Genomic DNA, 57,772 nt, shown 5'->3' with positions numbered 1-57,772 from the left:
TGTCATCTGTGTTGAAAAACTAGAAGATCTGAATATATGGATACCTTAAGCTTTTTTAAATCATGATCCTTTATTAACTCAGCTCCTAAACAACAACTATTTTTTTACATCTTACACAAAACTTTCCAGTGTTCCAAAAGCAACAACTTGATGAGGCTACTTTCTGTGAAATCCTTTAAAAATTAAATAAATGCAGCTAAAACCACTGTCTATTTAAAATGTCTTCATATTTAATTAATGCACTAGTATATATGAATGTGCTTACTAGGTCTTTTTATAGTTGGTGTGTGTTGGCAGAAGGTACAATTATAGTACTATCAAAACCAGAGTATATCAAATTAAAACCCTGCAGATTTTAAATTGTCATAAGGAAAAATATTGTGAGATGAGTGGAACCAAGAGCAGCCCTGCCCAGAAGGAATTGGGAGTGCTGGTGGCTGAGCGGCTGGACGTGACCCAGCCATGGCACTGCCAGCCCAGAGAGCCACACGTGTCCTGGGCTGCATCCAGAGCAGGGTGGGCAGCAGGGCAGGGAGGGGATTCTGCCCCTCTGCTCTGCTCTGCTGAGACCCCACCTGCAGGGCTGCATCAGCTCTGGGGGCACAGCACAGCAAGGACAGGGACCTGCTGGAGGGAGTCCAGAGGAGGGCACCAAGATGATCAGAGGGATGGATCACCTCTCTTATGAGGAAAGACTGAGAGAGCTGGGCTGTTCAGCCTGGAGAAGAGGAAGCTCCAGGGACATCTTACTGTGGCTTTTCAGTAGGACCATCTAAAAAAAATGGCGACAAACTGTTAAGTAGGGCCTGTTGTGACAGGACAAGGCATAATGGTTTTAAATGGGGAAAGAGTACTCTAGAGGTGGTGAGGCACAGGAACACATTGCCCAAAGAAACTGGGGATGCCACATCCCTGGAAGTGTTCAAGACTAGGTTGGACGGAGCTTTGAGCAACTTGGTCCAATGGAAGGTGTCCCTGCCCATGGCAGGGGGTTGGAACAAGATGATCTTTAAGGTTCCTTCCAGCCCAAACCATTCCATTCTATCATTCTATGAGTTTTAACTAAAAGTTAATCTTCACTTTAACTACTACGGCTTTTTCTTCTAAGCATTTCTTACATGCCAGGTATGTACAACCCTGTTTTAAGATTTTGGACTGCAAAAGCACATCTTGAAAGAAGGCGCTTCAGAAATACCATTAACATACCATGCTGTGAGTTGACCAGAGATGTCTGTACATGCTGAGTCTAATGCATAGTGTGGACATGAGAATTTAGTGACCAGGAGCTTTTCAAAGTTCAAAAACTGCTGATACATAGACTCAAAACAGTACACGTATTGTGCAAAGTGAATATGGTGATCGATTAATTCATAGAGGAGAGTGAGTTGAAAAAGTACGACAAGAAATAAGAGAGAGAAAATTGTAAAAAAGAGTAATTTAATTTTCATTGTCAGGAAAAGGAGTTTAAATATGATGTGGTGATAAGGAGGGAGCCCGTTTGGAATTCAGGGAGGGAGATTAAGGTGGCTTGTGCTGTACTCATGTATGAGAAAGAGAGCCCCAGCTCACTGTTCTCATGAGCTATTTAATGGAATGTGTGGACTATGTTAGCTTTGCCCAGGCTGTGAAGAGAATGTGTCACAGACATTTCTCCACAGAAATCCTTTCTTTCAGATTTCTGCGTCTTCGGGAGGCCAGAGGCCCCCGAAGAGAAGGTAAACAATTATTATCAGCTGCTGGGGAATGCAATAGGATTCACCTTGATTGGCTCATTTTCTATGTTTATAATTAAGGGCCAATCATCAGTGCAAGCTAGGGGACTGAGTCCCTGGACACAACTTTGTTGTGGATTCTTTTCTATCTATTCTTAGCTTAGCTAGCAGCTCTGCAAACCTCTCTCCTTATTCTTTTTAGTATAACTATAATGTATTATATCATATATTAATAAATCAAGCCTTCTGATTCAAGAAACAAGATTCACCATCTCTCTCTCACCAGCTGCGCCCACTCTCAGGTGTGGTAATATCTGGTGACCCCGACGTGATTCGAACACGCAGCCTTCTGAAGACGCAGAAATCTGAAAGAAAGGATTTCTGTGGAGAAATGTCTGCAACAAGAATGACTTGCTGCAAGATAGGGAAAAGAAGGCCCCTTTTATCATCCATCAAAAGATGCTTGTGCTAGGAGTGGGTACAGCAGGGGAAAAAAAAAAGATCACATTTTTTTCATTAGCTTTTCAAAGAGAAAAAAATGAGGATTGAGGCATTCACACAGCAGTACAGACATAAAGAGGCACAACCAATAAACCTAAGGGAAGACAGCAAAAGAAAAGGTTTAGAGGGAAAATGAGGAGCTTCTCTTTCCCACTGAACTTTGAGACATCTACTTTAATCATTATTTAATGATTAAAGCATTTAATTCATTATTACATTATCTGGAGTTCTCAATTGCAAAATCCTAACAGTATTTCCAGTTTTCTTTTGTAGCTTTGACCTGATTTCCTTCATCCTTTCTAAAAATAAAGCCATCTACTGTCAAAAGAAGTTTTGAAACATTTACAAAAATCGGTTAAAAATTACTTGATCAAAATTACAAATAGACGATTTTAGCTCATATGAATGCTTTGAGACAGACTTTTTGGTGTTTTCAAGCACCATTCATGTGACCATCCACTTGGCTTACATAATTTAGACCTGTGAAAATAGTTTCAGCTGTCTTAGATTTCACACCCTTCTTTGGATCAAAAGTGTGTATGTAACACATACTTATCACAGCATGTCAGGTAGAATATAGACTTCCCCATCCTGTTCTGGAAGAGATTAAAACACACTTGCTATTGCTTCTACTACTAAGTGATTTCTCTGTCTCTCTGTACAGTGTACAGTACATTTTAAAACCATGCACCATATTCTGGATTTCCCTTCTAGGAAGCAAAACAATATCCTAAATAAGAGGCATCATTGCAGATTTGCAAGGTGAGACACAGCACTTTTTACACACTCTTTTGGGTACTGGGAAAATTGATCAAGACACAAAGGTAGCCATTATTAGAACATGACATATAAACTGTTCATTTAAGTTAAAAAATATAGATGACAAGGAATAATGCCTCATTTCTTGAAACTAAAGGTTTTTCTGTTGATACTGAAATCTGCCAGATAGAAATTTCTGACACAGTTTTGAGTATTAGAAAGCAGGCATTCTTTACTGCAGCCTAGTCACTCAGAAGTTCCTTCCTCTAATTGCATGTGCCAAGTGTCAGGCGAAGAGTGTTTACCATACACATTGATTACAAATTACAAATAAGCTATCCCTGCTTATCTGATGTGTCTGTATCACTTTATTCACATAGTTGCACCTCTCATCAGAAGTCCTTCTATGGCTCTTTGGGATCTGTCTTCATCGCCTTGTGTCCTTTTCAGGGGGCTGTTTGTCAACCCCCACTTCTGAGTAAGCACAATATAATTGATTTTGTACAACTTACTCTTTGTCAGCCTCGCAGAGCTGAGCTGGCATCCTGCTTGCATTTTGAATGGGCTCTGTTTGCCTGAGTTACATTCTTTATCTATTTCTCCACAGGAGTGCTATTGTTCTACTGCCCTTACAAGAATAAAATGCTGTTCTGTTCTACTGTCCTTATCACTGTCTTTGACTAAACTTATGACTTATGTGACTTATGGACAACTGAAAGGATTTCATTCATTGCCTTAAAGTGCCTGTAAGTAAATTCCAAATTTTAGCTTAAGAAAAAGCTAAAATGCATGTCAAACTTCGGACTTTGCCTTGACAAAGGCACAGTTTATTGGTATGAAAAAAGAAGAATGTATTTAAGTCTGTAAGACTTATGAATAGGTGACAAAAGTCTCTTACAGAGAACACCTCTAAGTATTGCAGTCATCTGAAGAATTTCTTAAATTAACATTAATCCCTTCTTGTAAGTAAAAAAGTGCTTGGAAAGAAACAAATTCATTCAACCATTAAAAAAAAAAACCTAAGAAATCCCTTTAGAGCTGTGTTTATGATGGCAAAAAATAAAATTGTAGGTGGGATTATTTAGACCTCCCCAAGTGACCTGGGCTTTAAAGTCCATATATGCCACCTTAATCTCATGTATATCAAAGATGGATGCGTTCTTCAAGAAACAGTAAGGTCATGGCTCCCTTTGAAACCTTTTTTGACATTAGAATTATTTTAAATTAACTTCAACTTTTGTAACCATGGAAATCATGGTTACAATAAAACTTCAGCCATTGGTGTCTGAAGGAGATAGAGCAATAAATCTTTGCTCTCTGAAGATATAGATTTTTATCAAAAGTTTTTAGAGGCTAAGAAAGAAATGGAGACAGACATGACAATGCTAGGATGTATCAGCAGACCTACATCCTGCAAAAAATTTGTGCCACGGATTTTTTGTGAGGGTAAAGAGACAAATTTTTCAGAAAGGTTTTGTTCCTTGAAAGCTTTATGTGCTGAACCCAAAGCCTCTGTATGTCTAATTCACACCTCTGCAAGGGGACTAGGATTTCAAAACAGGTTTTGAAACATTCTTAAGAGTCTTTTCTATCTCCTCCATTTCCATATCTCTTCAGAACACATCTCTACATGCATGCAGGAGTGGTTGCCCCAAAATGATAAACTGTGAAAAGCCTGTGAAGCAGATTTTATCTGAGGAATTATTACCATATTCATAACATAGCAGCTCTGTGGACTTAAGAGTGTCAAGTACTCAAAAGCTGTCACATATCTTTTCTGCCTTTTCTCAGCTACACTCTGAAAAAGTGTGTGAAGTTCCCATCGACTGGTGCCCAAATATTTTCTACTTTCTGTATTACATAGCTTTATTTGCTTTATTAAAAATCCCACGATTCTGGATGATAAAAAGATGATCATAAAACCCAAGTCTCTTGGAGAAATAGTCACACTCTCATATATGACAATTGTGTAAAAGTACACATTTAAATGCCTATTTGAAAATTACTTTAAATTGTAATGTTCTAAAAGCATTAGTAAGAAAAGTATTCAATTTTTGATTTAGTAAATTTTTTTGTTTATTCCTTTGAAAAGTAAGTTGAAATTGCTTGGAGCTACCCTCTTAAGTAACTTCCAGATTGAACATGTACATTTTGCCTGCAGATAAGATAGAGAGACTGTGACTACAATAGCCATACTTGATTTGAATATGCAAAAATAGTACTTGCGTGTGTGAACTTTACTAGAAGGCAAGTAGGAGAGTTTTAAAAACAATGTATTTTTTTAATCATCTGCAGGATGAATACTTATCAAACTAAAGGCACACATAGAAATGTCAGGAAATCAACACATTTTAAAACTGATGGAGAAAAAAAGCAAAACATCAAATTTAATCCTATATATAGTCATGATATAGCACTCAATCATATTTTACCTGCTTCACAAGCACTAATAATAATAATACGAATAATAAACATATCAAAACTTAAATTAGCCAAATATTTCTTAATAAGAAGTTGGTAGATGTTGCTCTCCTTCAAATGTAGTCCCTGATCTTTTATTGAGTCTCCAACTGTTCTATGTCCTGGTTCTGCATCAGGATGGAACTCAAATTCTATTCCTGCTACCTGAGGAAATCTGGAAGCTAAGAAGTTTTCCCATCCACAAATACTGGATAGGAAAAAGGAATAAATCAAATCAATGAACCATTCAGAACAATAGTGTAAGAGCCAGACTCAGAGCAAAATAGACATTGCTCTTAAAATAAGACTAATCATCATACTTGCACAAATATTCAATATTTTAAGGTTATTTGAAGCCGTAGCTGTTAGCTTTTTTGCCAGCAGTCTGTAACTGATTATCTGTGTTTACTAAATGGAAGGTGTCTACATTTTTATATTCCCATGTTAGAAATGTTTATTATAGGGAAGTAATAATCATACTTTGCAAAAGTGTAACACAAGTTTTGTGGTACCATTATTACCATTAAATCAAACTGTGTGAAAATATTTTAAGTATCTAAGAAAATTCATTTTATTATACACAGGTCAAACTGACTGAATGATTGCTCTACAGACTTTCCGTCAAGAGCTCAATATCTGTAAAACACCTTTTAAAAAATTTCCAATACTTTTCTTCACTGGATTTCCAACTCTTAGCAGGGGATCTAAAACAGTGAAGATAGCAAAAAGAACATATATTGTAAAATCTTTGGCAGGTTATACTCAGTTTAAACAAAGGGTATGTACAAAATCAAAACAGATAATTATGAAATTTCTAGTAAGATTGTTCTTCCATAAATATTTGGCTAAATAATACATTATCTTGTTGAAAGATATAAAGTCAGCTGTAGTTTGAGGTTATCCTAAATGAGAGGCAATGTGTATTAAAAAGCTGTTCAACTAACAGTGATATAGGAGTCAATGCCACAAATATGTATACACATATTCATGTGCAGGAAATAGCCTTAGAAAATTAGGCAAGCATCTTGAGTTAATGACTTTTTATTAAAAAACATGTTGTTTGATTTTGTAAAATTTTGCACACCTGGGAACATGGACGAGCCAAATCTCAATCATAATTCCACAATAAAAATGGTATAGAGAGAGTAATTAGCTAAGAAGAAGAGGTAATTAGAGATAGAAATACCATAAAAAATATTGTATATGAAGATTTGTTGATAATTTCATTTTTTAAATAGTTTGGTAGCATTTTGGTTTCAAGCATGTTTGGCAATTACAGTTGTCCTGCAGATTCAGTTCAAGCATATAAAAATGTGGGAAATTTATTCTCAAATTGCTTCTTATTTGATTGAGTAATGGAAATAATTGTGTAAATCTGTCTTTCAAGACCAGATCTAGGATTTTACCAAGATTTTTGTCTTATTACATTACTGCTGTACTTTTACCTAGCATAATTCTTAACTCTGACCTATTTGTTGTACAGAGACAATGTGCTTGATTTCTGTCTTAGATGTGGTATTTTAAAATGAAAAAAATAAGAGAAAACAAGAAAAAAAACACAACAAAAGAAAAAAAATCCAAAACCAAACAAACAACGCCCCCACCACCAACAAAAAAACACCAAAAAAACCCCACATACAGAACGTACAGAAAAGTAGATATTTAACTTATAAGACTCACCAATACACTACAACCTATATAGACAAATTTTTAAATTATTTATTGTAAGACTATGTGTTCATTTATGCACCAATATATTGTTGTACTTCAATAATAACCAGTAGCAGTTAGCCTATGTGATTAGTTCATGTGTTAACATGCTGGTAATTTCAGTATACATGTTGATAGATAAAACATTAAGATTTATTCTTTTTTTTTTTTTTTTTTGCTAATTTTAAATTCTTAATTTCTTCAGAGATTTCTTTTAATAGAACTATATTTTAATGCTTCCTTTTGTGTTAAAAGTCCCTGACTTCTGGATTTGCTCTTACTCAGGTATTTTGGAAGAACTGCTCCAAACTAAATCATTAAGACGCATTTCTAAAGTTAAATATGAATATATTCAGAAGATTTTAGATTTCTAAAAATGTTTTAAATGATGACCTGAAGCAGTTACTGCTATATCAGCATAAGCACCTTCTAGTATGATGCTGGCTATAGAATTTCCTAGAATGCTTCCTACTCTCACAGTATCAATGACCATCTAGTTCTCTATCAGCTGAGCAAAGGACTACTTCTAATGGATGATGAATAATAAGATTTTCAATATACACATTTACAGCAAACATTCCTTAATTGTAGAAATATTTTTTTTTAAATAGATTCATTTTGTAAGTTTCAGCAGAAAAACAACATGAAAAATATGTACTATCTCTTTAGTCCCACAAATCTGAATAACCATACAGAGCATCATTAGTTTTGCCCTTAATTAGGGCAAACATTGCCAACATTTCTGAAGCCACCTAGCATATGCTCATGCTTTTGAGAAATTTAGCAAAACCAGCAAAGCCACAAAATACATCACTCAAGTTCAAGTTTATCTAAGCAGGGGGGAATTCCAGTCTAGCATTTCTTTTTGTATCCCATATACAGGATTTCCATGTAATAATAGTAGACAGTAGAAGTGATGAAGACTTGCTGTAAGATGATAAACCCAAGGTATTTTCCCAAGAGTAAAAAATAAAGTTTTATCTATGATTGTACTTAGGAAGAAAGATTGATTGAATGGCAAGAGACAACTTGGAAGATGAATGAACTAGGGGAATTTGTTCTCATGCAGGGAATCGGTTCTGACCTGCAAAGAGTATGTGGGATTTTACTTACAAGCTTTGAAAAGTCAAAATCATCCTTTTTTTTTGTTTGTTTGTTTCATGCTTCCTCTTCAAAAGGAAGGTAAAAGGATTCTAATTATGCTAATGACTCCTACAGAGAAGACTGAAGAATTTGGACAGAACTCGAAAATATATGAAAACAGCTCATAGTCACATACATCAAATTAACAGATTGTAGCTTGGTGCTTAAATCCATTCTTGGAACCATCCTCACCCACGAGCATTTCCTGAGCAATTTTCTTAACTATTCTCCCAGTTAAAGGTTCAAAACAAACTCACCTGTGGTAAACAACAGAAACACTTCTGCAGGTTTAAGATCAGGGACTGCTGACAACTTCACAATCAATCTAACAATCTCAAAGTTTTACTGTAATGCTTAGTGGTTTTTAGCATCCTTTGTGAGTACCAATGATCTAATTTAAACTGTCTTGTGTTCTCCAGAGTCCTCTCTGAGACTATCTAATATCTCTGAGAGATATAGTCTCTGTATAGAGCATTTCACATCCTAGTCCAGTATGTTTTAGGCACAGGTCTTACAGGAATATGCCTGTGGTAGACTCTGAATGGTATGAGTGCTGTATATCAGAGAAATTTGATTCTTTTAAAGTAATGTTTTGTAAGAAATATTTTATTCACAGTAAGAATGCACAATGAAACCCAAGAGCAATAACCACATAGGTAATTAAAGTATAAAGGTCTAGGGATTGGATTAGTGCTACTAATACATAATTATATAAAAAGAAATCCTTATAAATGTTAACCTTCAATTAGAAAGTCCCATCATCTATAAAACAGAATGTTATTGGAAGCTATATTCTTTTACTCGGCCAAATAACAGTCTCCAACTGTTTAACGCGTAACTGTCAAGAATAAATTTCCTCCTATTAATTCATATACTATTCATATAATTCCTATGCCATATCATTCATATGCTCTTATCAACAAATTCTCTCAACAAGTCAGCAAGTAACAGATAGGATACTGATTTTTTATTATCTACTTTCATATATTATGCAGATAAAGTAATAATTTAGAATCAAACTGCATAAATTGCAAGATTTCTGAATCTCATTTTCATAGCTGAGCTTAAGGCTGTTTGATGGTGTGATGTTGGCTGGGCAATCACAAACCATATGAAGTTTACCAAAGACATGGACCAGGTTCTGCACTTGGGATGGGACAACCATGAATGTACAGACAGATGGGAATGAGAGGCTGGACAGCAGTGCCATGGAAAGGAGCCCTGGGCAAGCTGATGGCAAGCTGAACATGAGCCAGCAGTGCCCTGGCAGCCAGGAGGGCCACCCGTGTCCTGTGGGGCATCAGGGACAGCATCAGCAGCCGGGCAGGGAGGGATTGTCCTGCTCTGCTCTGCTCTGCACCGGGGCAGCCTCACCTCCAGCGCTGGGGGCACTTTGGGTGCTGCAGTGTAAGAAGGACAGCACTGGAGAGTGTCCAGCGAGGGCATGGAAGGGTGAAGGGCACTGGGGGGAAGCAGGATGAGGAGTGGCTGAGGGCACTTGGCCTGTTCAGCCTGGAGGAGACTGAGGGGAGACACCATTGCAGGGGAGACTCCTGAGGGGAAGAGGAGGGGCACTGATCTCTTATCTCTGGCAAGCTGTGACAGGACCTGAGGGAATGTCATCAAGCTGTATCAGGAGAGGTTTAGGTTAGATATCAGGAAAAGATTCTTCATCCAGGGGATGTTTAAGCAGTGGAACAGGCTCCTCAGGGAAGTGGTCACATCAACAAACATGCCAGAACTTAAGAAGCGTTTGGCAAGCCTCTCAGGCATTATCACACAAGGTGTGTTTTTTGGGGTTGTTTTGTGTAGGGTCAGGAGTTGGACTCAGTGATCATCATGAGATCCTGTGGGCCCCTTTCAGCTCAGGATATTCTACGATTCTATGGTTTTTAAGGGTAATTAATTCATAGAACCACTTGTGTAATGTTCCATTAATAATTAAAATGAAAATTACATAAATAATAGACTACATTCCTCTGTGGTCCAAGTTCACTGAAGTAAGTCAAGTTGTATTAGGAGAAAGTATAGATCTCATTCCAAGACAGACAGGTAAACTAATTCAAAAATTCCTGCTAAAAATAAATATAAACTGCTTTAAAAAAGCCTGAGAATCCCAAGACCATAATGTTAACACAGTACAGTTAATTGCACCTAGAATAATACAGAATATGGGAGTACTTAGAGCTTCCCACCACCTAAATTCATGCTCAGATGTGAAGTCAAGATACAGATCTTATAAAACTCTACATCCAAGGATATGGAGCTGCTTTGTGGCCCAGTATTTATAGAACCATACAATGTGCTGAGGTGGAAGGGATCCATCAGGATGAGTCCAGCTCCTGGCCCTGCACAGGAAACCCCAAGAGTCACACCTGTGCCTGGCAGCATTGTTGAAGCACTTCTTGAACTGTCAGGCTTGATGCTGTGACCACTTCCCTGGGGAGTCTGTCCCGGTATTATTGAAATGGACTTTTGTGTTTCACAAATCTAAAGGTTGGTTCACTCATATATGTCATTGTCAAATAAACTAACTTGTGCTTTATCATTTCCTGGGTTAATGCACTGCTGTTCTCAACAGCCAGTTCTGTTGGTTACTATTTGACACATTCTCATTGTGAATCTGAACACTTTCTGCCTACAATTAAAGCAAAGTATTTTACAACTAAGACTTAATTACTCTGTTTATTAAATAATATTTCTGCAAAAAGCACACATTATATGGTTTGCTTGTTAATTTCAAAGAAGATTATAGGCCAAAGCAAAAATCTTACAAAGATTCAAATGGTCTTGGATTTATGTCTTCCCTGAAGTAATTGTTCCTGAGAACTGGAAGAGCTACCAAGATGCTGCTACTGTACAAATTGTATGCTTGTCCTCCTGTGACAAGGGCTATTTTGAGAGACCACTAGTCAAAAACAATATCTTTTTTACCCATCATGTGAAGTAATTAGGCTGTATTGACACAGAAAACACCATAGACTGCATTAAAGGTAAGAATACAAGGTTATGTTTGAGACAACTTACGAAAGCTGCAGATGAAGCCACTCTCCTGGAATAAACCAACAAACCAGAGGTTCTATGAAGTTCACATTAGATTTCCTTACTGAAGACAGCAAATGGGAAGTACATCTGCAGGAATCATGTGCTGTTGCTACACATAAAGCTGATGAATTTAACCAATCTCTCTAAAACCAGTAAGTGCATTCAGGGACTATAAAACCAGTAAGTGGATTCAGGGACTCTAAAACCAGTAAGTGGATTCAGGGAATCAAACTTTTTATATCTATTGCAAGTGTACAAGCAAAACAACAATAACAACAACAAACCCACCAGGGGCATTTGTCATACTCTTCATGCTGCTTATCTATACTTGCAGCATCCTTTTAATTGATGTTTTGGTAAAGATTTCATTTGGCATTTCCTCAAAATAACTGAAAATATTTACAAACAAAACAGATGAGCAGTGTTTAGAACATTATATTCTCTTTCAAATGTCGATAGCAGGTGTTCTATAAATAGAAAGGGAAGGTAAAATAGAAAAAGGTTACAGGCAAAATATGAATTTGCTCTTTTTCTGCCATGAAGTTATTCATCATGGGCTTTACCTACCCCATGATGAATAACTTCTAAGTGCACTAACTTAAACATTTCCTTACAAGATTTCACAACTTTTTTTAAGATGGTATCTTCAACTTGTCAGGATCACAATGAATTCTCAGCTGAGTTCCAGCAGCTGTCCTTTCACATTTGTGCTATCTAAATTAATAAGTAAATTCCCAATACCACCATCTGGGGAACATGGAAAACGCTGAACACTGAGAGCTGGACTCTCAGCAGGCATCTGCTGAGCCTCACTTACATGAGACTGTGTTAAGAGTAACCCACTGATTACATATGGAGCTGTTGTTTGAACTGTTTTTTCCTCCCTTAACTGTAGCTCTCCCCAGAGACAAGGCAAAGAAATAATATTAGGCAAATATTAACCTATATTATATAGATCCTACATATACACAGCATATATTTCACTGGATATCTCCACTCCTCTGTGGTTACCTGTGGTGAACAAAGACAGGACTAGGATTCTGGTCCAATAAGCCTGTAATGTAGTATAGTCTAGGTTTATTTATGAATTTTTAATGCAATTTTTAAAGTTCATTTGTATAATAAATCTCTCTCATCATAAGTTTTAGTTTCTGTAGGGTAAGCTTTGAATTTTACTCATACTTGGAGGTGTGATGTGCTAACCTCAAAACTATAGTTTCCCTTGTTATTTAAAAGAACAAAATACAAAACTGTTCTTTGATCACATAGAAAAAACAAATGTAAGTAAGGAAAACAGAGAAATTAGTGAGAAACAAAACTAGAGAAATAAGTACAAAACATTTAATGGAAGGATAATGCAAGAATACATGATAAAAAACAGAAGATGAGAATAGGCCAATTTAAAATATATGACATAAACTGAGAAGAACATAAAGCAAAGAAACAAAAGGACAAAGTTAAAAAGACAAAACAAAGAAAATGCAAGTCCATAAAATAATATTGGAACCAAGGACTTAATTCTTTGCCTCTACACAGTAATGCAGTCCTATATTTTTAGGAGAATAGTCATACATTCTCAGATCTTTAGCTCTTTACTGACAGCACAACAGCCTCATTCAGGATTTTAAAAACAAATTTGAAGAAAAGCATGTGCTATATGTTTCCTAATCACTTCAGATCCTCCCATATGCTATGTCCTTTTCCCAATCTAAGGAAGACTTAGTCAAGCTTAAGATGCTTTGCTTTTTCTTTTTTCTCCTTTGAAATACATCATCAGAAACTCTGGTCTTAGTGAGTATGTCTCCCTAAACCCTACCTCTTCTGAACTCATACTTGTCTATGAGTTTCTTGATTCTTACAGGGATATTTAATTCATTATCACACAAAGCTCAATGAAGAATTATTAGAAAGGGTTCTTTTGTTTCCATCATCTGCAAAGAAGAAAGGAGGAGGAATTAGAAAAAAAAGAAGTTGCCAGGCAGAGCCTTCATCCATATGATGTTTCTCAGTTTCCAAGGAATGCACCTGCCACCACAAACAGAAGGACACTTTTCTCATTACGAATTTCTCCACATCCCAATAGCCAACCATCAAGGTAAATCCAGAAGCCTACACCAGCAAATCAGTACACCACAATAATGATTAACAACCTTTCTACATAGGTAAAGGGATAAAATACAATCAATCTTCAACTGAATAAAGTTTGGAGACCTGTGCATATAATGAAGCAACAAAACTGGAAATTCTGAAGAGTATTGGAGAGTATTTTCTGAGAGGCCACCATTTCACACTAATATAATATGGAGGGGGCCATAGAGAGAATCTTTCATTTGCTTTCACATGGATGATATGTATGATTTGGGTTTGTTTGTTTTGGATTGGGTGGGGTTTTTTGTTGTTGTTGGTTTGGAGGGTTTTCGTTGTTTGGCTGGGGTTGAGATTTTTTAAATTTTATTTCATTTTCATATTCTATTTTTCTGAAATTCCCTAGCTTATTCAGTTCTAGTTTTCCTTAAAATTCTCCATGCTTCAAGTGAATGTCATTGGAATAACACCAAGCAACACCATCAGTGGCCCTCAACGTATTTCTAGATTTTTGAAAGAATAATGTAATATCTCAAAATTAGGCAAACAAGAAAGAAAAGTCCCTGTTACTGTATGTTCCTTGTATGTCACAATGCACAGCCAGATTCTCAGAAATACACGGTATTCATCAAGAACAATTACAGGTTTTGCTCCGTGTGTTGAAAATTTTACCCATGAATTTAAAAAACATAAATTCTGTAGGTTGATGAGCTTAATGAAAGAAGATTGATGACTGATTAAGGACAAGTACAACAAAAGCATTTGGCAATATGTATTCTCATCAAGAAAGTCTTGATTTCAGGGCAGTTACTTAGAAAAACAAGGCCAAAAAGAGCTCAGCTTTCCCCCGTGGAATCCCCATTGGTCATTTGATTCAATCCAAACTGCTTTTTCATGCAAAAATGAATTATGCTGTACTTACCATGTACCAAAAGTAAATTAAGTCATGGTGGTATGCCATAATGACACTTACATGGAAACAGCATCATTTCCCATGAGATCTAAGCTTTCATTTAAAGAAATTATGAAAATATGGTTATTAAAACAAATCTTTCAAATGGGTATTTAACCAGCAGTGAAACAGTCCAGATAATAGTTCTTAACAGGATCTGATCCATTTCTGTTCATTTCAATAACACATTAATTCCAAAGTCGAGTAATGATCACTTCAAAAACCTCTTCCAACCAGGTAACAAACATGACAGAATAACTGAAATTGATGTAAAATATTAGTTTGTAGGGCTACAAGATCTTTAAAAGGTAGCTAGTGAATGGTTATTAGGAAGAACTGAGGAGAAGAGATACAAACTGGACCATAAAGGCTGTTTCACAAGGCCAAATTCAGATGGCAAGTAGAAGAGATTTCAGAGCACTGCTGCTTCCATTGAGTTTACTTATTTTGAGCTGTAGTCTCATCTTCACATAACATAAATAGAAATTCGTCAAAATTACTAAGCCTGAGTGTCCAGTCTGATTTAATGTCCAGACTTTCATTAGGTCACTTGCTCTGAGACATTACATACATTTGAATTATTCCCTGAAACAGCACAATTCTTGTGCTATATTTACATTAGATACAGTAGCAAAGTTTTACTATCCTTGACTTGCCTTTGTTATCTGAAAATATTTGTCCTTTTTTAAACATTATTTGACTTTTGCTTTTAAAAATTTTGCAAGAGAACAGTAAAAATTTTATAAAACTACTATTTATATTAAAAATGTAAACATGTAGCCTACCTGCAAGCTTCCTCTTGTGGGTATAGTTTATGCTGTGTGCTGTTCCATTGCTGAGCTCTGGGACTGTGTGACCATAAGGCAGGGCAGACTTTGGCAAAACCATTTCTTACACTAAATAAACCAGAGATTTCGTATAGGCCTTTTATTTCTAGTAACCACTACAGAATAGCCATGGACATGACAATGAGCATAAATTTTGTCATCTCTTCCACTTTTATAAAGTACAGGACTTTTTATAATATTTCTGAAGATGCAGTAGAGGACTTCTGTATTGATCCAGGCTTTTTTCCTGTAGACATAAGCAAGAAGAAAAGTACTTGAGTCTGGTATTTATACCCTCAGATTCTCAAAAGACCATACTCAGTTTTTAGAATTAATTATATGTTCCCTGAATGCATAAATTACTGCAGTTTATACACTTAATATAAAAACACAAACCCCACATATTTCTCTTATTGCATCAATCAAGCACTCTCTAGACCACCATATAGCAAACATTGCATTTTCTAAGTAGTAGAGCACTGATACATCTAAAGACTTTAATTACTAAAACATCCATTTGCCTAAAGCTCTATTCTCTTAGTCTCCCTCTAACAGCTCCTCACAAATCCATTGTTTTCTTTTTCATACCTCTTTCTATTCTTCTTTAATAACAGTAATCTTTCACTTTGAGTTTAATCTTCACCAGCCGATTAATAATGTACAGATTCATTGTAAGACTTTATTAAAATATTTTATTCTGCAGTCTTTTATTAAATTGTCATGAGAATTGTGACTCTTAAGGGATTTTAATAATATCATTACACTTAGCTTTTAATTGTCAGTTCTTACACATATCTTTTAATAATTTTGTGTGTTATGACACTAAAGATATTTTTTCTTGGTTTTTTTACAGACTTTTACAGGAAGATTAATAGTGGTCTCTTTTATCTTCCATTTTTTGGGGGGCTTTGTTTTATGTCAGATTTTCTGTGATAATAAAAAAGTAGATAATATTAAGGCAAAATTGTATTAATTTATTGCATTGTCTATGCTATTTATAGTCATTCTCTATTGCATTGACTACACTAGAGCTAAAAGTAAATAATTTGCTTTCATAATTTCATAATGAGAAACTCATCTTAACCTCTTTCATTTCAGAAATAATTCTTCCTTTGTGCAGTTTGAAGATTTTCTGTGCTAATGTTTGGGTTTTTAAAGAAGGCTTTTTTCCCCCCTCTTAATAAGAGAAGTGCTGATGGCCTTAACATTAGGTTACTAATGATAATGTGTTTTTAAAAAAATATAGAGGTGAAAGCAAAAGGTATCTGGTTCTATGGGCCATTTTCATAGACTTCCTTGTAATTAAATCCTATATTGTGCTGGGCAAATGCAAATAAATTTGAAAAATTTAGTCGGCTACCTTCCTGAGTGTTCCCACAGATATTTTCCCACAGACTGTTCCCACAGTGTAAGCTCATGTTGGAATTACATATGTAAATATATGTGGTAAAGAACTAGAGAAGATGGGAACATATTGTGGATTATCTCATTTAGAATTGCTTTCATTCTCTGGTTTAAAGAATGCAATAGTTATTAAGTGCCAAATATCTTACCATAATAATTTCTAGAATCCTCAAGGCATGACTTAAATATTACGAACAATCTTTTGCAACACTTACCAAGAAGGCAAGTAAAGCAGACTTAGCCATTTTTACATTTTTGCTAGCTTAAGCATGTTGTTTCATGCATTCCTAACCAAGAGCAACAGGCCTGTACTGGGCTGACAGCTACAGTCTCCCTGGTGACTACATTTTTTTAAAATTTGACAGCAAGCAAAGTAAGCCTTTTCCTCAGCATCTCCGCTGATAATACACTGCATGGACATAAGCTTCTAAGTAAACTTAGAAATTATTGAGACTTCTAAGACTACAGAACTTAGCAAAGTGTTCCTGTCTGCTTCACAATTTTAACTGACAGACTGCTTGTGTTTTTGGAATTGACTGATTATAAATTTATCAACACAAATATGTTTCTTTGATTTGAAGGGTATCTATATAAATTGGTTTTAGATTCAAAATGCACCTGTAGTCAAAAAAACACCCAATTCTAAAGGAACTGAATATTATATTTTTCTATATCTTGCTATTAAAGCAGTACATAATGAAAATACACTAATGTTTGTAGAATTTGCTACAAAATAATTTGACTTGGTAAGCATAGCACTGAGCACAAGCTGAAGAAAAAGAGTGCTGGGAGCTGTCTCTGCTTGAGGACCTCTAAAGTCAGGAAGACTTTGGATACATAAAAGACTTTATGGAGTAAGTATTGAATAGTCCCTCTTGTGGCACTTCTTTCCCTAACTCCCCAGTCTTATGAAATTATTTATAAAAATGAAATGGCCATTAAAGTGATTATTTTCAAATTAATTATTATATATTATTACATTTTTATTTGTGATATTTAAACAGTTTTACTCCATAGGAAGCCAAGTGCTTTATCTCCAGACACTGATCTCACCCCACATTTTCAGGGTATAAATCTTTGCACTGCCTTAAATCTGTCTTTAGAAAGACAGAATTTCTTTAAAAATATAAATTTCATAGAAATGTAGAAAAGTGTATATTTTTTGTTTTCATTTTCAATTTAACCTTAAAACTTATAGTTTATTCTTCTGTCTTATGAAGATCATGCAGAAATACTTTCTCCTTTTTTTCTTCAGTATCTGGAATCTTCTTGGTTTCCTCTTCTCTCTATGTATCTGTATCTAGAGAAATGGCCTTTTTTCCTCCTAAATTTTACATATCTCTTTCCTTTTTTTTTTTCCCCCTACAAGGATATTTCCTCACATTTCTCGGAAATTCAGTCTCTCTTTCATAACTTATCTAGTCCATTACATTCTACACTCCCTTGAGAAGTATCATCAGAAGCCAACAACCAGAGCAATAAATGGACAAAGATTACAACAAAATGGAACAAGAGAAACCAAATAATTTCAGTTCATGTTTTGGAATTACCATACAGGCTAGGCAGAGGAAAGGCCCACATATACACTTTTCGTTCATTATGAGCTATAGAGCTGCAAAGAATTTGACTGTAATAGGCCATGCAATTTCTGAACTTACTTCAAGGTCACCTGCCTGTGGTCTTAAGAGGATGCCATAGGAGGGAGAAACAAGCCCCTGCTTCCTGCAATCCTTTAAACATCAGGAGATGAAGCTAGAGCAAGGACAAGGTGACAGAAACACTAGTTCAGACAAGAAGAAAGAATCATGTCTCTCTCTTCAAGAAAGTTTTCAACATACATGCATCAGCTTTGAAGAGAGAACATTTGTTTCCTGGTGATATATATTTTCAAACCTTGCTGTTTTCTTGTTGCTTCCACTGCCTACCCTGCAACAACCTTTGGTGGCTTAGCTTGGAGCTCTTTCCCCCATCCTCATTCCTGAGATGCCTACAAAAATCATTGTTTCTTATGCATCCCAAACTGAGTTGATACTTGTCACTCCAGGTACCTGTCACTCATATGTTTCTTCAACATAATTCTGGGTTATGCTGATGAAGTGCCATCAAATTCATCACATTCAGCCAGAACAATTATGAAAACACAGAGTCTTACAAATTACAGAATCACCATATCCACTTTCAAATGTGGACATATTGAATACACCATGTCTAGTGAAATAAGTCACTAGAACTTCAAAACTGTTCCAGATGCTGGCTGACAGACAAAACTCAACTGTGACTCAGCTTTATACAGGGCAGATATATCACCAGGAACTAAATTCCAATCTTTCTTAAAAGCCAGTGGGACTTTGGTTCTGATTTCAGGGGACCTGAACTTCAGCCAAGACAGGTAATGTAAAAGTAAACTCTTTGATACATTTATTGTTATTGTTGTTTGGTTTAGTATTAGCATTTTTTCATTACTGCTATTGCAGTAGCTCTTAATAAGACTAGAAATAGACTGAAAAAATACTACAACATTTGACTAAAGTGATCCTTAAGCAACAAATAAAACACTAGCACTGGTATAGCATAGTGTTATATTTAATTTCCCTTTACAAATTTATTTTCCCTCACCTATATAGATGTGAGGAGAAGATGTGTTCATTTTGCTTTTTTACCAGAATTAAAAATATTTTTCTTGTCATTAGGAAATGTCTTTTCTCTATATTGTAGCTGCACAATGTTCTGGCCCAAAGCATAATTTCATGCATTTGCTTCCTATAAAAGAATTAAATTAACCATGGAAGAAAAAGTGATGTCCTTAAAACCATCAAACTGCAAGTTTTTCTGCACAGAATGCTGAAAATCTAGTATTATCTTTACAAAAGTAAAGTTACAATTACAAGGTCATTTTAGCTTTAACTAAGGTGATGACAGCACTTGCAAGTGCTGCAAATCCATCCATACAACCACATATCCAGCAGCTTACATTTTTGTGAAAATAGCAGGAGAAGTCTAAAAAAGAGTTTCAAAGTAGATTCATAGGCCATATCCAGATTAAAGTGGATATGAGGTTGTCTGTGTTACAGTAATGTTCAGTACAGCCTGAAAAGAGCTCCTCAAGCTGCCAGAGTGGCACTGATGGCATATTCAAGCTCCCTCGCAAGATGGAGGTTACTCTGTGTGATGTGTTTAATGTTGCTTTGGATTCAAGAACATTACCAAAACACAAAAAAGCTCTTATTCAGCGGCCTGAATAACTAAAATTATACCAGAAGAGAGCTAAACAGCCATAGCTCCCTGGGTACAGAAAGGAACAAGACCAGCAGAAGCTGAAGCCGTCTCAGGCCATAGCTCATGCAGGGGCAGTGCAGTCCCCAGGAGCCCCCGGGGAAGGCAGCTGCAGACACAGAAGGGGCACAGCCCCACAGCCCCCACAGCATTGGAGGGGCTGTGCCCACGGCCTGGGAGCACTGTGAGCACCAGCCCGGTGAACTGCAACTGCACTGCGGGTGCACAGAGTTTCTCCACTTAATTATTATTTAATCTTTCCTGCAAGTAACAAATACAATCGTGTTGCATCACAAACACCAAACTTTTTGTTAGAGCCCCAAAATATGAAGTTTTTTTACAGACAGAAAGAAAGTCATAGTATCATAGAATATGTTGAGTTGGAAGGAACCTATCAGGACCCCTGAATCTGCTCCTGGCCCTCTGCAAGACACCCCAATAATCCCATCATATGTATTGGAGTGTTGTCCAAACACTTCTTGAACTCTGTCAGGCTTGGTGCTTTTACACCTCCCTGGCAAGCCTGTTCCAGTGTTCACTACCCTCTGGAAAAATTTTCTGATATCCAACCTAAACCTCCCCTGACTCAGCTTCATGCCATTTCCTCAAATCCTTGCACTGGTTGTGAGAGCGATGGGATTGGCACCTGCCCCTTTGCTTCCCCTCACGAGGATGTTGAAGTGAGGTCTCCCCTCAGTGTCTTCCTCTCCAGGCTGAACAAACCAGTGACCTCAGCTGCTCCTCATAAGGCTTCCCCTCCAGATCCTCCACCATCTTCGTGTCCCTCGTTGGGACACTATCTAACATTTGACTAAATTTGATCAATATTGAGCAACGAACCAAGTATTTTTTAATAAAGAAAAGCGACACCTAAGCACGCCTCTTGAAGATCGGTATGAGCTTCGGCAAACGCGGGACGGGCGGTGCCCTACGATCCCGGGCCGCGCCGAGGCGGCTCCCAGCGGGGCGGCGGCTCCCCGGGCCCGGCCGGGCGCGGCGCTGACCCGGCCCCCTCACGGCTCGGGTGGGCTCGGGGCGCGGCGGGCGCGGCCGCGGCGCTCCCGCCCCGCGGGGGCGGTGCTGCTGACGGCGCCAGCCCCTCCGGACCTTCCGCGCCGCTCCCGGCGGGCGCCCGGCCACACGCGGCGGGTCGGGCTTCCCCGCCGGGAGCACCGGGCGGTGCATGGGCGCTTTTCTCCAGCGGGCAGGGTCGCGCTCCCCCCACTCCCCCCGCCGGCTGCGCGAAGGAGAACGGCGGAGCATGCCACCGGCGGGGCGGTTCCGCGGGGACTGACATGCTGCTGAAGGAGGGCAGGCGCCAGCCCCTCCGCCTCTCCCCGCGGTAGCGAAGGCGATGCTGCAGGGCGCTCCCCGGGCTCTCCCGCAGCCGCCAGGCTATCGCCCACAGCTGCCGCGCTCGCTGCCGTGAGCGGCGCGGCTTCGGCCCGGCCGAGGCGACGAGCGGCGCGGGCCCGCACCCGTGCCCGGGGCGGCGGCGGCGGCGGCGGGGAAGGCGCTGCCCGCGCCCGCGGGCGGCTCCGCGCGGCGGATGCGTGTGCATGAGCGCTGCACCGAGCGGGCGCAGGAAGCGCCCCCGCTCCGCCGCCTCCATCTTCCAGGGCAGCAGGACCTCGCCGCACGGCCGCGACAGCGAACGCCGGGGCAGCGGCTCCGATAGCGCCTACCAGATCCAGAGAACCCTGGACGACTGTAAGATGGTGGGTACCCCGGGCGGGCTTGCCGTAGTTTTTTACCTTTTCCGGGCTCTCGCGGCGCAGGCAGCGGTGCCGTTCTTCCCGCCACCTTGGCTATTCCCATCACGTGCAGTTGCACTGTTTTTGAAACCGCAGTCCCCTCCGGGGTGCTGCCCTGCGCCCCAACTCGCCGCGGTTCCAGAGCGGAGCCGAGAGGTTCGAGGAGACCTGAGGGAGCCGGCTGCGGGACAGGGAGCGGAGCCGGTCGCCTGGACAGTCCTGCGGGAGCAGGAGTCCTTGCCCCAGTACACACACAGCAAAGCAGCTGGAGTTGCTTTTTTGGTAGATCCGTCCAAATCTGTCCCCAGGCTTGGGCGCACTGAAGCCTAAACGGGTAAATAGTTGCCTCCAATGAATCGCTGCACTACTTGCTGTCTTGTGCAGCAACCGCATGTTTGTCCTAGTATCCTTCTAAATAAGGAGACCTAGAATTAGAGGCCCTGAAATGCTGTTCCTGATGTATATGGTACCTGTTACCAGTCTTCCCAGAGTAGCTGGTTGCAGTTGTAAAACCTCAGGTGAAACGCCTGTGTCTGTTATTTATGGACTGTCACATTCTGGTATGAGATTTTTCCTCAGTCATATTCAAAATGCTTGGATTCTGACACTTTCCTCCAAATCAGCACCGTATGCCCCCTTTCAGGCTTCCCAGTCAGCCTGACACTGGGCCCCAAAATTACTCCTCTAGCTAGTGACAGATGTAGGAAAAAAATGAAGTCGCTGCTACTTTTCTGGGTAAATCTGTACCTGACTAAAGCTCTGTCCAGTAGCAATGGAGCTGCTACTTCTATTCTGCTGGATTCTGGCAATTTTTTCCCTCTGGTGCTGAAAAATGTGCTGGCAGATTATCAGCTCTGATGCTTCAAGATTAGGAGCCATTCCCAGTGCATGGAGGAACAAAAGCTGCCACAGTAGCTCTATAAATATACCCAACAAGTGGATCTTAGTAGGTTCTGCCTGTTTTCTTATTCTCAATAGCATAATGTTGTTAGTTGCAGAGAAGTTTTTAGAATTGACCGATTAGAAATAAACTATGTTTTATAGATGGACCATCAAGTTGTGATAGGATTTGGGAGGTAAAATCAGTGTGCTTTTTTTTCTTGTTCTGTGTCTTGATTCAGCGACATATGTGTGGTTTTGTTTTCCTGGACAGTGATAAGGTGTCTGGATGAGTCTGATTAAACAGGGGATGTCAGGTGAGAACTGGCAAAATGGTTCTGATGCAACCAGTTACCAGTTACAGGATGCAACATTTTTCTTCCTATTGCAGAATAATCACACTATGATAGTACACAGTACAATTTTTTTTCCTCTCCATTGCCTTCATGCATTCTCTTAAGCTACAGAATGATAAAAGTTGAGGACTTGTTTAGCAAATATTGTGCCTAGGGCTTTGTTTGGTGTGTGCTTTTGGGTTTGTTTGGGATCTGGGTGTGGGAGGGTGCAGATGTATTGAAATGCACTTGGGCTGACTTGCTGCTCCTGAAGCAGAGGAACCTATTTGCTATTCTTAAAATGAAATTTCAGAAAGCATGGTCAAAACTGTTTTTGATACCAGTTCTCAGCTATACAGTTAATTGCAGTGGAATGCATCAAGGGTGTGAATATAACACTGCAGAGGTGACTCGTTTATTTCCTGAGCATGAGAATTTGAGGACTTGACTTTAAAAATTAGTAGCTCTGATAGACTTCAGGTTCTCAGTATGTTTTTGTGTTGGGTATGTTGAACTCCTGGTGGTAATGATGACTGCAGAATTATGAGCAATTACTCTTGTCTGTTTTTATATAGTTTGGAATTGAGGTCAAAACACAGATAAATAAATATTCTGTTCTATTACTCTAATCCTTCCACCCCCGCCACCATGTGGAGCAAATGGTCTTAAATGCATTCTTTCAGAAGACAGCAAATGCTTCGTTTCTTTAAAATATCATTCCATGTGCGTGATCGGTGGAACTAAACAATAATGGTCTTTCCATAACAGTAAAATGATCCATTTATCCAGTAAGATCTGTATGTATCTAGTGGATATTGGATTTCTATGCAGGTTGTAGTGTTTATTTAATGATTTGTTCCTTTTTCCCACATGCACTTTAGAAAAGGTGCTTTCTGGAATTTTAACAGGAAAGTGCCTATCTGGTACATCTTCTCAGTCAGCAACAGCAGATGAGTTTTAAGTCAGAAATCTGGGTTGAAGGGAAGTAACAGAACAGAAATCATTACAAAATAAATTAGCAAAATTGCCAATTTAAAAGCAAATGCTACATTCCAGTCCCTGAACATGCTGTTAATCAGGAAGCAGGAGAAGCAAAGGCAGTAATTTCTGGAGATATTTTCGCCTTTCATGATAGCAAAAAATAACCTCATGCTAGTAATAAAGCAGATGTTTTTTTGTCTGCTTAATATTTAATACTAATAACTCAAACACTTTCAGATATTAAAAGCAGAAACACTACTTTCCTACAGATGAACATTTATAGCTCACAGAAGAAGCAGCTGCCGTGGAGGGTCTAGTTATTTACTGAATCGTGTGCTCTTGATCCTGTGTGCTACGAAATTGTGAGAAGCAAGAACAAGCCCTAGATTGGGCATGTTTTAAAAACATGGATTGTTTTTACCAATGTAGTTAAAAATTCTCATGCATGTAAATTGTTTTTGTTTTTCAGCTTGTCCAGGAGTTCAATACCCAGGTGGCTCTCTATCGGGAGCTGGTCATTTCTATTGGGGATGTCTCAGTCACCTGTCCTTCTCTGCATGCAGAATTGCACAAAACTCGAACCCGAGGATGTGAGATGGCCTATCAGGCTCATCAAAAACTAGCAGCAATTTCTGGGTAGGAGACAACTTATTAAAGCCGTATTCATGTGCTAATCTTTGTTAAGTACTACATAATGCTTTGCCTGAGAGTTTGCATTAACTTATCTTTCTGTTTTAGGCGTAGGGGTGTATGACCACAAATTTTGCAGAATGTCTATATCCTTACAATAGTGCAATTTTTTATCAAATCCTGGTCCCCTCACCAAGAACATATCCTTCTGATTTTACTGGATGCTTTTATGTGAGACAAACAGGATTTTACTGCTTATCACTACAGATCAAGGGGGAAGTCATGCCCTTCAAGGGTGAAGTAGCAATAGCTTTCTGTCCAGTCTTTCATTGAGCATACCTAATTGAATAGTAAGAGACGACTAGCTCAGTTCAACTAGAGACTCAACAAAATTAAACCAAAATCAGGTGCAAACCGGGGGAGTGGGATGCAAAAACTACTCTGAGAACTTCTGTTTATCTTCTACATGTTTTTAAACCCTTGTTTGTGTTGAAATAAGAATGAAAGCTTTGCCAGCATATAATGTTTTAATTTATTCTTTGGTATTACATTATGTACATTCCTTTCCATGGTGACAGAATGTATTATCACATACTTGAGACTATGCCTCAGTGCAAGATCAACCAGCATAAATTGCTGTTTCCTAAAAAATGGGAATTCGTGCAGCTAATTCCATGTGGGTTCTTCACAGTATGGTGACTGGGGCATTTGTATTTATTATGTATCATGTATCATGATATGAGTCATGTCTTTCTGATTACACTTTGTCAGAACTTTCTGCATCTGTCTATCTACCATAAGGTATTTTGCACCACTAGAAAAAGAAAACACCTTCTTTTTTTGTAGCTCTGCCTAATCCCCATTGAATTTCTTTTCATCACTGTAATATATAAAGAAGTCTGTTATAGGCTTGGTCTATAAGGGGAGCCCGAACTAACATACCAAACAGAAGAGGATACTGGTTGGATATTTTAGTAGAGTTGTCACCCTTTTCAAGTAAGACTTTGTGCAAAGTCACTTAAGTTGATTTTGTGACCTCTGATTTGTTCCTCAAACAAATTACGTGCTTTTAAAATACTTAAGTCAGTGGGAACTTTTAATAAACCAGCAATGACAGTACATTGAAAATGTGAAAACAAACAGTAGTGAAATTTATCTTTTTTGCTTTCAGACTCAAAAGAAAAAGTAATATGAACCAAAATAGTACATTTGAATAGCTGAACCTATTTTGTAACTTTAAAATATTTTTAAAACATGCTCGTTTAGAAAGTACATGGGTTTTTTAAGCAATCATTTCGCAACTGGAAGTCTGTCATATGCACAAAGATGTCCTGAAGGTTGTGCAGTTGCCGCGAGATTGACATTTGGCTAATCTAAAACTGTTTTAAATAACTGTGATAATACTGTGATATCCATAACAACTGGTAGGTGTTAGAAACTATCTGGAAATTACTGGTTTGGTTTGACACACAATTTACAGGATATGCTTCGCATCCCCACGCTTCTGTAGCTGAGGAAAGCCATATGAGACATTAACTTTTTTATGTATTTGTGAAGAAAGGTGGAAAATGAAGATTAAAAGAAAGCAAAAAAGAAACAGAAGGAGAGGAGTAATAAATAGTCTTAGAGATTTAGTCTTCATTTCGACAAAAAGACTGATATAGTCTGTATGAAATAGGATCTGGAATAGGAATCTAATTGGATAGAAAGAAGTATCAGGAAGAAAAATGCTTAGGGACGGGAATGCATTAAATCATCCTTAGTACTAGTCAGGAGGGTAGTGTGCTGCTCAGAAACCACTGTTATTCAGCATATGGGATGAAGGCTTACTTAGTTCACTGCTTTAGTTCAAAATGCACAACACTGCACTGGGTAACATGACAAGTTATGTCTTCCAGAGCTTATTAAAGAAGATGTGTTACTTTTCCACCCAGAAATAATAATAGCAAGTAGCTTTTTATGTTACCAGACTATAACATTTCACGAGAGAACAGCATTCTATTAATTAAGGCCATCAGTACTGTTCAGATAGTCTCTAAGTGATCTACCTGAGAGCACTCTTAGAAGTTAGTGTTAGTGTCTTAGGAGAATACTAAGTTCATTTAACTTGTTTGTGCTGTTTTCTTTGGAAAATTAGCAGACACCTTAATGTTATGCTGTTCCTCTTTGAAAATATCAGGATTTCACAGAATCATGGAATTGTTAGGGTTTGAAGGACCTCTGGCGATCATCTGGAAATCACCTAGTCCAGCTCCTCTTGGCACTAGTGCATGTGAGACTCTTAAATACACATCTGACTTGGACAGTAATAAGAATTCCCTTTTGTAATTCATTTATCCTACAAGACTAAGCAAGGTAACAAATGGGAAAGATGCAAAGACTTGGAAATAAAAAAACAAAAGCAAATCCTCTATGCTGGAGAAGGGAGCGCTGGGAAGAAATCTGGAAATTGTAGAAAGGGAAGGAAATGCTGAAGTGGAGATAATGCATTAGAAACTGAGCAGGATAGAAGTCATGAGGACCAAAAAATACATTGGTCATGGACATATCAGTTCTGGAATATTAGACAGACATCAAAGCAGGACAGTGATGTAATGTGAACAAGAAGAGAAGGCTGCAAGTGTACCTGTAGAAAACGGCTACACTGATATGGCAACAAAAGCAGATTCAGCTGTAGAATCAGAGGAAGTGAAAGTCACAGTTATGTTTTAAAAACTGAGAGAAAGAAAGACAAAGGAGATGATGAAAAAGAAATGAAGTAGCAAGGAAACATAAAACGTTATGTAGTCCACACTGGATTAGACCATATCACCCCATCTAGCTCAAACCTGACAGCTGCTGGTAGCAGCGATTTCATTAAAAAATAAGCAAAGATACAAAAAACAGGTTGTGCATGGAACGATGACTTCTCTCGCCAGCACTCAGTAAAGGCTGCATGTGAACAATCAGTATCTGACGAATGTGATTTCTCTAAACATTAAGATCTTTTACTCAAAAAATGCTGAGGTTGAATAAGGACATCTTTGCAGTGTGATGTATTTAAAAACCTATTTACTAATAGAATATTACTGAAAAACGAAATCTCAAATTAAGTCTCCAACTTAATAGGGCCTCAAAGATATTACATCCTCTTCTTTACTTGCTCTGATATCTTTTTCTTATAGAAGTAGTGAGATGTTAGCAGAGGGGAATAAAGATTAGAAATAAAAATAATCTAAATTAAAATATCCCAATTCTAATTAATGGTCGTTTAGGAATTCAAGTCAAAGTAAACCCTCCTTTCGTTGTTGGCTTTCTCAGGACTTTAGGTCGATTCCTGCTCTTACACTAAAAGTTGTTAGTGATTTTTAATGAACTATCTTCTGAAGAAGGTGAGTAAGGTTCAGTCCTTTCATCACATTTTCTTCTATATAATGTAGCAGAAATTAAAGTATTTACATTGTTCATCCTTATAGTATTAGTTGTCATGGTCAAAACTGGAGAAAGTATAGCAACAAGAAAATGAGTCAGCATGATTTTTTCCAGAGAAAAAGAAAGGAAAAAATATTTGTAACAGTAAGAAGATGACAGGAAAAAGATGTGAACCTCTGTTTTGGAAGGGAGTCTGCTTTTTGGAATGATAGAGTGGTGATCTTTTAGAGTTCATCAAATGGGGTTTCATCAGCTGGTTTTATAAGTGGAGTCCACTGAGTCTGGGATGTCAACAGAGAGATAACTCAGAACTGTATTTTAAGATACAGGTCTGCACAACTGTGCACACACTTTTGTAAATGTCCTTACATATTCTCAGGCACTTGATATGCTTACATAATGTGTGCACTTGGCAAACTGAGACCAGAACTGGCAGTGTCTCTGTGACAGTCTGATATATATATATATATGTTGGCAGTGGCTTTTTTCGCATGAAACAAAACTTGTGTGAGAAGCTCGGGGTGCATGGCAATGTACATCTGTGTGAGCATAGCTCTAGAAGTAATTTTTCTGTGTTTTTCTGACTGGTGTTGCAAAGTCCAAAATATAAGGAGGAATAAACCTCTCTCTATACTTGTATCTGCTGGGGCATCAGCTCTGCAGAAGAGCATCTTGGGGGGGTTCTGGTGAACATAAGGTTGAACATGAGCCAGTGCTGTGCCCTTGTGCAAAGAGGGCCAGCAGCCTCCAATGCTGCTTTAGGAAATGTTGCCAGAAGGTTTATGGAGTTCATCATTCCTTTCTGCTCAGGGCTGTTGAGGCCGTGTCTGGAATACTGGGTCCAGCAATGGGCTCCCTAGAAGAAAGGAGGAAAGGACATCCAAATCAGGGTCTAATCAACTACCTTAAAGATGGTTAGGCAGCAACCCACATACAAGGCAAGGCTGCTAGACCTGGGATTATTTAGGTTGGAGAAGAGAGGGCTGGGAGGGGGATGTTATCCATATGCATAAAAACTACCTCATGGAATAGTGTAAAGAAGACTGTCAGACTATTCTCAGTGATACACAGTGATAGGACATCAGGTAAAAATTGAAATACAAAGAAAAATTGATTTAAAATTTTAAATTCCTTTTTTCCTGTGAAGCAGGTAGAATATTGGAACAGGTGCAGTGAGAGGTTCTGGAGGCTCTGTCCTTTGAAATACTGAGAATTCAACTGGTCATGGTCCTCCATAACCCTCTGTAGCTGACACTGCTTTGGTAGGAGGCTTAGGCCAAATTAGTTCTAGATGTCCCTTCCAGCCTGTGATGAAGTCATCGTAAATCTCCTTGGGAAAATTCAAAGAAGGTTTCCTTATTTGATACCCATGTGCATCTGTTACTTTTATTAAGTAGTTTTTAATTTTAAGTACCTCTAAGTTCATGAAAGGTTGAGAAAGTCAGCTAAAAATCACATCCTGATTGCAATCATTTGCACAAAAAGACTATCATAGTCTTGCTTTAAGTTTTTAATTTTATGTAATTTCTACTTTTGTTTTCCTTTTGCCATCTATAGTAGGAATTCTCATGTTTTCAATAAGCACCAAATGGTAATTTTCTCAGAGCTAATTAATATTAGATTGTTTCCTGAGGCTGTTTTAAAACATTCTGCTGACACTCAATTGTGCCAAATTTTTTTATTGAACTGTCTGAATTCTCCCTGAATTACAACCCTACAAAATTATCTGCTTTCTAAAGGACACAAACAAAAAAGATTGCCTCAAATATTTTACACATTAGGTGCGAAGAAGACTGCAGACCTATAAGTTAACGAAAACTGTAATAAGGTAGGCATAAGAGAAATAAATTTAATGGTTTAACTGCATGTGTTAAATAAAGCTCTACTGGCAGCCAGTATTAGCTGAGCAGAAACAAAGCACAGCAACACTTAGCTCAACAGGGAAGAATTTTTATAATGGTGATTCAAAACCAACTTTATACCAGCAGTTAGAGCAACAAACCAGAGGTTTGTCCCACCTAGACACTGATGGAGCAGCATTCATGGAGATCTCTGTGCTTCATGGACATCTTTGCAGTCACTGCCATGTTATTCCTGTCAGTGTGTGTATCAGAAGTGGGGAGAGTGATAATGTTGATCATGGGGTTCTGACTCACAGGCGCTGCTGGCTGAACCCAGCTCTGGGTTGGAGTTGTTAGTGTTGTTTCAACTGCTAGATGAAAGTTTATAAAAAAGGTAAGTGCTTTGCAGAGATTGTAGTATGATAACCAGAATGTGACCTGATTATAGTTAAATATCAAAAGTAATGTTATGATACGTAAGAAAACAAGGGAGGTAGTCAATATGCACTGCAAGAATCAGTACTCTTATATAGTGTAGTACCAGTAGCTTAATGCCCTCTGAAACTTGTGGTTTTTTGCTAAAATGTTGCAGATGTTTTAAATAGTAACAGCTTAAAGTTGTGACCTTAAAAATCCTGTCAAGTAAAAAATATTGAGATCTCCACTTCAGAAAACTCTTGAAAATATAAAACATCATTTTGCTCTCATGGGCTATACTAAAAGCATCTCAGTAGGTTGTTTCAATCCTAGAGCTCACAATTCTTATAATCATTTAATAGTACGTTACTTAGGAAATTGTCCTGATGATGTAACTATGACTGTCTGAAATGGGTGAAGTCAGGGAGAGCTTTGTCTGCCTTCAAAGAAGAGCTTTTCAGGATTACTAAGCCTTCTTATCATATAAAGTCTCATTGTCCCTCAACTTTGACATTCAGCTTCTGTAAAGATTTACTGGAATTTTTTACATGCTTAAAATTTTTTTGTAGTTTTGAGCATATCAGATAATAGAAGAAAATTATTACACTCTTTATTCCACTTTGTCTGGCTGGCATATATTCACTGATTTCTACATCGTGAAGTGATTGCAAATGTAGTACTGTGTATCAGAAACTACACCTGTTACAGTGACTCAAATCCTATTTTGACCAATGGGAGTTCCTGTGCATGGGAATGGGAATGTTTTGATAAACAAGTTCAGATGTGGATAGTTTAATGTGCCCCTTAAGGACCATGTAGTGCATGATAGTGCAGTAGGTATACCATAGCTTAGTCTTTTCACAAGAGGGTAAGATGCACGTGTATTGTTCTGAATAGATTCCTTGTCAAAAATTTTCCCTGAGTATATAATCCACATGCATCTAAAGTGATGGAAAGGGAGAGCAAAAAGATAAAACTATTTTCTGTGTAACTGAGTTAAATTACCTTTGCTTATTAAGAATAAAATATATTTACTCAATTTAAGTTGCAAGTTGAAAATGAAGTTGTTTAAGTCAGGCACCCCAAGTTCGGAAGGCAAATAATGGAAGAAAAACAAGGTTGTTTACAGAGCTAGACCTCTCAAAATAGCTGACCTCTATAGACTGGCATTTTCTTTGTACCTCTGGCTTTGGAGGTGCTTTAATAGATGTTTGGGACTTGAAGATCCAAGGTATTAATATCTCCCTTTATAGATCTGTCTTTCATAACTGCAGGCCAGATTTAGTAAAGGGCAAACAGAACTAAAAGTGGTTTTATTACTCTATTATTTTTCTATGTTCCAAACAGCATTTTGAAAATTCTAGAAGTTCTACATCTGCAGTAACACAGTGTAAGTTAGTTTTGACAAAGTGGAAGAGCTTATAGCAACCTGCTTAATGATAAACCTCACCAGCAGTCAGAAGGACAGCATTCTTGCTTGTGCAGGATCTGACAAGATTGTTCCCAGAGGTGCTGGCAAAGCATCCTCAGAGCCTGACAACTTTGGGTCCTTCACAAAACACGGCGGCCCCTATCACTTCCTTTTAGCCAAAGCTGAAGGTGAGTCAAAACTAATTTCTAGACCACTTGCACCTGTGTCCTAGAAAAGGCATGAAAGTGAGAAAAGGGAAAAGTGAGTGCTAAAAGTAGAACAGACCTTGTCTTTGTCAGTCAGTTATTTGCCCCTTTCTCCCATCTGACACTCAACATATCCATAGCCTCTTCCAGTGCAGTAGTGCCACTGCTGAGACACTCCAGGACTGCCGGGTAAGCCAGACTGCTTGCATGATGGGTCCCTCTAATATCAGGGAAGCCGTGTCCCAGCCCAGCAGCCAGGGAGGCTGCCCTTGCTTGAGGATACTGCTACAAATAGCAGTATTCTCCCTGGCAAACATAAAGCAGTGTAGCTTTTCCTCTGTGACATGACCTGAAGCTGTGAGGTAGTTGTGGGGAATTAGGAGGCACGTTGCCATTGTCTAACCCAGTGGAAAGAGTATTTTGCATGAGGAATCAAAATGATGTTGAGGTCTGCTCTGTACTTGGGCTTCAGCAACGTCATTGCATGTAAACACTGAAAACCATTAGGGAACTTCTTTTGTGGTATTCTAATCCTTGCTCCCATATTTTTTTCCTATGTTTTAAGCAGATAAAGACATAGACACAGGGAAACAGAGAATCAGAACTCAGGGAAAGGCTGACTATTCCTAGTGTTTTATATTTTCAACCTGGCAAACTGTGCATTCATCTGCACAGTACCGTGGCCTAGGATCAGAGTATCCTGCAGATTTAAGGTGGTTTCCCTTCCATTTTAACATGCCCTCTGCATTCATCACTCCCATTGTGGGTTCCTGGAAAGAAATACCAAAAAATAAGATACTACTGTAATTCAAGTCCTTCAATGGACCGTTCTCTGCTGTGCATGAACAGCATTCCACTACAGTTAGATTTTAGAAGGGTTATTTCTCAAACTCATTAATAATGGACTATTCCAATTATAGGTAAGACTATCTGTAGCAATGATTGAAATAACCAACCTGTTTCACATTCCTATTCCGAGGTATACACACCATTATATGAGAAATTTGGGGACTGAATTACATTGGCAGGGTCTCTTCAGAAATGCTGCAGAATCAGAGCTGATCTTTTGCAGAAAATTTGGTTTCTCTGCCAGCAGTCTCTAACTTGATGCCCTTCTCTTGCCCCATTTTGTCCTTTCAGAAGATCTGCTCTCATTGTTGAACATAAAAAGCTTTTTCATACCTTTACTTTGCAAGTGATTTTCTCGGGGAGTTATCAGCCAGAGGATCTAGCAGTTAGGTATATCTCTAGAAACAGGAACTATGAGGATTATGAAAAGCCCACAGAACTTAAGTGTGGACTCTGTTTTGACAGTTGCTGTTACCTCTGCTTCACTTCCGATTTTCTCATGACCTTTTCTCCTTTGTCATTCCTTTCTTCAGTGTTTCTTGCTTTTTTCCCCCATAGCCTGTCTCCAAATAGTAATGAAATGAACATCTGATGTGCTACTGTCACATTAACTATTTGGGAACTTCTCATGGCAGTCTTGAACGTACATATAACAAGCCCCCTGGAATCCAATGATCTTTAGATCTGTGACATTACTGTAGTAAACATGGCTAACAAAAATAATAAATTTTTCAAACTCCTGTGTTTTGGGAAAAGTCTGGAAAATCTCATTCAACCTCTCACTGATGTTGCAGATGAATCACTTATTAAATAGGTGTACCAGTACTTACTATCTCTGAAAAATAATTTTACAGCATATTTGAGTCTTTCAAGGAAAAGCATTGTTTTCAAATCTTCTGTTTTATTATTGCTACAGTAGATATTACATTTTTATCATTGTTTTCATAATTAATTTCTTCTGAAATTGATTTTAAATGTCAATTTGCTGGAATTCTAAGCCCTAACATGTAAAAGCACATAGCAACTCCTGTTGCTATGTCTTGTCATGTCATGTCACAAGTGGAATCAGTTAATAACCTCTTCTTGAGCAAAAATCAGAGTGTTACTAATTTATATCAGTAAATAGTGCTTCACAAGGAAATCTAGAGATAAACTTTAGAAGGTATTTGAAGATGGAAGTGTAGCTGATTATGAGCCTTTCAAGTGATGCTAATTTCTATGCCCACAGAAATTAGGAGTACCAGAGAACCTTGCATGGTTCAAAATTAACGTTAGACCAATCCAAAAAAAAGTTTTCATTTTAGTATTTCTGAAAAAAATAATATACACTTCATACCTATCTTCACAGATGTAAATGAAAGTTGCACTTGTGCTAATCTGTAACCAAGATGGCCGAGAGGAGTGCCTTTGTTGTCCCCACTAGGCCTGCTGCTTTGAGTCTGTTTCAGTAGCATATTTCAGTGTTTCTCTTCTGTAGGTTTCTAATGAAACATAACTAAAGCTAAGAATTTAGTGATGAGTTTTAAGTGCATCTTTCCTGATCATTTTCCTAAATACTGTTCGATTAAGAAATCCCACATGGCTGCAATTTGGGTGATAGACACTGCCTATCTTTGTCCTGTTTAGCTTGGCTTAATATTGTTCTCAGAAATTTCTTCTGATTCTCACTGAATCTTATAAAGCTAATCTATGTTGACAATATGTTCGTATATCTTAAGAGAAATGAAAACATGAGATAATGGAGTTATGCATTAGCAAGGCTTCAGCATGAGCTCTCAGAATTCCACATATACTGGGCTTTTGCTTCTGATTTCTTGCCTCTTTTTTTGTAAGTCTTGGACTGAGAATTGCCGGTTAATGGAAATGCTTTTACTAATGCTCAGTATTTCTCAACATTCTGGAGCACTGCTCTTTAGTTAGAGAGGAACCATTTTGATTCTGTGCCCATCACTGAAATTAGTCAACAACATTGCCAAGTTAATTGTGCAGGGCCATGCAGTTAAGGGCATGTCCTTCTGACAACCCGTGTTTGATCAAGCTCTTTCAAGTGCTTCACTTCCTGCCTAGTCAACTAAGAAAAAACTTTACACTTACTGTGAGCTGCTTGGTACATGGAGGCTTGCTCTAGTGACAGTAGCAAACAGTAACTGCTCTTAACAGCATCATCAGTACCTTGCAAGATCAGTCTCCAGCCATGGGAGATACCAGTTCTGTCAGGCTTCCACTGGAAAAATTCCAACCAGTTTCAACAGGGTGCACAAAATCTGTTGTAATTTTTCTAATTGCTTTGTCACTGTTTCTGAACAATTAAGTAAATAATTGAATCTGGGCATTAAGATCTTGTCTTGACACAGAGCATTAAAGGAAGCATTCCAGTATTACCAGTTAAATGCTGTTTAAATTCATGTTTTAAAGTTAAAATATGCTGAAGTGTTGACTGTTGTTGAATTGAATTTTCTCCTTGGTGGGAATATTTATAGATCTACTTTTACATTTTCCATATAATTTTTAACCATCAGAGAAATAATATACTGAATTATTTGTACATTAACATAGGAGGTCTTCTTTTCTCTTATATTCCATTTTTTATCTTGCTGTTCTTATCTTTCATAAGAATGCTTCCATCATGAACATTTCCTGGCAGGAGATCTCGTGTAAGAATTCAGACACTGGTATATTAAATTCTGTGCTCAAAGTTGTTGAAGAAACTGCTTTCCCATTTCAGAAGAAAACAAGTTTGCATTTATTGTGTGAGCAAAGAGAAGTTGACACTTCATATCTCTGTCTATCATGGCAAGACAGATCATTGCAAATGTACTGCTGGTAACCTTGGCAGCATGGCAAATGGCTGAGTGGCAAAATATTTTAAAGTGTCATGTTTATACAGCAGCTTCCAATTATTTCCAACAGTTCTGGAGTTGTTATTGCGGTGAAACAGCACTATCCACCCATGTGTTTACGAGCCCTCCCAAAAAAAACCCCCAACACCAACAAAGTAGTGTTTGGTACTTGGGAATATTATGACAACTGCAACCACAGTGTGTAAGACTGAGTACAGGGTGAGGCTGTGTGCTGAGGAAGCACTCCCTTCACGCAGAGTGAAGAGTCCCAGTGCACCAAAGTTGTGGATATTCCAAAGTCTGGGCATATAATTTAGCTGCAGACCTACCAAAAGTAGTGTTTGTACATTTTGCATCATTCAAGACTCAGGAACAAGAAGTATGTCTGTGCAGCTGCTAACATACCGTGCTGAATGCCTAAAGGAAGACTTCATGGAGAAATCCTTGTTTCCCAAACAGAAAAAAAGGCTTTTCAAAGAGGGGAAAAAATAAAAGTAACACCAGATCACAAAGTCAAGTGGGGACCAAAGCAGGATGAAAAATCTAAGTGAAAAAATTGCAAAGTGCTTTTTGCTAGAATACTGCTTCCTGAACACATTTTATCAACAGATGGTTTTAAAAATTTCTTTCTCCATATATGAATTTAAATTCAGGAAGCAAATCTATCTCTTTTTTCTTTCTATTTCTATTTTTTTCTTTTTTTTGACACATTCGAGTTTTCTCAGTCTCTCAGCTGTGATTTCTAACTACTCTTACAGATTCGATCTGTGAAGTATCTGGTGAAGCTGTGTCAGATTCTACTGATTCTATAACATAATTTCTTTTTCACTTTGAATACTTCTCTATGGAGGTATTTGAATTTTTCTTTAAAAAATTAGAATATTTCTTAAAAAAAAGATAAAAATACTCTTGAGGTATAAGTATGATATATTCAAGCACTCCTAGCAGCATTTGATACATAAAAAATCCCAAACACCACCTTATTCTGAGCAACCTGGAAATATCTAGTGTATGCACTATTTTCCTTCTAGCTTAGAATTGTAGCAGTCACAGTATTGGTCTATTTCACTAGCAGCCAAAAAAAAAAGGATTACGAAAGTGTATAGATTTTTTCAATAATTGTTAATGCAATATAGCTCTTATCCAAATCACAGTGAAACTTAAAGAACATCCTTCCTTCAGTTTAAATAGTTAACTAATTGATTTGTTATATTTTTGAGAAAAAGCAAATGTGTTATTCCTTGCCTCATCTCTTTTTAACATATTTTCACAACCATTCCAGTTTTCTCATTTTGAAATATGGAAAACCAGAAATCTGAGTTACAAAAACAGATAGCAGGTATCCAGATTACTCTAATGCTTTATGGAATAACTTTTGGAAAAAAAATGTTGAAATTTATATTCAAAGAAGGTGCTAATGACAGAAATAAAATGAAAAAAGGAAGTGTCACAAATCGAGGAATCATCTTGTTTGGTGTCCTGAGAATGGTCAACAGCAGATGGCATCACTTGCCTGCAGCAGAGTTCCTTCTACATCTAGTATGTTTCTAGCCCCTTGTGACCTAGATATCCTACAGCATCAAATACCTGAAGCACCTAACTCTCCTTCAGGCTCTCTGGAAAATTTTACCCTGTTTGTCCACACAGATCAGAACCAATTTCATAAATGACCTCACATCAGATACTAGTTTTCATAAATTTTTTGTACAACTGTTAATCAAAGGAACTAGATGGGCGTGTAGGTATAAATCCATATATATTTTGCAGACTTTTGAAAGGTGGAGTTTATAAATCTTCCATTAACAAACAGTGAGTGATTAAGGGACATTTTAAATAACACAGAAGCTTAACTAAAGTCAAAGGGCAAATCCACGGGCAGCATGACTATCAGCTGCCTGCAGGGAATTTAAAAGAGGCTGGGCTTGAGCCTGTTGGACAGCACAAACTTATCTGTGCCTTCTCTACATTTTTATCAAATTCATTTGAGAACAACTTGTTGATGCTGACAAGGCAGTGTTCCGAATAGGAATTTCCTAGATAAGCTTACAAGTTATTACATATACAGCTAATGTCACTGTCTCCTTCTTGGTTAGCACAGATCTTTTCTGGAAGGTCAGTGTAATGGTTTTGATTTAACTGTTCTTCAGCATTATATAATTTGAGGCTGTGGGATTTTTATTTTTTTTTTGTTCAGCTGAGGCTAAAGCTAACAAGGCTGACTTGAGGGCCCACCCAAAATTTTCTTTCATCTGACTGGTCACCACCTTCTCAACAGCTCTGATAACCTGAAGAGAAAAAGGCCCTGTTCAGCTCATATTTGACTAGTGCGGAAGTCTCCTGGATTTCTCTGAAATAGAAGCAAGGGCCAGACAGCTGAAGGAAGGAAAAATGGGGTTAGGGTGTGGTGGTAAAGCCACGCCTTTTGGGGTTTTTTTTTAATTTTTTGATAACTCAAAAGTGTAAATGAAGACACACATGCAATTTCATTTGGAATTCTGAGTACTTTAAAATGTCCTACTGGGGATTTTAAGCTTAGCTTATCTTTTTTTGAGACAACACCCAAACTCACACCCAGTTGCTTGCTCACTCACTCCTCAGCAGAATATGAGGAGAAGACAGGAAGAAGAGGAATGAGAAAGATTAGGTAGAAATAAAGATAGGCACATCAACTGTCTGTAGCGCAGGCTTGATTTGGGAAATATTATCCTAATTTATTGCCAATTAAAATAATTATTAATTTAAGTAATGGGATGAGAAAAGAAACATCAAGCTAGCACCTCTTCTGCCTGGCTTCCATGCTAAACTTCACTCCAGACTCCTCTACCCACCCCCACCCTCCTGAGCGGTGTAGGTAGGATGGGAATACAGGGTTACAGTCCATAACCAATCTGCTTTGTTTCTCCTTCCTCCTCACACGTCTCCTCAGCTGTAGTGTGGGCTTCTCCACAAGCAGTAGTCCTGTCAGAAAAATCTGCTCTAGCACAGGTTCTCCTGCAGGAACATCCATCTGCTCTGGTGTGCTGCGTGGGCTGCAGAGAAGATCTGCTCTGGCATGGAGACCCTCCTCCTTTCTCTTGCCCTGATACTCCCTCTCGTTTCTTACTCCTTTTTTTCCCCTCACTCATTCTCCTTGTGGCTATTTTTGCTCTTTTTGAAAATAAGTTTTTTGCTCTGCAGAGAGGCTCAGCCGTGTCCTGGCAAGGATCCTTTGCAGAGCTGCAGGAACTGGCTGTGTCCAGCACAGGGAAGACCCTCACCTCATCCCACAATTGGCACCATGTTGCCACCATCACTACCAGAACCTTGCAACTGCATAAAACACATCTGATATTGCCTAGAGGGGAGTTTACATGCAATCTCTTGTTTCATGCTGTTTTCTCATGTACTAAGTGATTTATGATTGCGTTTGTCCTCTAGTGGAGTAGTTTGGATAGTGTTCTGGTAATTTGCCTATTGCCCTTTCTTGAGTTGGTTCAGCCATTGAAACTGATTTCTGAGGGAAGAAGTCTAGAAAATTCTGATCTCTGATTCTGATAATTTCAAACCTTTTTCTTTTTTTAATGTTGTATCTCAATTGTTCTAACATGTAAATATCTAAAATGTTATCAGCCTGGGAGTTAGCAGTGTCTAAAATGTGAGCCACTGCACTGTGGTTTTGTTCTGCTGGTTGTATCATATTCAGATTGACTCCATCAGCCTTATCAGAGTTACGGGAGATTTACACTGTTCTAACAAAACTGAACCTGATCATGTCTTCTGTTACTGCAAGCACTGTTGTAACTGCTTCAAAACAACAATCTGATTTAATAAGAACAGTACTGCAGTCATTTATGGGTCTGCTAGGAAGAACAAGCCCTGCTTTTTTCCTGGCTGGACTGGGTGGGGAATAGCAGTTGTATCACAGTATTACATAAGTACAACAAGTACATAAGAGAACAACAAACCAACACATGACACTGAGACTGACAGCAGTTTGTGTACATTTCTTTTAAAAATAACCCCAGCAAATGGGAGGAACACAAATAAGAATATTTTCCTAGGAACTGCTTAGAAGAAAACACTATTGTTGGACACCTTCTCTACCTATATTCAAAATGAATTCACCAGTTTTTTGTAACCTAAAAATGTATATGGTTACATGAGAAAGAAATAGTCTTTTTAAGATACAAAAGCAGGGGCAGGTTTAGTAGGCTGTTGAACCTGAGCTGTAATCAAAGGGGCTTCTGGTACTTGGTATATGAAGGGATTAAGTGGTATCTCCTCTGCAGTATTTGTCACACTTTGTGTCTGAACAGAAGCACCATGTGTCTGAGGTAAGTTTTGGTTTTCCTCTTTTTCATCCTTTTACTGCTTTGTATTTCTAAACTACAGTGTTTCAGACACTAACTTAAAATACAATCTACAGGGTAGTATTTGTGGACAGTAATTTTTCAAGCCAAGTTACATTATTTTTCAAGGGAGGCGCATATATAGAGCATTAGACAGAATATGACGATTTAATTTTCACTTCTGACTGGACAAATGTTTATTTTCCTTTGGCTTTGAAGATTGACAGACTTCATTAAATGTCTAGATATTTTTTTGGCTTATAGTATTTTGGAACTATTAGTACTTTTATTTGGAGTTAAGCATAGAATTTGTGAAAACAATGCTTTTACAAAAAGGTTTACCAGACCCTTCATATATCTTAGCTACTCTTTTAACCAGAGATAGTACATCTGTCTATATTTTTTGTGTTGTTGATACTTAAAGTAAAATGCTGTTCTGTTGTAAACGTGTGACTAAAAGTCTCGAGTTAGACGGTAATAATTTTTCAGTTTTAGTAGTCTTGTGTTTTGCCTTATTTCACTTAGATTTCACTAATTTTCGTGCAACTGTGAATGTTGGGCACCTGTGGGAATTCAGGCAAATCTCAAGGTGTTTCTCAGTTGTAACCAGCATTTTGGCAGTACAGTAAAATGATCTGTCAACTATTTTGGAGGGAAATTTTTTTTTTAATGAATCTTTTCTCTTTTCCTTTGCATTTAAGAAGGAGCATTTTAGTATTTTCTTCTTTGAATTTTAAAATAACTACCAAAATAGTTTCATTTACCTCTCTTAATGATACTGGGTACTTATATGATTGGTGTAAGAGCTCCCTCTATAGGTTTTATTTTAAATCTCAGTTTAGGAAAATGAAAAGGAAAGGAAATTCCACTTACTGTCAGTGCTTTATAAACATACTCAGTTGAGCAACATTACATGATTTTTAAACAGCAGGATTTTATGAAGAAGAAATTCATATATTTCACCAATGGTAAAGTATAAGAATGTAATGATGTATTGCAAATTTTATAGACTTACTTTTGTTTTTACAAAGAAATTATACTTTCAATAGCAGCCTAATAAACTGTGTAACTTAAGCTACTGTTTTATGAATTTTCAATTTTGTAACTACATTTATACCATCAACAGTGAGTTGCTGGTCTGTGTCTCATGGGCAGGTGCTCAGTGCTGTGCTAGCTTTCATATATCCACGTGCACATAAGCTATTTTATGTCATAGTTCTGTTACAAACACAGTCTAGCATAGCATTGTATAAGATCATGTTATATTTCTCTTGAATAACTTAAGTGGTCTTCAAAAAAAATGAGCTGGACTAACTGAACAGCTGACTTGAGGGAGAATATTAGAAGTTTGCATTAACTTTCCTTTGTATATAAATATTGATTTGGTATATAACTATTAAATAATAGTTGATAATAGTTAATCATAAACATATTGTAACCAGCATTCTGAAATTTATGTCTGTACTAGTCCCCTATTCAGCATTTCTTATGACATGGCATTGTACACACAGAAGTAGAAAAATTGATAATGGTTTAAAAGAAAATGTTAAGCCCTGTACACAGAATTCTGGGATTATAAAATAAATCCTCGTTGGCATTCATATCAGAGCATTTGGCTTTCAGAGATGAAATTGAGGTCTATATACAAACATAGAAGCAAATTATTTGGTTGCAAACTAATGGAATTATTGTGGTCATTATTACAACTAAACGCTAATTAAATAGTTTGAGACAATAGTGAGGATAGTGGGCTGGAAATTATTCTCATTGTATGGCCCGTAGTCCAGTTAGAAATGTTCTATATCCTTGAGAAAACAAGAATGGGTTGGAACATGCATATATTATTGATGTTTCTAGTTCTTACTCTCATACTGTTCATAAATAGAGTTTGCAAATAAAAACCACACTAGATTTATGACAGCAAAAAAAGTCAATTAAAATATCTATTACTATGCTTTTGAATACTCTTCCAAGTTATTTGTAAATAGGAAGCCACTAATAAATCTGAATTGGCTCATGAGTCAAGCATCTTATTTATAATTGCTACCTTCCCAGTCTTCAAAATTAAAAATTCTGTCACTAAGAGCAATAATGTTTAAAAGTTTTCACATTTTTGCTTTATAGGAATTTACCAGCTGCGTAAGGAAAACACTGTTTCCTTACACCTGTGTGCAGACCTTGAAATATTTTTGTCAGTGACAGCTAGAAAGGAACATCGTAAATTATAAATAAACATTGCAAACAATATTCCTATAGTAGCCATGACTTCCAAGAGGGTCTGAGGACTGCTAACTATCTGAAATAGTGCAGAGGAAAATAGAACAGCCATATTTTTGTTTTATCCAAATCTGCTACAAGGAAATTACCTTGTCACAATTTAGCGTCTAATTCTCTTAGGGACAGACTTGTAGTTAAATAATTCTAATGCTCAGGAGAGCTAGACAGATTCAGCTTTTCTTGCATGAGAAAGAGTAGTAGAACTGTATCTCCCAATCAAAAGAGCTCTCATAATTGAACAGAAAAAGGTAATTATTACCATTGCTGGTGGCTTAAATTTTTTGCAGGCCCTACTTTGCACAAGAACATGTATGGGCAAATCCCCTTCAGGTGGAATAGACAAGACAATGGCTTCAGGGCAGAAGAAACCTTGGCCATAGAGAAGTGTTCAGACATCTAGGAAACTTACCATATGTTTGGTGTAATAGACAACAGCAATTGTAACTTATGCTCCAGTAATTTCCTGCGTCTTTGATGACATCTGCTTTGTAATGGATTGGCAGGTGGAACCAATTGTCCTTTGTGTCCTCCAATTCCAGAATAATTTCTCTTCAGTCTTTAGTGTGTTCTGGGGTGGTTTTTTTTTTTTTTTTTTTCTTTTTTAGCTTAATTTTTCTCTTGTTTAAGCATTGTACTGTTTTCCACTTCTATGATTTCAGCCTAAAAAAGTGATACTTAATGCCCGATTTTACAACAAAGCATGAGAATTGGTTCCTAAAATGGAGGTGTAGGATTTCAATTTTTGTTTTCAATATTGTTACTACTTTCCTGAAAAAAGTGTTGTGCATCCCATTCTCCTCACACTGCAATATCCCATCACTACTTTAAATATGGGGGAAAACAAGTTCAGGTAGAATGCATAGAAAGAGTAGGCTAAAACTGACTTGTTTCTATTGTGAGTGTCTTCAAAGTAGTGTTGATCACTTTTGATAGAAGATTTGTAATCTGAACAGGGACTGTTACAGTGGCCTAGTAATCTGCATCTCAAGACCAAGGGTAACTGAAATAGAATGGCAGAAGACGGCTTCAGTCTCACAGAAAATACTTATCCAAAGCATTTAAAGAGAAGATGTCTCAGTCACTTATTTACCCATTTTCTGAAAACAGAGGAGATAATAAGGACATACAGTCTTACCAAAGACAGCTCAAGTTCAGCTAAGCTAAGCCTAGAGTTTTATAGTTCTAATGAATTATTTGTAAATACTGTTAGGTAGAAGAAGTATAATAGTTTGTGAAGCAGATTCTGATGTGAAGCAGATGTGGCTGCTAGCAATAATAAGGAAGTGGATTTTATCGCACTCACATTCTTCTAGTCTCATTCCTAACTACATTTTTCTCTTTCATTGCAGCCCAGAAGATGGTGAAATCCATCCTGAAATCTGTAGACTATATATCCAGTTGCAGTGTTGCTTAGAAATGTACACAACAGAAATGCTAAAGTCCATATGTCTGCTAGGATCGCTGCAGTTTCATCGGAAAGGTACTGGATTGCACAAATATGCAGATGCTTGTTTTAGAAAAAGAACAGTCTTTTGGGGCATGCCTGAATATTCATGAAAGATAAAACACTGTCCTGGTTTTGGGTGAGGTGGAGTTAATTTTTTTCATAGTAGCCATCATGGAGTGATATTTTGGATTTACACTGGAAGCATCATTGATAATACAGGGATTTAGTTATAGTCGTTGTTAAACCCACACGAGGTCAAGAGCCTTTTTGCTCCTCACCCCATCCCACCAGCAAGGATGCTGAGGGGGCCCAAGGACTTGTGAGAGGACACAACCAGGACAGCTGATTCCAGCTGACCCAAGGGATATCCCAGACCATATGGCATCATGCCTAGCATGTAAAGAAGGGGAAGATGAAGGAAAGTGAGAATATCAGTGATGGCATTTGTCTTCCCAAGTCATCATAAGGTAGCCTTGTTTTCCTGGGGATGGCTGAACACCTGTCTGCCCACTGGGAGAGGTGAATGGCTTTTGCTTTACTTATTAAAATTGTCTGTTCCTCAACTCAGGAGTTTGCTCACTTTCACCCATTCCGTAGTCTCCCTCATCCCACAAGGGTGAGCAAGTGTGGGGCTTCATTGATGTCCAAGGTTAAATCACAACAAGCACCAAACTATAAAGTGAATTATATATATATATATCTATGGGTAGGTTATATAAGTATCTATAGGTAGGTCCTAGAGGTATCTGTAGGAACCTATCTATAGGTTCATCATCATTCTTACAGAAGTGTGTCTTACCAGGTATGTACCACTAATGTCCTCACCATTTAAAAGTCTGATTCTTTTTTAAAAAAGTAGTTCCTTAAGTTTTAGCTGTCATTAGTCAGACAAGTGGGCAAACTTAGTAATGTTATTAGACATATTTGTCAGGCAAGATATGTTATTAATAATGTTGCTGTTACTATTAGTTTTCTTATCTCACTGCTGCTTACCTCTTACTGCTGGCTATCTCTTACTGCTTCCAGTAAATTGTTCTTGTCTTAACCTGTGATCTTCACCTTTCGTGCCTCCAATTCTCAACTCCAGCCTGCCCCAACAGAAAGAGGAGGGGGAGAGAGAGAGTAGCCTGTGGCTTAGGAGAATGTCAGTGATAGCACTAAATTGGGGAGTATCATTCCTAAAACACTACCATAGCAAAAGGTAGATAAATGTGGTTCAAAAGATGCCCACCTTTATAAAAACAAATAATAGACTTGGAACTGAAAGGAGATGTCCTCACTCAGTGAAAATGCATCTCTCAAGTATACATTTCATTCTTGATTAGGTGCCTACTGAAAGGAAGATGTAGAAATGCTGATAATTTACTGTATAGTTTACTTAGTAACCTCATTGCTCAGTGATGACGCAGGTTGATTAGGGCTGTATCTGTGCTGATTGTAACTACTCTTTCCCCAGATAGTATCTCATCAATAAAAAACATAGTAAAGCAAAGAAAAGTTCTGTAGTGAACTGTAATAAAGATCTTGCAAAGAACCTGTTGCATTTCCTGTCATGCTAAAAGATCCTGTAGCATATTTTTCATATCTACCTGTAGAATACTGCTAAAGCCAGGGATATTTTTATTATGAAAGAAAGAATGGGAGATTTGTAAATGCTTAACTGTGGTTCTCAATTATTTTTTCAAGTCAAAAATAAGTCTGTAAAACAGGAAGAGAGAGAATTAGCAGAGCCATTGTAGAACAAGATAATAGTAGCTGTTGAAATGAGTCATTGTTTTTAAGACAGATTGTACCACATTTCCTAGCATTGGCAACAGTTGTCAAACCATCTGCTGAACTGCTGAAAGTAAATAGCTTAAAGTGACCTGAGTAACTGTGAAATGTCTTGTCTCTCCCTTTTGCTTCTGGATGGAATTTACATTAATAGCTTAAGCTAAACATCAAACTATTCAATGTCTAAAGTTGGATTAGAAGAGCTACACCTTAGTTCCTACCTTGCAGTAGGTTAACTTTGATAGACATCTGTTTTTCAACTCACCACAGAGATCATCGTGTTAGTTATTCTGGCCCTACTGATTAGTGATTTTTGTCCTTGCCAGATAGAGTGTTTTAGAGATAAACACAGTAACTTGGCTTCAAGCTTCTGTGACATTTTTGAAAAAAATACATAGTAGGCAAAAACTATATGATGACAGGGATTCAAATAATTTGAATACCCAATAGACAATAGCTTTTTTGTGTTAAATATTTAGTATTGGCAACACCTAGAAGTATTGCAAGGGCATCATGCAATGATGGAAATTCGAGTCCTGTGTTAATTGTTTTTTCACCATGAAGGTAGCTGCACACTAGACTGGCACCGAAAGGGGCTGTGAAATAGCCATTCTTGGAGATACTGATGACTCAAATAGTCCTGAGCAGTCTGATGCAAGCTAGCCCTGCTTTCAGTGGGATGTTCCACTAGATGACTATACAACTTATTTATTCTGTGTTCTGACAGAACATACCATTTTCAAAGGAGCATTCTGAACCCATACTTTTCGTTGATTTCTTTACTTACAGAGAATGAAGTGTAGGCAAAGTGTATAAATTTATCTCTGGGAAGGAAAGAGACAATAACCTCACCATTATAAAATATATTGTGATGCTGCTGTTTTTTTTGTTTCTCCACTTCTTTAGTTTTTCACAGTTTTTCATCTGAGTGACCATATTAAAAAAAAGTTTCTTGTGCCCTTAACTTTTGCTTAACCCATAGGTGTGCATGTCTGGTGTTCTTGTTCTGTCTTGAAGCTAATTTCTGAGGGTAATATTTTCCATGTGGATGTAGCATTTCCCTTCTCTAGCCCTCTTCCTTGCCAGACAATTTGTATGTTAGGTTTTTAAACCTCCCATGAGATCTGACCAATTCATGTTCTTAGTCAGGACACAACAGAGATTCAAGTAGAATGACATGCAGACTGTTCTCAGCAACCTGTGGCTTGTAAATAATAATGTAGGTATTGGTAGCTTGATCAGAATTTATCAAATAAGCTACAGAACTGATAAAACTAAGGCAGTTTGCTGATGCTGATGTTCTTTTCTGAAGAGAAACTCAGCCAGCAGAAAAAAAAAAAAGATGTCTTACTCAGAAATATATTCTCTTAAGGAAACACCACATAAAAATTTGAAGGTCTGAGCTCAGGGTCTTCACTGCCCTTCACAGCACATGTCTTCTCATATCTCCTTATCTTTCTTTTCAGCTGAACAAATATTCCTTTGTTTGCTGTATATATATATAAATCTTCCTGTACAGAAATTTCTTGCATGGTTACCGTGTTTTAGAATAAATTACTGCTGTTATAGAACTGCTGCTAGAAAAGTCAGATAGTCTGTTATTTCTTTGAGTTGTAATGGCCACAGTGGGGCCAAAAGCCATAAAAATTTGCAGCTGTGTTATACAGTAAGTAAACTGAGGTAAGTGCTCTTCAATAATTTTTTTTGTAAGATACCTACACTACAAAAGCCCAGTGTTGAGAATATATAATGATTCAACAGTTCAGTATTCAGAAAGTTTGCAAAGAGCACAAGTAATCATGCCTAAGTATCTTTAATTCAAGTGTTTTGTAGTTACTTAGTCTGACTACCTGATCATTTAATCTGTTACTCCTCCTTTCCATAATGCCAGGAGTTCTGGCTAACTAAGACACATATAAGTACTTACTTGGGCTTACATCTTTCTTTTATCCTAATTGTTTAGTGTCATATATTTTATTTATTGCACATCATGAAGAAAAAATAACAGTTATTGAGATATGTGAGTCCTACCTGACATGTATAAACAACAGGTGAGGGCAGAATGATGCCAGCACTAACCAAGTACAGGTACCTGTATAGTCATGCAAAAAAGGCAAGAATTGAGTCTTACAGGAAAATCAAGCATGCATACTACTTGTGTTTCATGTAAGAAATTCATAGAGTTAATTATTGTATTTCCAGTGTTTTGTGATAAAAATATGAATTTCCTTAAAATAGTACCTAAAAGTGATAGCTTATTTTACGAACTACAAAAATGAACCCTTGGTTCAGTGGAGATATTTTTTGCTTTTTGGCTTTGTTTAAATGACATGCTTTTTAGAGTTTTGAAGGGTAAAGGAAGGATTTTTTAATGGTTGTGCTACAATCATAGTGTTCTATTTAAAGACTGGTAGATATGTACTATTACTTACACATATCACTTATGCAAGGAGGGATAAGATGCAGGAGTGTAGAAGAGCACACAGGTAGGGAGAAACAAAATCAAGAGACACCCATTCTTACGTGCACCCTATGAAGAAGTGAAGGAATGAGACAAGAACAGCCATGGAAGGAGGATAACACAACTTTCATCATAGAATCGTTGTTCCTATTGCATTTTCTTTAATAATAATGTTTCCAGTGAGACGGTCTCCAAGATCTGCAGGTCCTGAGTGTAAATCGAGAATTAAATTCCTCAGGCTGTTAGCCATATTTGTCAAATACCTTTTTTACTTCCTGCACTTCTTTCCTATTCCCCTTTGTAGATTTTCCTGCTCATGCAGTTTAGCTGTGATATATAGCTTGTGCATTTGTCCTTAATTGTCAGGTTAGAAACCTGATGTAAACACTGCTCTCTTTTTGAGAGAGGGATTCTCTCAGCTTTGTTAGTCTGGTATGCCACCCAAAGATCTCAAGTTCCTCTGCAGTGAAATGCTGAGGGATGGGTGGTTTTTTTGTCTTTTCTTTTTTTTCATTCATCACAGTTCTGTGTGAATTAGGTGATGACTAAGAGTAGGTGTCTAGGGTTACATGAAGACAGCTAACACAGAGATCACCACAGAAGCAATAAGGGGCACAACAGGTGAGACACATAAATGATAATGTTACTGAACTGACAATTTTCTGCCCTCTTATTTATCCATACTCACGTGTGATCCTCAGCATTATTTAACTAAATTGATTTAATTTCATATCAAAAGCATTTCCTGCTTCTTACAGTAAAAAAAACAAAAACAAACTGAATTACTGATGAGAAAAGAAAGAGTATATCATTGCAACTAAAATTATTAAAAATCTTTCCACTGACTACATTGAAAGTAAAATTAAGGGTTCATATAAATTTTTTGAAGTATCTATGACAGAAGATATCCTTCCCAGTGACTGTAAGGATGAAAAGATTTAGAAGCTTTTGTTTCCCTATAGGCTGTGACCAGGGTAGAAATGTTAAGCCTGAGTCATACATTATTCAAGCAAAGCCTTTTTTATTAGCTGACTCTTTAACTGCTTTCAAGAGACTGAGCAAATGATCTGAAATTCAAGAAAGGCTTCATGAATTGCTCACAATACAACAGAATTACTGGTAATCTTTTTCTAGGTGAAAAGAGATCTGTGTAGTTCCTTCTGCCAAATCTGCAAGAGCTTGTCTTTATGCTGATGAAAAGAACATTACAGTCTCTGCTTCTGTTCTCAAGCTGAGAAAAAGAACCTTTACTATTATTTCATCTAGTGCTGTTACTGTTTCCATTGAAACACCTTTCACATCCCTGAGGAATGCATCTCTCCAGCATGTCACCAAGGGTCAGGTCAGGGTTCCACCATGACACTTAAAGATAATGAAACAATCCACTAATACCCTGTTTCATGAGTAATGCCTTGTGATATCAGTGGCACATAAGATGGTTTACCTGAAACCTTTTTAGTGAAAAAGTAATATGTGAGATATTGGTAACATTATGTTGTGTTATGGACTTCTTGTGATGGGAAAAATAATGAAGCTTATATGATTGAACAATGAAAACTGTACCATATGAATCACCTTAAAATAACAGCATAAGCTGCAGTTAAGGACAAGAAAAATTTGAAAGTTAAACCTACAGGGTGATACAGAATATAAAATATGTAATATGTGAAGTAGGCTTAGTCTGCTATTCCACAAGCAATTGAGTAATCTTTCAGCATAACAGCTTGTAACCAACAGAAAGGTTTTGGTCTCTTTCTCTCTGTCTCCCCTCCCTTATAATGCCTTCACTTCTTCATTTCCACTGCTTTTGGAAAAGGAGAATATGATCATGCTTCTCTGGAACTTGCTCCTGGACATGTAGGGTTTTTGATGACCTCACATAAACAACTTCATCAGAAAACATCACATTTTATTTTTCCTTTTGTTGGGGTAATCTATCATTTCAATGGCTAAAGTGGATTACAGAAGGATTTGACAAAGTATAAGTTAGTAAGCAGCAAAGAAGGGACGTAGGAGATTCTTTCATGGAGGCTAAATTTGTTATGGTCATGTCATGCACTCTTTAGGATTCATTTAGGTAACTATGAGCTTCCTATTGGATTTGAAGAGCATTAAAACATAAACAAGTATCCTCTGTAACATAAGCAGCATCTAGTTTGAGACACATAGCTAAGAATAACTTTTTTTCTTTCTTTTTTTCAAGGAAATAATTTACCAGAATGTAACTATTTAGATAACTTACCCAAAAAATGTCTTATGATTCAGGAAGTTCTGTATTTTAAAGAACAAGTTTATCTCCCTGATAGCAGGGATATGCATTTGTGATGTGGAAGAACAGTATACCATTGTCTGCAGTTTTGGCCTCTAGCGTCCCAGAAAAATGGCCTGAATGACCATGGCTCTATTAGCTGTTCTTCATATACTTTGTCAAACCTTAGAGAAAGTACTCAGATTTGTACTGATGTCAAAACTTTTCCAATTGCAACAATTGTGAAATGAAAAAACATTTCCTATGCAACTTTTTGTACTACTGGTTTAAATGTTGACAGTGTCTGGGATGCACTCCAGTGTGAATTTCCTTCTGTATTTGGTGCCAGAATTGTTCTTGCCACTACAGATAAGAAATGCTGTCAGGTAGTCCAAAGGAGATTTGCCGGTTTACCAAAATAATCTTGTAATGGTTAACTTTCTTGAATGCTCCATTATCATGATCCAGTCCTTTATCCCATTCTCTTCCTCACAATAGCCTTGAAGATCTGTCATGAAGCACCTCCCTTCAATTTCAACACTATATTTAATTTTCATACAGGGAGCATGAATTAGGTAGGTGTCAACACAGAAATTCAGAATGTAATGCATTTGGGCTGTGGGTGGTGGCAGCTTTATATTGCTGTTAAATCATAAAATTCAGAATTTCATTTTTGTCTTTGGTCTTCCCTCAGTATTGCTGTAGTACTTGGAGACAAGGATTGCAGTGTTCTTTAGTGTCAGACTTTTGAAGTTGTTTCCAGAGTGTGTGTTGTAGTTTCCTCACTTATTTTGTTCTGTTTTGTCTCTGGTTGTTGTGTTCCATGAGAGCCACTGGAATTTAATTGAACCCTTTAAAATTGGTAAGAGTAACATATGGCAGCACTGATTTCTACCTTGGCGTGGTCTGCTCTGCTTCTGAACAGTTCTTACTCAGAGTTTGCATCTAAGCAGTCTTTTTCTCCATTTGTATTGTGCAAAGTCAAGTTCAAAGCATCAATTAGATAATTTGAGTATCTGTATTAATCAGTAAATAATAGGCATACATGTTTTGTTTAAATATTTTAAAGGAAAAGAACCTTGTGGCCCACCCAAGATCTTAGATGCTAAAGTGGAGGAGAGTTCTGAAGTACCTATTTTAGAAGACACGTCATTATCACCAACAGATATTCAACAGCATCTATGGCAGGTTTCCACAGATATTGAAAACACTGAAGGGTATGTGTAGTACTTCATTCCTAAACAAACAAATTTCTTTCCAGGATTTATCTATCTATTTTTTTTAATTTGACAGCCAGTGTTGCTACTATGAAAATTATAAGTAAATTAAATAACCTGTTAACTTCTCTGGTACATTTAACAGAATTTTTGGTTTTGTGAAATACTCCTGAAATATGCCAGACTCCAGTTATGCATTTCAAAATTAAAACCACAGAATCTAATTAAATTCAGTTAGTTCCACCCATAGTTTTAAATTTGGAAGTTTTAGGAGGGGAACGGGAATGTTGTAGCGGTATTATCTTACTCTTTTAACTATGCAGTTGAAAGACAAAAATGAGGCCCTTTACTAGAAAATAATCCTGATGGCCAACATTTCTTTGTGTTCTATTTTGAGGCTTTATATACTAAGTTGCAGCTGAGATTTGAATTGTTAACATGCTCATTTGCATAAAGCCAAGTTCTGTTCTACTGGGCCATAGTGTGGAGAATAAACAGTGCAATTTTTTACTAATCATTCTGCTGCATTTCTGAGAACCATTTTATCTGTAGAAGAATGAAGCAAGACCATATTGGATTTAAATCCTGGAAGCATTAAGACTTTACCAGCCTTTAGTTCTGCCATCTATGTGCTAAATGGGAACTCTTTGGAAATTTCTGGCCTCTTTCAAAATGTATCAAAATGTGATTTCCTTTTGGAGATGATGTGTTGTTATCATATTTTCCATCATCTGCCTTCCAGAAAATCTAATGCCAGAGTCCTCCCAAGGCAGGTGAGAATGATAGCTCTGTTCCTAAAATTTTCATTTAATGTGCAGCGTTAAGTATCAAGGATTAGTTGCATATGTTGTAATTTTCTTCTGAACAGTGAAACACATTCATGGCACAAGCTACAAAATGCTGATAAGGGGCATGAAGATGATATTACTACTAGCTAATATTAATTTTAAGACATATTGTGTATTTTGCCTCAAGGGTCACATTGTGCCCCCAGAGGCTTTTAATGTTAAATACTCAAGTGCCGGAATAGGTCATAAATTTGAACTAGGAAGTTAGTATCACACTTTCATAAAAGTGCTCCCCTATTAATTTCATTGCTCTTTCTTTTGGTATGCATCTTCTGAGACATGTATGTAAACCAAATGCTTGCTCAGTAGATTTTTGTATTTATTGCTCCATTATTTTTGCATATAAACTGTGAGCCATACCCTGTGCAGTCTCCAATTGTTGTTCCATTGTATCTTTTTAAACTGTTGTATCCACAGAGATATGAGAGAAATGAAAAACCTTTTAAGTAAACTCAGGGAGACTATGCCTTTACCATTGAAAAATCAAGGTAAGTTTTGAATTTTCTTTATTTATTACAAATTAAGTTAATTTAAGGGTTTTCGTTCCTTTATATACAAAAAAAAAAAAAAAATCTAGGGTCCTTTTATGGAAAGTACAAAAAGAAAAATCTAGGCAAAATCTCTTCCCTGCTGATTCAGTGGAGCCAGAATCTAGTACATGATCTTTGGCCTCTTGAGTTTCACATGAGATATTCTGGAATTTATAGGTACAGTATCTGTAGATAAAATAATAGACTTTTCCTGGTGATGCAAAGGCAGGAGCAGAACTACTTCACAGTGTCTGGAGTCCTTCTTTCTCAAAAGTAATGAAGATCCAGTTTGCACAGACTATGACAGGGATCCTTGGATCCTTCTGAGTGATGAGATTTGCTTCACCTCTATAAGGCTTGTAGCTTCTGTGACCTGACATTGACTTTCTGTAGAAAAGCTACTTGCCCTGAGTCTGCCACCAGGCTGCTTTTCCCACAGACAGCTATCAGGTACCCCATAGAAATGCACATGTGGGCAGGGTCTCCATCCTATGCATGTATTTAGCAATGGGCATTCATTTTGTTGGCCACATCTACAGGCACACTCCGTTTGTGAGAACAGCATTAAGGTAATAATTTTTCTTTTTGATTTCTTCTGATAATGGGTGTTCCTTAAATGTGGTGCAGTCTTTGCACAGCAGTAGCTGATGAAATGTACTGAATGTGTCCTAGATCTTATCCCTAGTAACTAAGCAGCCTGGCATTCATCATAATACGCTAAGAGATGAATATAGAATGATTTTATTCATTATTCAAGTAAGATTTCATGGTAGGAGAGCTTGACTGAAAACTATGTTGAAAAGTAAAAGGGAATCACTAGTGATACAGATGTGTACCATTGTAAAGACTGGAAGAGTGATGAAAGGTCCAGGCTTAGTCTAGAAGAAGAGAGTGTGCTGGAAATAAGGAAGGGAAAGACAAACTGGGGACATATAATGCATAGAGAAACTTTAATTTAGAAGAGAGATAAAGGCATACAGAGTTCTTCTTTGTTGCCTGGTGTCAACACTGACCTTCAACAAGGACCAGAAGATCACTGCCCCTGTGCAGCAGGATAGGAAGCATCCTAGGGTTTTAAAACTCAGAGATGTCTCCCAGGATCAGGTAATCATTATCATTATTATGGAGATCCTGTTAATTAGCATTATAAGACTCTCAAATGCAAAATTCAGGTTATTCTTTTCTCTGTGCTCTATGGGATCTACCACGGAAAGGGTTGTCAAGCATAGGAATGAATGCCAGGGAGGTGGTGAGATGTTCAGGAAAGGGCAGTACCTGGCACTTAATGCCGTGTTCTGGAGATGTGGTGCTGATCAGTTACGGGTTGGACTCAATCTTAGACACATAAATCATTCTGTGATCGTGTAGATGCTGCTAGGACACATAAATGATAAAATCTCTTTTCTGTGCGTATGTGTACATGCTTGTGTTAAAATGTGGGGTTTTTCATCACAGATGATAGCAGCCTCCTAAACTTGACTCCCTATCCGCTGGTAAGAAGACGGAAGCGAAGATTCTTTGGATTGTGTTGTCTTGTCTCAAGTTAGAAGATTAGGCACAGAAGCAGCATGGAAATCATGACTTTGATTAAACCCCTATATTTGACCACTGAAAAGATGAAAGTATAAAGTATAAAGTATATTTTCTACACTAGGCTATTCATTTTTGTCTTCTTCTCCATCCCCCTTTCCAAGTAAGAATTTTAATACTTTCAAATTATGGTGGTCAAAAAATGGCTGTGGAATAGATCTAGCATATTTAAAACTTTTTAAAGTATGTTTTGCATGCTTACTTTCAATCACTCAAAGAAGACACATGAATTATGATTCATATATAATTTTAGAGGTTTTTTTTAATTGTTTGAGCTGCAGCTAAAAGTTTGTGTGTAGTACAGTACTCTTACTAGTATCATAATAAAATCATACTCTAACAGTCTTCAAGCATAGCAGAACATTTGATTATTCTCTCACAGTCTTTAAGCATAGGAAACTATTTAAGAGCAAAACTATTAAAGTTCTAAGACATTCAAACAATACTGTAACAGAATTTGTACAAAATCTCCAGTTGCTTTTTTTGTGCTCTCATTCATATTTAGTCTTCCACTGTATCTCAAGTTCAAAGCTTTATAGAAAAATATCTTAATTTATGATAAAAAAATCATATATGAAAATAGATACGACTTGTAAATACAGAGAAATCATAATATCTATAAACTGTACAATGCTTAGAAGCAACACATTTCCTTTTCAGGCAATGGTATATCTACAAGCTTTTGAAAAAAAGAAATAATTTATTAAAAGAAGGCCTATTAAAATAAACAATGTAAAACACAATGCCAACTCATTTTGTTGCCAGTAGAATTCAAAGCATGATGTCTGCATATCAAGTATTGATCTTATAAGGCATGCCAAAATTATCTCAGACTGTAAGATACTAAACGTTTTACATTGTTAATAAAGTTTTTTATTTAAATTAAATGTTGTCTTGTTTCTAGTTGTATTGCCAGACTATGTATTTTTTTCTAATTTTGTTGACAGAGTACTACAAAAATTTGTTATAATATTTCCGTTTCAACAAGAACATTTACAAAGAGAGATTAAAAAAATATGCATGACTAAATTCTTTAAATAGCACCAAGAAAGGTAACTTCAATGTGTTTGAAGATTTCAGGTCATGAACTATTCTTAGGCATGTATATTCCAAAGCATCTGAAATTGAGAGATTCCTACACACACAAACTTTGTGAGAGCAAGCAACATTTTTAAGAAGGATGGAATTGAAGTCCGCAGCACAATGTTTTTCCGAGTTAATTCCTTAAAGTTTTCTGCACATTTCTCATCGACCTTGTGCTCACTAATCAGAGCTCTTGTCCTTAACATTCAGCATTGGCATGTCTTCATGAGAAGTCTCAAAGCAATAGACTCACTCTCTGATTCCATCCCCACAGATATGCTAGATTTTGCAACTGCTAGAACTTTGGAAAAACAGCTCCTGGTGTCTAATAACTATCGAAAATACTGTCTGCAAAACTGATCAGTAGTTACAATTAACCAATTAATTTTTTTCAGCGTAAGTGAAAAAGAAAGACATTAATGCCAAAAAAAGTATGAATTGAAGACTGAATGTACAGTGATGCTATAAGAAAGGGGGAAAGAAAATTTCATACAAGATTTCTTTAAAAGTCCTGTTTTTTGGTACACACAGAGAATCAGATGGGCAGATAAAGCAGTGACCTTGTCTAATTCATTACCTGCCCATATATCATCACAAGGAATTTCATATGCCAAGTGACATGACAGCTCATATCTCTGTGTTTTAACCACATGTATTGCAATGGAATATTACTGAGACAAATGCATAAACATCTTAATATTACCAAACTCTTGACATCAGTCATGTCACTGTGAGTTCCCTAACTTCAGTGAGAAGTATCACATTCTGTGATAGACTTGAACATGTTGTCTTCAAAGCCCTTTGAGACTGCAGTGTATTAAAATGTACAATGATATGCATCCTTGTACCTTTTGTTATTCTGGAAATTTTGGCAGTGTTTCTTCTTCCTCAGCTAAAGACTGCTAAAATGGCAGTCTGTTTGTTTTGAAGCCTTTCTATAATTCTAAGCAATCTAGCATCTTACCTGAAGCCTTTTGTATAGCTACTAGTCCTAATTAGAGACATGCTGTAATTCCCAAGCTCTATGGCCACTTAAGGAATATTGGGGCTCAAGGGTGAACGGAAGTTCTCCTAACAGACAGTGACATGAAACAAGTCCTGGTAAGTACCTGAATTGGTGTCAAGGGATAAAAATTGGTTTACTTAGGAATGTAGTGGATTATCTTTTACTACTTCAAAACGAAATAAAACTTTTTAAGCCCCAGAACATGATGTCAGTAAAAGAAAGATAAAAGTTAATGATATTACTACATTTTAGTTTAATGGAATACAGCAATGTAGGATCAAAGTTTAAAAGCTCCCTCAACAAAATGACATACAAATTATTTAGAGATTATTTAGAACTATTATTTACTTTCCAAGTACTTTGAAATACTTCACTTTAAACTCCTAAATGTGTGGAAACTAGCAATTCAGGGACAATACTGAGGGAGAATGCTTTCTAAATCCTTCTTGGAGTTTGAACATTTTAGTTGAAATTGTTGTGAGTTAAAGGCACCATAATTACTTTGCAGGGTAGGAAGCAAGTAAAAATTCCTCTTCCCACCAAATATGTCGTTTCACCAACTTTTTTTTTTTTTTTTTTTTTTTTTTTTACTAAAACTTTGTGCAGCTCCAGCTTTTCAAATTCTTTATAGCCAGCTTCCACTGGTAGCACATTATTTTCACAGATATTTCATGTGGAAAAGATACCATTTTTTTAATGTGAAAAAAAAAATATTTCATGTGTCATAAATTACCAATCTAAGAAATCAAATATCTATGTACACTGTAAGGTCTACATTTTTCAGAGCAAAATCAAACTACAAGCTTACAGCAGTAGACAGCACGCTAACACATGAGGCAGGTTGCATGTTAATTTAACCAAAATGAGAACTTGCCTTGCAAAATCAGCATTTTAATTTACATTCTAGGTCCACGTATATCCAATACAACTCAGAAAATCTGTGTCAGAGAATGGGAGAAATACAATAACCAACTTCTATCCCATCTGAGGAATTAATATATGCAGTGGTGCATTAAATGCCTATTGGTCTCATATCCGTGTAATGGTGAAATTCCTTATTACTTCTGTAAGAGATACCATACCTATTGTCCAGCTTCATGGACAAAAGGCAAGACAAGCTAAACATACATCTTCTGCTTGTACTTAGTCATAAGTTACTCGAGTCAATGAGGAGACTTGTAGCAGTATTTTGGGAAGTTTGTGGTCCTGTTTAATTCTAGGACCTTGAAGGCACTGACTGACTTGCAGGAAAAGGCACAATCAACCTTCAGCACAACCTTTTCTACTCCAAAAAAGAACTGAGCTGGGCTAAATATGGGTTGGCAGGACATATTTTCTAGGGATCATGGTGTGGCAAAAGCTGTAATAATGACTTTTAACTGTTCTACAGCTAAATAATTCATCTCAAATCCAAAGCTGTTTTCCCTTAGATTCTGTTTTCTTGTAGCAGTTTTACAAAAGTAGCCCCAGCCATGTTTGAAGAGGTATACCTTTATTCTTTAATTGGTGGTTGTACCCTCTAATGTAGTGTTTGGTTTT

At 37.3% G+C, this 57,772-nt stretch overlaps 1 protein-coding gene across 2 annotated transcripts; it reads left to right on the top strand.

Annotated features, from left to right (window-relative positions):
• Positions 1-21,357: 21,357 nt before the first annotated feature.
• On the top strand, positions 21,358-55,031 carry RGS7BP (regulator of G protein signaling 7 binding protein). Of its 2 annotated transcripts, XM_058824032.1 has the most exons (6): positions 21,358-21,589; positions 24,290-24,456; positions 43,380-43,510; positions 51,029-51,176; positions 52,442-52,512; positions 54,010-55,031. In XM_058824032.1, exons 1-6 carry the CDS (start codon positions 21,431-21,433, stop codon positions 54,099-54,101), a joined length of 768 nt encoding a protein of 255 aa, XP_058680015.1. In that variant the 5' UTR covers positions 21,358-21,430; the 3' UTR covers positions 54,102-55,031. The 2 variants fall into 2 exon arrangements, with proteins under 2 accessions (XP_058680015.1, XP_058680016.1); XM_058824033.1 differs by lacking the exons at positions 21,358-21,589; positions 24,290-24,456 and adding an exon at positions 39,412-39,738.
• Positions 55,032-57,772: the final 2,741 nt, after the last annotated feature.

The sequence above is a fragment of the Ammospiza caudacuta genome, chromosome Z, assembly GCF_027887145.1.
Source record: "Ammospiza caudacuta isolate bAmmCau1 chromosome Z, bAmmCau1.pri, whole genome shotgun sequence".
Lineage (NCBI taxonomy): Eukaryota > Metazoa > Chordata > Aves > Passeriformes > Passerellidae > Ammospiza > Ammospiza caudacuta.
Note: the sequence above shows the minus strand (reverse complement) of the source record. Positions and strands in the feature narration are given on the sequence as shown.

Coding starts and splice junctions, on each gene's coding strand:
- RGS7BP (XM_058824032.1), top strand. CDS start 21,431: ATGAGCGCTGCACCGAGCGGGCGCAGGAAGCGCCCCCGCTCCGCCGCC. Junction 21,590..24,289: donor CCCTGGACGACTGTAAGATG/GTGGGTACCCCG, acceptor TTTGTTTTTCAG/CTTGTCCAGGAGTTCAATAC. Junction 51,177..52,441: donor GATATTGAAAACACTGAAGG/GTATGTGTAGTA, acceptor TTGTATCCACAG/AGATATGAGAGAAATGAAAA.